Source organism: Stegostoma tigrinum, chromosome 8 (assembly GCF_030684315.1).
Source record: "Stegostoma tigrinum isolate sSteTig4 chromosome 8, sSteTig4.hap1, whole genome shotgun sequence".
Classification (NCBI taxonomy): domain Eukaryota; kingdom Metazoa; phylum Chordata; class Chondrichthyes; order Orectolobiformes; family Stegostomatidae; genus Stegostoma; species Stegostoma tigrinum.
The window spans coordinates 42,210,244-42,282,332 of record NC_081361.1 but is presented as its reverse complement, the minus strand read 5'-3'; the positions used below and the strand labels follow the sequence as shown (position 1 = coordinate 42,282,332).

At 40.3% G+C, this 72,089-nt stretch overlaps 2 protein-coding genes and 1 pseudogene across 2 annotated transcripts; 2 read left to right on the top strand and 1 right to left on the bottom strand.

The window, feature by feature from the left end:
• Positions 1-6,601: 6,601 nt before the first annotated feature.
• LOC125456309 (DENN domain-containing protein 1B-like) lies at positions 6,602-8,229 on the bottom strand (annotated as a pseudogene).
• A 4,984-nt stretch (positions 8,230-13,213) lies between these two features.
• LOC125456073 (doublesex- and mab-3-related transcription factor 1Y-like) lies at positions 13,214-38,997 on the top strand. Its single transcript, XM_059647687.1, has 6 exons — positions 13,214-13,325; positions 20,125-20,656; positions 22,853-23,127; positions 35,504-35,641; positions 35,741-35,791; positions 38,905-38,997. Exons 2-6 carry the CDS (start codon positions 20,203-20,205, stop codon positions 38,995-38,997), a joined length of 1,011 nt encoding a protein of 336 aa, XP_059503670.1. The 5' UTR covers positions 13,214-13,325; positions 20,125-20,202.
• Positions 38,998-64,937: 25,940 nt separating this feature from the next.
• dmrt3a (doublesex and mab-3 related transcription factor 3a) lies at positions 64,938-69,875 on the top strand. Its single transcript, XM_048538752.2, has 2 exons — positions 64,938-65,561; positions 68,665-69,875. Exons 1-2 carry the CDS (start codon positions 65,171-65,173, stop codon positions 69,540-69,542), a joined length of 1,269 nt encoding a protein of 422 aa, XP_048394709.1. The 5' UTR covers positions 64,938-65,170; the 3' UTR covers positions 69,543-69,875.
• The last annotated feature ends 2,214 nt before the right edge of the window (positions 69,876-72,089 follow it).

Genomic DNA, 72,089 nt, shown 5'->3' with positions numbered 1-72,089 from the left:
CTTTCTTTCATGCTTCACCATTGTTATGCTGAAAACTCCAATATCAGAGTGATAAGCTCTACAAACATTAGGAATAACTCTTATAGGCATATTATCAGTACGTTTAAAATGAATCCCCAGAACACAATTTTACATGCATAAAATATAGAGCCTTACTCTTTAGGCTTCTCAATAAGGAAAATGTTAGTGCACACTTTTTCATATTGAGTTCCTTTAATTTTCACCAATACAATAAAAGCACATTTTAAACTGACCAAGAGTACTTTCTAATCAGTATGAGTCAGACAAAACTGTAGCTCAGTGGTTAGCACTGCTGCCTCACAGCACCAGGGACCCAGGTTCAATTCCACCCTCAGGCAACTGTCTGTGTGGAGTTTGCACATTCTACCTGTGTCTGCATGGGTTTGCCCCCCCACAGTCAAAAGATGTGCAGGCTAGGAGGATTGGCCATGCTAAAATGACCAATGTTCAGGGATGTGTTGGGTGGGTGCTCTGAGGGTTGGTGTGGACTTGTTGGGCCAAAGGGCCTGCTTCCATACTGTAGGGATTGTTAAAAAAAATGAACCATTCACCACAAGTTTGCATGTTTCCGTCTTGTCTGGTACCTCGACTAGCTGATTTTTCAGTCTCTGCCTCTTCTCTAATCATTATCACACCCACCTGTCTCACAATCTGTACCTTTTCCTAACAGCTTAATCAAGCACATAGACAACTCGGAATTATGCCTATGATCTTAGAACTTATGGTAGTACTTATAAAAAGTAACAAAGGTAAATGAAGCAAATTGGAGGAATAGCATTCATTTTTAAGCTTATCTAAACGATTTGTAGGCTACAAAATGCTGTAAACAATCTTCTAAAGTATTTAGATTTTCATTCGCTTTGCAGAAGAGTGGAACAAAATTAAATTTACATGATAACATGAACAGATCTCTCCACAAAATCACGGTACTAATGGCTGTGAAATCTATATAGTGCTGTGAAGCAATGTAATTAAAACACTGACTGATGTTAGAACTGAAGAAGAAACGAATCATTCTTGGATGAAAAGTAAGTCCCAAAACAGAAGGATTGGCTAGGTGGCTTCTAGAAGAAATTTGGTAACAATGGGCCAGCAACAGCAGAGGCTTTGGGATATTTGGCTGCCACTGAAATACACTTTGTTAAGTATCTGATGTCATCATTTTAAAAAGAGATTGTTGACTTGCTCGCCGAGCTGGCTTGTTTTTGTTCCGACGCTTTGTCTCCATGCTTGGTAACATCATCAATGAGGCCTCCAATAAAGCAATGTTGTTCTGCTCCGCTTGGAATTTATACTGTCCCATCTGTCTTAGTCAGTCGTGTCATTTCCTATTTTGTTCTTACAGGTTTGTACATGGGATCCAATTCTATATGTTTGTTGGTTGCATTATGGGTCGACAACCATGCCTCTAGGAATTCCCGTGCAGGTCTATGTTTGGCTGGGGCTACTACGGCTAACAACGTCACTTCATCAGAGACCACCCTGATGATGTTACCTAGCATGGTGATGAAACATCTGAACAAAAACAAGCCAGCTCAGCGAGCAAGTCAACAACCTCCCCTGCTACCCCAGCTACAAATCTTTGCAAAAACCTTGAAGATTATGATTTGTTTTAAATAATTCAAAGATTAACAGTTGGCTCAATTACTCTACCAGAATGGTTCAAGCCATCATGGAAGGTTAATCTATTATTATATGAAAAAAATCAAAACAAATTGACCTCCAAATTATACAATATAATTGTACAAAATTGTGTTACTTGTGTACATAAAAATATATACCCCTCTATTATGTGTTATTAAAATACTCAACAAAGGAATTTCTTACAAATCATGACTCCACACTAAAATATATTAGATTTATCTTCTACATCTCAGCCTCCAGCCATGATGTTGCTGAGCAGCTGGAAAATCTGATTTTGGCATGCACAGTTACTGACAGTTACAAACTAATTGCTCAGAACTCCCAATCTAATATGGCAAGCCGCATACTTCCAGTATGGAATGTCCATTACATTGGACTTTGTTAAATGGGTACAGCACAGTTCAATTCTTAGGTGCTTATGTCTTGATTTTGTGTCATTGAGTATATACTGAGTTAAAAAACCACTGCCTTTCCAATTGTGTAGCTCAGCCTCACCCAAGGAAATGCATTTAATCATTGAACAATGGAGAATGGAAAGGAAATTCTCAAAATTTCTGGATGCAAGAAGTTTTCAGTGATAAATAATTTATCAGCCCTGTAAGAATTCAGAATTCAAACTGGACTTCAATGTTAACATCTTTATGATAGGAACAGAGAATTTGATACATACATGTATATACAGAAATATTCACTTGAATGAAAACATTGAAAACAAAAGCATTACCCAGGTACCTCAGGGGTAAATGGACTGATCGGGACAGATAATGATATAAATTAGAGCCAATTAAATTAGATTCCTTGATCTGGATTGGTTAGCTGAGCTCATGACATCTATGACAGGGCAATGATATTCTAATCAATGCAAGTGGTTTCAGTGCTTGTTTCATGTGTAACCATGCCAGTGTGTTCAGTACAAGGAATTTATTGAAGTGAGCTTAAGATGTCTGTCTGAGTGTGTGTGCCTCATGGTAAAGGTTACACAACTATGGCACTTGTAGATGATTGCATTTCGATCTAAAAAAAGCTCCTTCTTATGAAAATAATTGCAGCACTATCATGTACATTTTAAGTTACCCAAACTACCAAATATATACAATGGTTTTCATGATTTAGCTGTTTGCTATTCCCATCAGTGTACACATATACATTACACATATGACCCTAAAATTGAGGTATCTCCCAATGGTACACATATTGGTCTTTGCCTGTTGAGATGGATTTGTTTGGGATAGATCAGTTTCTTTGATTTATTTGGTGATTGTCTTTGTTGGTCAGCCTTTCCATTTGACTGGGGACAGAGTGAAGATGAAGTGTAGTTTACCAATTGTTTGTGAAACAGACAAATTCTTTGCTCATGAGTTGAGGACCAGGGTCACGTATCACAATGTCTGGGATGCCAAAAGGCTGAAGTGTGCTTTAGACATTAGACAATCTCAGTGATAGTGGTTGAAGTCAGCTGGTAGTCAGAATAGTAATTTACCACGAGAAGGTAATCAGCTTCTGAAAGTGTAAAGAGATCTAATGTCAGCATCATTTTTAACCTCACTGGAATATCATGTCATTCTCTAATTTGCTTACCTTGATATTCACTACAAGTTGGCTGATGTGGTTCTTGATTTCATCGCTCATGTTTGGCCAGTACAACACATCATTTGCCCTCGTCAGACTCAATACAATTCCTTGGTGGCCTACATGATACACTTTAGCATCTCTGTTCTTAAATCCTTAGAAATAATGGCTCTTTTTCCTTTGTATAATATGCCATCTTGCACTGTCAAGTCATCTCTGTGTGTCCAATAATCTCTTGATGCTTTTGGGCCACCATTTCATTATCACTCCCTGAAATACTTCAAGATTTGCATCTTGTTGGTTAATTTGCTTAATATGAGAGAGATGATTGTCTGTTATATTCAATATCTCTGCTGGACTGATAACTTCAAGAGGAATGACAAGCAGCCACTTTATGTTGAATTTGGAAGATTTCATACTCTGTTGTAGCCTCTTATATTTTCTTGATGGGGAGACTTTGTTCTGCAATGTACATTGGCTTCCCTTGCTTGTAAGTTACATTCTTTGAAGGCACTTTGAAGCAGATAGTAGTGACTTGAGAAAAATGCTTTGAACCGTCATTTCGTTGGACTCAGCTGTCAATTTGTATCTTCCAACTAGGTTTTGATGAAAATGATTACAAGCAAAAACAATAGCCAGACATTCTTTCTCGATATGAGCACAGCATTGTTCCAACTATGTTAACACCTCAGATGTAAATGCAACTGTTTATCTGTTATGCATAAAGGTTGCTCAAGCTTCTGTCTCGTTGTCTTCATATTGCAGGTTGACTTCAGCGTGTATGTAATTGCACTCTAGTACTGGTGTTGCCATCATTAGATGCTTGATTTTAGTGCATGTTGTTTCTTGTTCTTTGCCCCAATACTATGGTACTTCCTTGGCAGTGAGTTTCCTAATGGTTCACAGTCTGATGACAAATTGGGATAAATCCAATAAATTGTTCCACTGTTTTTATATCACTGCTACAGCTCATACTTTCTCAAGATTGAACAAAGACCTTTTCTGTCAATATATGACCTGTGTATTTGATTCCAGTCATCTTTAACTGTAAATTCCATTACAGTTCCATTTCACATTCACCTAATGAGGTCTGTCGAGCAGTTGCATGCACTAGATGTTGATCGTGGTCAGCAATGGCTTCTTCAGGTGTGACTCAGCATCCATAAACTACCACCATAGCTTCCATTACAGAACATCTCTAACTATTTAACGTTATCTGAGTTAATCTAATAGAGGACAGCCGAGAGACTTCGTTGAAGAGCATTCTAGGAGATTTCGGCTCAGTCACCATGTGGAGTGAGCAAGAACTCCTCCCCCGCTCCCCCTGCACCCCAGGTTATAAGCAACAGGAAGGGCATCCAATAGAGGATGGTGGAGAGACTTGCTGAGGATCATTCCAGGATGGTGTCTGAGAGCCTTGCACTCCTCAGGGGTATGATTTCCAACATGCACAATGGTGGGGGGAGTTAGCAGGGATGGTGGGAGATGGTGGGGGTGCTGATGGGAGGTGGATGCCTGTCTCATCAGCCTGGACCTGGAGAAGGCCTTTGACAGGGTGTCGCACATGTACACATGAAATGTGATTTCCAAAATGGGCTTTGGGAAGTGTATTTACAACTGGATCCAACTTCTCTAACACCAACATCGTCAGCGCAATCTCAATCAATGGGCGAGAATCAAAGTTTCCCGATCAGATTCTGACTGAGGCAGGGCTGCCCACTCTCTCCTACCATTTTGTCTCTTGTATAGAACATTGCTGAGCTATCAGGAAGGATTTGAGCCTGAGAGGAGTGACTCCAGTGGAGGCCAGCAGGTCACAGCCTCCCTGTACATGGATGATGTCACCATTTTCTGCTCAGACCTGCTGCCAGTGCGCAGACACATGAGCATCTGCGACCAGTTCAAACTGGCCTTGGGAGCCAAGGTAAACAGAGGCAAGAGCAAGGTCTTGTTCTTTAGGAACTGGGCCGACTGATCCTTCATTCGCTTCACCGTCAGGACAGATTACCTGAAGGTGCTGGGCATATGGGTTGGAGGGGCTGGATGCACAAAATCTTGGCAGGAGTGTATCACCAAAGCGAAGCAGAACCTGGTCCTTTGGGAGCACCGCGCCCTCTCCATTGTGGGTAAAAACTTGGCCATCAGGTGTGAGGGGGTGTCAATTGGGAGGAGCTGTAATCAGGTTTAGATTAGATTCCATACAGTGTGGAAACAGGCCCTTCGGCCAACAAGTCCACACCGCCCTTTGGAGCATCCCACCCAGACCCATCCCCCTATAACCCACACACCCCTGAACACTACAGGCAATTTAGCATGGCCAATCCACCTAGCCTGCACACCTTTGGACTGAGGGAGGAAACTGGAGCACCCGGTGGAAACCCATGCAGACACGGGAAGAATGTGCAAACTCCACACACACAATTGCCCGAGGCTGGAATCGAACCCGCGTCCCTGGCGCTGTGAGGCTGCAGTGCTAACCACTGAGCCACCGTGCCGCATTGCCATTTCTGATAATCATTGCCTAATGACGTATTTTCAAGCATTTTCAGGTTTACACTATTTAGACACTAAAGAATCCTTGTTTCTGTGACACTTTTAAACAGTGGCAAAAAGAAATTCAGAAAGATGCCACGTTATGATTTCAGAGGACTGTGACACTTAATTTTAAGGCAGTACCTTTGATTATTTGGCATTAATTTACTGCATATTTCATTTATAGACATGGGTGAAAGAAACATAAATAAAATGAGTGTTTAACCATTTCAAAATGATCAACCACCTTGTAGATTTATTCAGATAATCCAGGAGGTTTGAGGAAGGCTTGAAATGTAAGGATTTGCAAAGAATAGTACCACTGTACCCTCCTCAAGTGCTTGTAATCTCAAACAACCCCATTTCATCCACTCAATGGTATATAACGTTATGCATGTATTTTATGTAGAGCATTCAAGAATTTAAATACTACAAGGCATGTGCCTCGTTACCCTCATTTGCTTGGAATAATACAGGGAAATCTCACTGACCCTGAAACAAAATTCCAATCTCCCCATGTGATGTAGAAACATCAATTTATTTCTTGTCTCTCTTACTTAAAATTGGTTATCTTTCAGCTGACAGCAGCTTAAGTTAAACTTTTGTTGTATGCATGCATTCCTGATTGCTGGTTTGTCAAAACAGTACTTCCATTCCAGGCAACAATTTGTAGTCAAATGTGAATAAAGCAGAAATGGTTGCAACAGTCCACTTCAGCAATGTATTAAAATTTAAATTTGAGAGAAAAATTTATGTTTGATTTTGCATAAAGCAGTCCATGTTCACTTCTTCTGCATTTAAAAATGCCAAGAATGCCTTTTGTTCCTGAAGCATCACACAATCTTTCAGTTTGTTAAATAGTTCTTTGAATGAGTTGAAGCTTACAGTACTCTTTTATCTGCACGCTTAATTCTAAGTGTTGGTGGTGGAGGCATCAATACTGGAAACACTGTGGCTAGTTCCAAATCTAGAACATAAACAGTCAATTTCTTGGAGTAGATCTATTTCGCTTGGCCCTATCAAGTCAGCCTCAAAATCTTCTTTCTCCCAGGGTATTAAAACTGACGTCTGTCTTGCTGTATTTTGATGCGGCTCTTCGCAAATACCAGCTTCACTGGTTAGTGCTTGTTTTGGCTCCTTTAGTTTGGCTGAATTGTTTTGCTTCTGGTCTGATTCCTGGCTGGAGGCTATAGTTGCCACCGAAGTTTTAAAAGATGAGTCACTCTTGAGTTTAGGAAAATGTGTCAACTCATCAACAAACACACGGGAGCTTTCATAAGGTGAAGCCTCAAAGGTGAGCGGGCATTTATCAACATAAAATGATTTACTGGGAGATGGCGGAAGGGGCCGTCTATGGACAACTGTATCATCTTGTCCCAAGTGCCAACTCAGATGATCACCATATCGTTCACTGAATTCAGAAAGGTTTCCCTCACTTGGAGTATTGGACTTGTTTGCAGCTTTGTAACTGATATCATCCATTGACTTGAAGAAATCAAGGCTTTTTGCAATACACAGCTTTCCTTGATCTGAACTGTGTGTACTGAGGGTATCTACGGTCTCTCCTAACAGATCCATCTGCCCTTGAGATTGTGGATCTTGTTCGGTCTGTTCAGAATCATCACTTTCGTCAATATAGGCACACACTTCTCCACTGTCTTCAGATGATATCTTGCTCGCTCTGTCTGCGTCATCTGCATCTAGTGGCGAAACAACCCCAGCATCCGATGACGATTGAGGGTGAATCCGTTTACGTTTAGTGGCCGGAAGCCGGTTCTGTAAAAGATCAGAGTTTGATCGCCTTTGCAGGTTTGCGGATAGACACTCATTATGATGCAGGTCTTCATCTTCAGTTGATTCCTTCTGTTTTAACGTGCTCTTCACTTCTTTGATCCCCATCTTAGCTTGGTTCTTAGCAAATTTGTACGCTGTTTTCATGGCAGGATTTGCTTTCGTCATCACTGTATTTGTCAAAGCTCCACCTTTCTTGACTGTGTGCATTCATTGCTGGTAAGATTTTGAATTTCCTCCACTATAGCCTCCTGCGGCTATCGCATCTTCGAAAACATCAGAAAATCCTTTCCCTGCATTTAACTTTTCCAACCTCCCATCGATAAACTGTTTGAAGAGCTGAAGTTGTACTGCGTTTTGAGGCAACTGTTTCATAATGCTGGACCGATGTGCAACGTAGCTCTCCTCGCAAAATGTGATCGGCTCTCCAGTGCTAAATTTACTGGAGGTAACGATAATACGTCGCTCATGCAGCATACTGGCATAAAGTTGCAACATGTTGTTGACATCCACAGCAACAAAATATTCAGTCATGTTTCTACTTTCAGGTATTGTGGGCAGTCTACTTGTATCAGGGGTAATGAAGTATAAACGCAGACTGAGATTGACCGGAGTATTTGGCACTGGTACATCGTGTTTATACAAAGTTTCTAAAATAGAGTTAGTCCACATTTGACAAGTGGGAATTGCTGAAAGACCTGTTGATGAGAGTTCAGGACCAGTGTGTTCCAGTAAGGTGGAGGGACAAGGATGGCAAGGTAAGGGATACTTGGATACTGAGGGAGGTTGTGAATTTAGTCTAAAGGAAAAAAAGAAGCATATAGATCAGACAGGACCCATGAGGAATATAAAGAAAGCAGGAAAGAACTTAAGCAGGGAATTAGGAGAACAAAAAGGGGCATGAAATCACCTTGGCAAGTAGGATTAAAGAGAGTTCCAAGGCATTAAAAACAAGAAGATAACTAGAGAGAAGGTAGGGCCACTCAAGAATAAAGGAGGGAACTTGTGCTTGGAGGCAGAGGGTGTGAGCGAAATCCTAAATAAATTCATTGCGTTAGTATTCACCCAGGAGAAGGAATGTGGAGGATTGTGAGATTTGTGTAGAGCGTGCTAATATGCCAGGGCATTTTGAGATCAAGAAGCAGCATTGGGTCTCTTGAAGGGCATTAAGGTGGATAAGTCCCCAGGCCCAGAGATATCAACTTCAGGTTTTGAGAGAAGCAAGACAGGAGATTGCTGATGTCTTGACCAAGATATTTGTATCCTCCTTCACCACAGGAGAGGTCCTAGAAAACTGGCAAGTAGACAATGTTGTTCCTCTATTCAAGAAAGGAAATAGGGACAATCCAGGAAACTATAGACCAGTGAGTCTCACATTGGTGGATGGGAAGCTATTGGAGAGAATTCTTAGGGACAGGATTCACACACATTTGGAAAAACATGTCCTAATTAGGGACAATCAGCATGGCTTTGCGTGGGGCACCCTGCTTGATCAATTTTTTCGAGGAGGTGACGAAGGTAGTCAATGAGGGTAGAACAGTGGATTTTGTCTACATGGACTTTAGGAAGGCTTTTGAAAAGGTCCCTCATGGTAGGCTCATCCACAAAATTAAAATGCATGGGATCCAACATGACTTGGCCATGTGTTATGCAGGGATCTGTACTGGAACCTCTGCTATTTGTGATATACATAAATGACTTAGGTGAAAATGCAGATGAATGGGTTAGTAAGTTTGTAGATATTACAAAGACCATGGAGTTGTAGATAGTGTGGAAGATTGTCAAAGGATACAGCAGGATATAGATCAGTTGCAGATATGGGTGCAGAAATGGTAGATGGAGTTTTATCCAGGTAAGTGTGAGGTGCTGCACTTTCGGAGATCAAATGTTAAGGCAAAGTATACAGTTAATGGCAGAAGTCTGAACAGTATTGATGTACAGAGGGATCTTGGGGTTCAAGTCCATAGCTCCCTGAAAGTGGTAATGCAAGTAGATAGCGTGGTAAAGAAGGCATATTGTATACTTGCCTTTATTGGTCAGAGAATTGAGTACAAAAGTCAGGATCTCATGTTGCAGCTTTATAAGATTTTGGTTAGGCCACACTAGGCCACACTGCATTCAATTCTGGTTGCCACATTATAGGAAGGGTGTGGAGGCTTTGGACAGGGTGCAAAAGAGGTTTACAGGATGCTGCCTAGATTGGAGGGAATGAACTATAAGGTGAGGCAAGAAAAACTTGGGTTGTTTTCTCTGGAGTGGCAGATGCTGAGGAATGACAGTCAGAACCATTCTCCCAGTGTTGAAATGTTTAAAATTGAGGAATGCGTTTAAGGTGAGAGGGGAAAAGTTTAAAGGAGATGAGAGGGGCAAGTTTTTTACACAGAGTGGTAGGAGCATGGAACACACTGCTGGGGTAGTGGTGGAAGTAGAAAGGATAGGGACAGTTAAGAGACTTTCCGATAAGCACATGAATATGCAGGAAATGGAGGGATATGGATCAATGGCAGGCAGAAGGGATTAGTTTAATTTGGCGTCATGTTTGGTACAACATCGTGAGCCAAAGGTCCCATTCCTGTGCTGTACTGATCTATGTTCTATGTTTAATATCCTTTTGGTAATGGTATTTAGTAAAGGGTATGTGTAGCCAACTGTAACTCTCAAAGGGCATCACGAACGCGGTTAGAAAACTGCTCCTTTCATTGAGCTTCACTTGCCAGTCATGAACCTTTGCTTCTTGGGTGATGAAGATTTTCACATTTGCATGTTGTGGCAAAATCCCTTTGACTGTAGCATGGGTTGTGATATCACTTCAGGGCTCTATTTCAATCCTTTGGGTTGATTCATACTCTCAATTTTCCAGGTTGTTTCACTGCCAAAATGCAGCAATCCACACTGTAGGAGCTGTCAGATTCTTGATTACTCCCTTTTTCCGGGCTCCTCCCTCTTGTGTTTCAGCCTGGCTTTGCGGGAATTGGTTTTCCGTTCTCATCTGCTTCAAGGTGATATTCTCCTGGAAGACAGCCTTGCCTTGCAAATACATCAATGTACTCCTCTGCCATTTCTTCTACATCAATGGTTTAGTGTACTGTGACGTGTGACAAATGTCTTTGGTACATTGAGGCTTATCACTCCAAGCTTTAAATTTGCCTTGTTGAAATAAGTGTCATATGCTATCTATCTATGATCCGGAACTCAAGATCCTCGATCATTTTGTTGCAACCATTCACAAAGTAACCTGTCCTCTTGGCAAGATGATGGTGCCATGATATAGCCTTAACCTTATTTTGAGGGTTTCCTTAATTTTTGGATCACCGCATTTAACCACTTCCTACAGGTCAATGAGGTCATGATGCACCAATATCTATCTGATACTTCATGTTGACTTGATGTTTTCCTTGTGCAGTCTTCATTCCCATAGTCACAAAGCATGTATCACTCAATAACTTGACTAAATCAACCTACTGACTGATGTAGAGTGATTCATCAGAACCTTCAGCTGACATATCTCCAATGGCCTTCTGCACTTGCTTCTTTTTAGCCATACATGTGTTTACAATGATTCGGCTTCTTGCAGTGAAAACACAGCTTTCTCCACAATGGCCATGCCTCTTCTTCTTTGCATTATGTCCTCTCTGGTACTTTCAAACTGCAATTTTTCTGTAATTGTTCTGTCCTGTCTACCTAGAGTATCTATCAGTGCAATGCTGGAAACCTAGTTTGTTTTGCCATTAATATCCTCAAGCTACAAATTCACAGCCTCAGCACGTCTGCACTTGTCAATTCTCTCTGGAATGTAAGTTTCTCTTGTCTCAGTTGGTGTGTTTTCACTTCTGCATCTCTTATGACTAATACAATCCTGTTTAAGGGGATCATCTTTATTTTGCAACTATTCATAGGTTTCTGCAAGCTGAGTTAATGATGGTACATATTAATCAATGATCTGTTTGTACATTATTCCCTCATTTTAAATATGTGTTGTTTTTCTGTAACATTCACTTAATGCTCAAAGCATGTCTCCAAAGTTTATAAAATTTCTGCCTTTTTTTTCTGCTCTGCAGCAAGATTTAGAGTGGAATATGTTTTGAAACAGTGATAAAAGTATAGTCACTTGTAACCATTCTGTGATAATAAAATGTGACGCTGGATGAACACAGCAGGCCAAGCAGCATCTCAGGAGCACAAAAGCTGACGTTTCGGGCCTAGACCCTTCATCAGAGAGGGTCTTCATCATGATGAAGGGTCTAGGCCCGAAACGTCAGCTTTTGTGCTCCTGAGATGCTGCTTGGCCTGCTGTGTTCATCCAGCCTCACATTTTGAGGCCTTGTTATCACATAGCTAGCCATTACACACTATCTATTGTTAGGCACTAACAGTCTCCGTTAACAGCTGTTGACCCTCTTCGCAAGATTGTTATCAACGGTTTTGTCTATCCAACTACTCTGCTCTCTACTGGGCTCTACCCTTTATCCTGTTTACTCCCTACACCCTCCCCCCTCCCTATCTTCTGCACATAAACCAACATTTTCATCGGTTCTGAGGAACAGTCACCAGACCCAGAATTTTAACTCTGATTTTTTTTCTACACAGATGCTGCCAGACCTGCTGAGCTTTTCCAGCAACTTCTGTTTTTGTTCCTGATTTACATCATCTGCAATTCTTTCAATTTTATTTACCCGATAAGAGATATTTGGGGGATGCAACTCCTGTGGAGGAGGAGAGAAATAGGAGAAGATTTAGGAGAAAGAGAAAGCTTTGCAAAATGCATTCAGTCCAAATGATTATTTTTGTATGCTTCAAATTTAGCTATACACATTTTCCTCGAGGGTAGTTCTGTGACTCATTGCCAAGAACGTCTTGTAACTGATCATCCAGAAATAATCTTGTTTGCACACATCTCCCCCTGCTGGTTATTCAGCATTGAAGCAGCCACGTACAGTTTTAAATACATTTTCCAAGGTAAGTTCACTTTAACCGAAACCGCTAGTGAGGGGTGTTGCTTCATGGAAGCATAATACAGTGCAGCACTGATGACTTGACTCCTACTCCCTTTAACTGAGACAACTGCACTTTGAGTGTGGAATCACTGAATTCAGCTCAATCTTTGCAAAGCAACTGTACATATTTAGTTCTTTCATGAACGGAAGTCATGCCAACTTAACTATAACTATGCCGGACACTGAGGAATGCTGAAATGCCAACATCGCTGCACAAGTGAGACAGAATCTGACTGTTTCTGTTCACTTGCTTGGTATCTCACTAAGTGCAGATTCAAAGTGGGCGGCATCCCCGAAGTGTTTCTAAGAGAGGGTTCAGTGAACTTAGACATGTCATCGTCAAAGGTTCAGCTCCACAAGTTTCCAACCTTTTTAATGTAATGGCATATAGTGAAATCAGGATGAAATATCTGCTACCTCCCTTCTTCATAGTCCAATCAAATGAAAGGGAAGGATGATTCCATTGATTTACGCATGATTGCCAATTGCTTTAATCGTAACTGTAAAAGGGGGAATTGGATGTATAAACTCTATAAATGAAATGAAAAAGAAATACAGAGCAATAGGAGTAAGGGAGTAGGAATAAATGACGATTCTTTCAAAGAGCTGACTCAGGCATAATGGGTCAAAAGGCTTTCCACTGTGCTGTACAAAAAGAGTTCTCAGCTTTAACACTGGGCTAAGAAGACGTAGAGGCACGACAGGATCCCAGTCAAGGGATGGCAATGAGAGAAACAGCCAGGCTTCATTCAGTGGATCATAGTCCAGTGAAAGGTAAATTTTAGCTTAGGGCAGGAGCGAGTGGCGTGAGAGGGATTTGGATATAAAACACAATCCTATTAGCTTATTGCGCAAGAAGACAGTGGATATTAACAGGAATAATGGTGATAGAAATGTGAGAAAGGATGGGGACTGCAGTGTTGTGGATAAGTTGTAGTTTATGGAATGCAAAAGCTGTGAGAACCGCAATGAGTCAAAAGCCAAGATAAGAAAGGCTAAAGAGTAGGGTGTAATCGGGTGTGAATTAAATTGATTGTTTTCAGTTTTATCGTTTATTTTACGCAGGTTTCATATTATAATTTTAACACGTTTCCTGTGTTTTTTTCCTGAGTAGATTAATGTATTTTTCTTCAAGGTTAGTGCTGTCCTCTTGTGGTTGTTTAGCTGCATTACAGAAAGGGAGTGCTCACTTCAAAACAACAGGCTCAATTTTACTAAAAATCAGTTAAGGATCAATTTTGAGGACTTTCATGAAGGGCTTCCCTTCGTGAGCTGTAGCAAGTTATCTCATGCAATTTTCTACTGCCCACTTCAGTATGGATGCTGCGTGATGCTGTGGTGCTGTGTTTTCATTACTCTTGCTCACCATTGGCGGAAATACTCTCCACTGCCAAGATTTCCGTCTGCGGTGCCCTATTTAGAGACGAGCTGTTTACCGGGACAATCACTGCCAGCCACAAATACCCCTTCACTGCACTGTAATTGGAAAGGAAATGAGAAAGAAAATATTCTGAGGGCACATAGGTGCCATGGTAACACTTCATTGTGAGTGGAAGCAAACACTTTTACTATTTTACATCATTAACTGTCTGATCAGATGTGATCGTAACTACAATTACAAGAATCAAGCTACACAGGTTACCTCATTCTTAGCACTATGCCACGCTAGAATCAGAGTGCTACTCTATCCTTAATACCCAATGTAGCAGAGCATTTTTCTATGGTTCAATGTGGGAGCTTCACATGTTGGAAAGCCTTCAAACTGTTTAAGTCATTCATGTTTATTGAATAACACGAAAAGTAAACAAAGAAAAAAGGTGCATTTATTCCTGGGAACAAACAGGGTGTGACTTAGTTTGAGCAACAGCAAATTTTCAGTCAATGAGTGATCGCTCAGCTCACATCTCTTGGAAGGCAGGTGTCAATTAAGGCTTGTCTAACTTATCGTACCCAACGCCACTTTGCTTTATCACACTGAAGATGATATTTCACCTGCTCAATGTCCTCATCTCCTCCTCCTCAGTAGACTGATTCCCCACTCCAAACTCTTCAACATCCCCTCACATCCCCTCTTTCATCTTCTCCCGTTGTGCAGAGCATATGCTTGGATTATATGCATGGTCTGTCTGGAACGAACTGCAAGGCCCCCTATACCAATCCAAACAATGGAGCTTCATTTTTGGGTAGCCTGTCATCTGCTCCATAATGGCCCTGGTGGAAGAATAGGTTGCACTGTATCAATATTTGACCTCAGCCAGGGAGATGCAGAATGGAGTCACTAGCCGTGGTTGTAGGGGTTAGCCTTTGTCTCTCAGTAGCAGCCTTGGAAGGTATCCAGCCCTTAAAATGAAGTGAAAACATGAAGTTCTCAAAGATAGAGGCATCATGACAGCTCCCAGGGTACCTAGTACAGAATTCAAAGAAGTGGTACAGCAGAACACTTTTTTGTTGATGAAGTCAGTCATGTTATGATAATGATGCTCTCAGCATAATATGTTTACAGTTTATAGTGCCATGCACCTGACGAAAGCCAGCTACATTGGCGATGCCTACCACCTGGGCTACAGCATTGATCTTGTCACGGGAAATGAGATGAAATGTGTGATCTGGAAGAAATTGCATCAGTAACAACCTTGATACATTTGGGGTTGAGAAATTGAGAGATATCATATTGTCGATTCTTGGAAGCTGCTAGGTGCATAAATGTTTAATGTTCCCTTGTTGGCCACTGGGATACGATGGTCATCCATCCCTTCAGGTTGCAAGTTCTGCTTCAGCAGATGGTACAGTTCAGTGCCCTAGAACAGTGTTCTGGCATGCCCACAGGTAGAGGTGGCAGTGCACTCTGCTCATTTAGAGAAAATAACATTGAGGACAATAGACACAAAACATCCTCCTTTCTCTGCATCTTGAGGGGAACTTCAGTGGTGACTTCTTCAAAAAGAGAATATTTGACTGGAGCTGGAGATTGCTTACTGGCACATTTTTTTCTCCTTGATTTTCTGCACCTTTGTTGCATTACAATTGCAGTACTGGTTGTGCTGCTGTGGTTGGATCCATTGGTCTTGGTTCCATGAACCTCTTTGGGGAATATCAGAAACAGAACAGAACTGTGTGAGCAGTCAGCATTTGCATCACATATAATGACAATTTAGTACAGTTCTCCTTACAGTGGGATGTGGTGGATTCTGACAATGAGGACCATGAAATGCCTTGACGTAGACCTTTGACATAGTGGACCTTATTCTGATGTATGCAACAGGAACCAACCCCACATCACCTAAGGAAGGCAGCATTGCATGTAAGTTGTTGTTGGCAAACACTTGCTTCAAAGTGAGAAGAAATCAGCTCTGTGCCTTTGAGACCATAGACTGTCTTTGTGCTTTGTGGTCTGCAGGTCATGTGTGATTATTTCTCTTTCATAGAAATGACTATGATATAATAATCCACAATATGGTCCAAATTGCTTGTGGCCAGGGTTTGTATCCTGCAAGTGGAACTATGATTTTATAATTACAAATGTCTTTAAACTGTACTGTGTAAGTGCCTAATTAATGCAATTTCTCCTTGAGGGGCTTCACATTTCAAAAAAATAGAGCCAATATGCTCAAACTGAAAAAGAAATACTCACTTTGCCTAGATAACAAGGTGTGGAGCTGGATGAACACAGCAGGCCAAGCAGCATCATTGTAGCAGGAAAGCTGAAGTTTCAGGCCTAGACCCTTCTTCAGACCCTTTTTCTGAAGAAGGGTCTAGGCCCACAATGTCAGCTTTCCTGCTCCTCTGATGCTGCTTGGCCTGCTGTGTTCATCCAGCTCCACACCTTGTTATCTCGGATTCTCCAGCATCTGCAGTTCCTACTATCACTCACTCACTTTGCCCACTCCAGATGTGATAGAATTTTTTTTTAATTTCCATTGTGCATTTGCAATGTGGATGAGGATGGAAGACAATACAGGTCATGGTCTGCAGAGTAAATTTCTAGCTCAGCTGTTGATCTAGGTGACTCTCCAAATCTCCACGTTCCTTTCTTCCTTGGATTCCCTGTTAACTCGGCTAAGTGTGACTTCCAGACATATCTGTCCAACTCTTTTGTTTACATCTTCATCTCTCAACATTACCTCCTGAATTCTGTACTTCTTTCTTAGCCATGTCAATCAACCATTGTGCTGAACTGTCCCCTGTTGAAGCTAGGTGGCAGTGACTGGAGACCATAAATGACTACTATGTCCCTGGCAGTAACCCATCTCCTCCAGTGTATTATTGTCACCCTAATATTTCGGGTAGCCCCCGTTGCAATTGTTGTCCCCTCTTTTTAATGAGACCTCCAGCAGCAAGTGGAAATGGCAATGGGGGAGCACTGAGCTGACCAGTTCTCCAGGACTACTGCCGCCAAAGGCATTATGAAGGAGAACAGCTTGAGCAGTCTAATGAACTCTTATGGAGAGAAAGGGTGGTCTTTGGTGGGAGAGGGTTGATGGTAAGGGGTTGCACATGGCACAGGAATTCCCTAGCCCAATGTAATTTGCATGGTCACTATACGTGCATAATGTAATGTGCTCCCTGTTTATCTTTCATTTCCTTACCTGTTTGTAATGGCATGATGCCAGTGGAATAAATAATTGTGCTTCAGAATCTTTGGGCTATCCATGCAAATCCATGCGTTACATTTCTGGCATAGATTGCAATGACACCTAGCAATGAGAAAGATAACTCCTCGACCTGACAGCGTAGGATGACTGCTGATATTGATGACTTCTTTCACAGTTGGAGAGGCGTACTGTAGCCAAAGCAAGGAAGTGACTTCACCACAGTATGGGGTCCCTGGTTCATCAGAGACCTCTAGAAGTAATTGCAATGGATTTTACAGTCCTTCACCCCATTTGAAATGGGGCTGAACACATTCCTGCATTCATAAATGACTTTACCAAGTTCACACAGGCCATTCTCACCCATGTTCAAAAGCCTCAACTACATCAAAGTGTTAACATATAATTGATTTGTGTGCTTCAGTATCCCAAGTTGATTTCACAGTGATCAGGGACACAATTTTGTAATCAGGCTCCCACAGGAACTTCGCATCACCCCTATCATGCAAAGGGCAACAGACAGTATGTATGATTCTACAGCAATCTGCATGGCTGGCTGCACACCTTGGCTCTTGACAGTAAGCAGACAGAACTCAGGCATTGCCTGAGTACCTTCTGGAGCTGGAATAAGCTTAGAATAGCACCTCATTTGTGGGCTACCCTCCATACTATCCCTTCTTTGATGTAACCCTGTCCTTTCTAATAACCATCTCCTTGTGATCACTGTCAGGTTAATGAATGAAAACAACTTACTGGAGAAGGAGGCTCCACAAACATCCCCACTCTCAATAATGCAAGAGCCCAGCATATCAGTGCAAAATACAAAGCTGAAACATTTACAACAATCTTCAACCAGAAGTGGCAAGTGGATAATCCATCTCAGCTTCCTCTAGAAGTACCCAATATCACAAATGCCAGTGTTCAGACAAGTTAGTTCATTCTACATGATATCAAGAAATGGTTAGAGGCATTGGATAGTGCAGAGGCTATGGGACAAGATAACATTCAGCAATAGTGCTGAAGACTTGCACTCCAGAACTTCCCTCTTCCCTAGCCAAAGCTGTTTTAACACAGCTACAACACTGGCATCTATGCACAATATGGAAAATTGTACAGGCATGTCCTGCACACAAAAGGCAGATCAAATCCAATCTGTACAATTACCACCACCAGTCTCCTCTCAATCATCATGAAAGTGGTGGAAGGTGTTATCAACAGTGCTATGAAGCAGCACCTGCTTAGCAGCAACCTGCTCAGTGATACTCTGCTTGGGTTACACCAGAAGCGTTGAGCGCCTGACCTCATTAATTCAATCATGGACATAGGACCTGAATTCTAGAGGCGATCGCCCTTGATATCAAAGCCACATTTGACTGAGTGGTATCCAGGAGCCCTAACAAAGCTGGAGTTGGTGGGAATCAGGGATAAATTCTCTGCTGTTTGTAGTCATACCCTGACATACATGAACACAAAGGAAGATGGCTGTGGTGTTGGAGATCAGTCATCTCAGTCCCAAGACATCACTGCAGGAATTCCAAAGGATACAGTCATCAGTCCAACCATGTGCGACTTCAGTAACGACCTTTCCTCTATCGTAAGGTCAGAAGTGGGGATGCTCACTGACGATTGCACAATGTCCAGCACCGTTCATGCCTCCTCAGATACTGAAGCAATCCATCTTCAAATGCAACAAGATCTAAATAATATCCAGATAGGTGAAAGAGATATAGTTTATTCTATTATGGTGGAAATATATTGTCCAATTTATAATGGCAGTTCAGTAGACTATGAGCTTGCTCCATAAGTTGATTCCTCTCTTGCCCCAGAAGTATTCATATTTACTCAACAGATAACAACAGGAAGACGCAATGTTCCCAAGTACACGAGTCACCCTGCCACTCATCAAGAACATATCAGAGATGACCACTAGACTACTCCAACCACCAGGAATAATGGTAGCACACAAACTGACAGTTACACCATGACAACAACTGACAAGAACAAAGGATCCCATACCGACAACTAGTAGGACCGGTGATATATATAAAATTCAGTGTAAGGACCGCCACAAACACTATATTGGACATACTGAGAGAAACTTAGCTATCAGTGTACACGAACACCCACTAGCTACCAAGAGACATGACCAACTATCACTCATTTCCATACACTTGGACAAAGAAGACCACTAGTTCGACTGGGACAATGTAACCATCCTAGGACAAGCCAACCAAAGGCATGCACGGGAATTCCTAGAGACCTGGTACTCAACCTGGAACTCCATCAACAAACATGTGGAAATAGGCCCCATATACCAACCACTATGAAGCAGAACTGGAGGCCAACCATCATGTCCAAGCAAACCACAAAAATAAGAAGTGGGACAGACCAACAATGCTTCACTGGAGGCACGCTGATCGGGCTACCTAGTATGGTGATGAAATGTCTGCAAACCAACCTAGCAGCTTATTGAACAAATCAATAATCCCAGTAATCATAGAGTTTATCAAAAGGTAAGTTGGCTTTGGTTGTATTTGCAGATTGTTTCTGGATTAGTGTGGCCTTCTCTGGGCGATGTTGGTACCTGGATCAGTCTACAGTATGAAACATGCAATAATTCAGAGACATGGGTGGTGGAGCTTGATGGGGTGTCATCCTTGCCTGGGCCCAAAGGTCGTTAGTCTTATCAAATTGTAGGTACACTATTGCAGAGTGGTTCTTGTTAGGCTGTAAATGCTTTTGAAAACATTTCATATTGGGTTACCCTTTATGGGCATTCCCAAATCTTCCAAATTTTCAGCTCCCTAAAAGATTCTGAAACTGAAATCCGTTTTTTCTAATCATATATTGGATTTTTTTCCGATCTCCTGTGAGTTAAGAGGTATTCTTTGGTTCCAATGTGTTTAAGGAATATATCAATTTGGGGACGATCTGGGGAAAGTTATAAATGATATAAAATGTGTATGATTTGTAACATTTTGCAGCCGGCAGGTGCAGCCTGGATTCTGTCTCGTTACCAGCTTAGCGGTTGTAGTATCCTCCTCAAACTCAGAAGGGGAAGGATGCCCGGGGGCACTAAAGGGGAGAGGGGTGTCGGGGCGGCAGTGAAGCCTCCCCGGACCCCGAAGTGCTCTCGCTGCAGGAACCACGGTTTCGATGTCCGGCTAAAGGGGCACGGGGCGTGTAGCTGGCGGCGATGCCAGTGTCCCAAGTGCTACCTGATCGCCGAGCGGCAGCGCATCATGGCAGCGCAGAAAGCGCTCCGCAAGCAGCAGCAACGCGAGGAGGAGATGGGGATGGCTGGCCCTTCGCTGGGGGCAGACGCCAGAAATACCGGCACCAGCCCACCCCCTGCCCCGGAGCAAGCAGCAGGCCAGCTCCCCAGCCCAGTGCCGGAGGGAGACACCTCTACCTCGGACAGGCGTGGCCCGTCGGTGGTGCAGGAGGCTAGACAGGGCGGTGGCGACAGGAAGGACAGTGCATCTGCCCATGTGGTCCACACCTCTGGCTCTTTGGGTAAGACGAATGAATAATTAGTCACTGTATTTTACACCCAATATTCTGGCCGCAGCAAATAACATTGATGAGGAGGGGGCGGAAACAAAAACGCCTTTTACATATTTTTGCATTCCAAGGAGACTGTTCAAATGTTCAAAACTCATATTATGAAAGTATTAAAATCCAATGACACTGACGAAACCAACAAAAAAATAGACCAGGGATCAGAAATAGTAATTGGAGTTTTCATCTTTAAAGTTCAGTAGTGTGAGTTTTGCGTGAAACGCATTTTAAATTATCTTATTCAAAGAAATCTGATACAGCACTTAAATGATTGAATTCTTCACCCTGCTGCTGGGAGACTTCGAAGCTCCTTGACGTGAAAGCATCAGGTTGGGGTCCTTGAAACATTAGCTACAGATGGATGCGTTTGCTTCTTTACATTTCCCCGCATCTGTAACAGAGCTGTATTTACTGCTTTCACTCCGAAGAAGGGGGGTTATTTGTAATTGTTGCTAATTACAGTAAATCTCGGTTATTTCGCCTGCAGTGAACGACTCCTGTTTAATTCAACTCCTGGCTGGGAGTTTCAGGTTGCTAGTTTGAGCTCTGAGTCGTCAGTCTCTGGACAATTTGTTCCAGGCCCGGCGGGGCTCACGCTATCTTGTAACAAAGTTTTCAATCATTCTCATCCGCGAAAAAGAAAAGATTGTGGCACTTTAGGGAGGGAAGGCTGGAGGTTAGAAACTGAAATGTCGGAGCAAACAAATTGCAAATTTTGTATCCTAGCAGCAAATCAATATAATGGTCCAAAAGATAATCAACATTCAATAATTGGTGGCACGAAGCGCCATTCTCAAAATCGGTCACGTTCAGGCGCACGTTTATTTTTGAGGGTTTTGCCGAACGCGGACACAATGACACAATCTTTTTATCAACCTCAAGAAAAGCGTTGGCTCCTTGCTGGGTGACGGTACGCGACCGCTCTCCGTTTCATTCAAGCAGACATTATTCAGCTCTTAGTCTGCAAATCATCCCCGCAGTGAGCGATCATCCCCAGAAATAGACTGGGGAGAAAAAAAAGCCTGCCAGCATCAAAAGGTGCCAGGCGAAAGACGGTGCACAGGTATTCCTGTTAAGGGATTGTGGGTCGAACTAACCGGATGGGATAAAAATGTCTTTTGTTTATAATACAACCAGAGGCAAGATTTTTTTTTAAATGGAACGGCTTTGTAGGTGTAATTATCACCAGCAAAAATCAATGAAACTGCCGGATTTTAGGCATAATGATGGATACTCAGAAGGAATCAAATACCTTTGCTCTAGATTGGTTAACTTTTGAGTTAAAGAAACTCCAACGAACTGCATTAACCTCAAGAGCACAGTAACACATTGTGCCATTTCATTGCAAAGTATTCTCCTTCCACTGTAATCCATATACCTTGCAGAATCTCTGCAGTTCTTAGGCATATCACATTAATCTAAATAGAAACTCTGAAAACAAGTTAGCACTATAAAATGGTTTTACTACAGAAACAAACATTCAGTATTACTTCGCCCAACTGGGACATCAAGTCAATAGAGGAATTATTTGGAAGACTGACCAAAGGTTTGACCAAGGAGATGACTTTTTAGGAACATCTTGAAGGGATGAGACAGGAGTTTAGGGTAGGATTTGCTGTATATGGGATCCTTGTGGCTGAAGGCACAGCTGGCAGTAAATGGGAGCAGACAGATGGACAGCATAAAAGGCCAGGGTTGCATTTGCACAGATTCTGGGGGTAGGGTGGAGAGTGACCACAACAGTTCCAAAAATATGAAATGGGGAGGCTATAAAGGGATATAAGGAGCAACTTGGATAGCATGAAGTGTTTTATTACAGAGTTAGCCCACAACTGTCTTCCTCTGACATGGCTATTTTTCACGTATGATCCATGACCAGAAGTTTCAGCAGGCTGTTCAAACAGCATGGAAATTTTTTCTCTCGTTTTCTCTGATGTTCATGCACATCGTTTCCAACAGAAATCACAGAAAGGTCAAGGAGTTAACAATGCTATTTAATTTTCCTGCTAACCTTGCACCATTGGAACTGGGAAGCTGTAAACTCAGCCTTCAGTGCCTCCTGACTATAGTTTTGTAGTTTAGTTTCTTCGCCTTGTAATTATTTGATTTAATGTCGGATTGATTTCTGAGAGTGCTTTCCTTCACATTTAGATCATCCTGCTTTGTACCAGGAGGTTTCCACCACCAGTAAAGAGCAAGCAGAGAGGAATTCTGTGACTGGTGGCTTTTACCGGAATATCTTGCCACCTAAGCTGTATACAGGATATTGCAGTAGTGTCTACAGTTATCACCCCTTCTCCATGGGTTTTCCAATGAATCAGCCAGGCTACAAGGGAGCTCCAATGCCAACTGGAATGTGTGCCTCAAGAGGCAGCTTTAGGCCAGTCCAAGGAAGCCTTGGAGCATTCCATCCAAACCCCATGTTGGTAAGACACTAAATAAATGGATAATTAGCAATACTACTTTCAGTTAAATGATGGAATATCATTTGCATTTTTAAAGATGAAAAATGTGGGCTGAACATTTAAATTTCAGGATTTAATACTGAGCATTCTTTTTCAATCATTTTCTGAGGGAATTAAAATACAATCAAAGGTGTTCTTCACATACTGGTTTCCCTCTATCTAAGAATGAGACAGCACATTCGAGGTTAAAATTGTGGCTGCGCTGGCTCTTTGGGAGAGGCATTTGAATTAATCCCTGCACATTTTTCATTTTCAAGTACTTGTCCAGTTTTTTATTTGTAAACTCTTATTTAGAATAAACTTCTTTCATTCTTTCTGACACTGCCCTCCAGATCACAACTCACTGGATTAAAAGAACTCAAGTTCACCTCTGGCTTTTTTGCCAATTACCATAAAGTTGTATCCTCTGGTGACTTGCCCTTTTGCCACAAAAATATTTGTTCTTTATTTAGTTTATCAAAGCCCTTCTAGATTTTGAACATCCCTACTCAATCTCCTATTAAACTTCTATAAGGTGAACAATCCCAGTTTCTCTAGTTTGTTCATATAACTGATATCATGGGTTCCTAGTAATATTCTCGTAAATCTCCTCTGCGCCTTTTTCTAAGACCTTATCATCCTTTCTAAGGCATGTTGCACAGAACTGGCCGTAAAGCTCTAGCTAAGGCCTAACCTGTGATTCCTAAAAGTTTGACATGTTCCTTGCTTGCTCACTTTATACCTATGTTTACAAAATCAAAGATTCTATAAATGTTTGCTTTAATAAAACAACAGCACCAGGGACCCGGGTTCGATTCCAGCCTCGGGTAACTGTCTGTGTGGAGTTTGCATGTTCTCCCCGTGTCTGCGTGGGTCTTCTCCGGGTGCTCCGGTTCCCTCCCACAGTCCAAAGATGTGCAGGCTAGTTGGATTGGCCATGCTAAATTGCCCGTAGTGTTCAGGGGTGTGTGGGTTATAGGGGGATGGGCCTGGGTGGGATGCTGCAAGGGGCGATGTGGACTTGTTGGGCCGAAGGGCCTGTTTCCACACTGTAGGGAATCTAATCTAATCTAATCTAAAAAAAAACTTTTCTCAACCTGTCTGACTACCGTTAAAGTGTACGTGCAGCCTCAAGTATCTTTATTCCTGCAAACCATTAAATTGAATTTATACTGGTTTTCTTATTCTTTCTACTAATTAAATATAAAGGTGGAGCGTAAGATTTTGAACTGGGAGTTTAATTATATCTGTACGATCAAAGGATCTTGTCCCCTGTCTTTTCACCTGAAGATTCACAATGTGCAAGTCCACAGAAAAATCAACCAACATATTGTTAAAAATCTTGTTCGTGCACAAACTTCCTTTCCAAATTAATGCTTTTATTTGTCACACTTTTATGACAACATTCAACATTGAAACTATCAATGTAGATATGTAGAATTAAATCCTTCAAACTCATAGTTGGTTGTAACAATGTAGTTGCAAGATGTGGCCAGTGGATGACACTGCGGAGAAAGATTTTGAACTCAACTCTCCCAACTGTTGCAACTTTTGTGCAGATAGGTTTTCCAGTATCTGCATATCTTTAGTGAGCCCCTTAGGTTTAATTTTTTTATTGCTGAGGATATCTCAAAGGGAGAACATGCACATCGCCATAAAAAGAATAAAACTACTCTAAGCCCAAGAGATATTTTCTAAAGTTTAAAGTTTTTGTTTGTAGATTTGTAGTTGTGGATGAGGTTGTAGACATGCTGTCTGAGTCACTGGGTTTGGTTGCAAATGTTTCATCACTCTGCTAGGTAACATTGTCAGGGCGCCTCTAACAAAGCGTTGGTGTTGTGTCCCTCTTGTTATTTATATGCCTCAGTTCATTGGGATGTTTGGTACCACTTGTGGTTCTGTTTCTCAGTGGGTTATACACAGGGTCTAATTCAATGTGTTTGTTGATGGAGCTCCAGTTAGAATACCAGGCCTCCAGGAATTCCCTGGCATGTCTCTGTTTGGCTTGTGCAATTATGGATGTGTTGTCCCATTTGATATTTTAAAGATTTTTTAATACATATTTAAGATGTAAAGTTATTTAAGACATTTTTAAACGATTTGTAATCTGTTTATTGTAGTGTAATAGAATAACAGTTATAGGAAGGAGATTATTAAGCAGGAGAGGGTTCAGAAGAGATTTACCAGGATGTTGCTAGGTTTGGAAGGTTTGAGTTATAAAGAAAGGCTGGATAGGCTGGGACTTACGTCACTGGAGCGTAGAACATTGAGAGATGACCTTATAGCAGTTTAAAAAATAATGGGGGGTACAAATAGAGTTAATGGTAGTGATCTTTCCCCTAAGAAGGGGGATTTCGAGACTAGGAGGCATGTTTTTAAGGTGAGAAGAGAGAGATTTAAAAAAGAGATGGTGGCAATTTTTAATGAAGGGGGTGGTTCACGTGTGGAATGAACTTCCTGAGGAAGTGGTAGATGTGGGTACTGTCAAAACATTTAAAAGACATTTGGATAAGTACATGAATAGGAAAGTTTTGGAGGGATATGGGCCAGGAGCAGGCAGGTTGAATTAGTCTAGTTTGAGATTATCTTCGGCATAGACTGGTTGGACTGAAGTGTCTATTTCTGTATGACTCTATGACTCTATGTAAATGATGAGGATGTAACTGATGACATGACTGACATCAGTCAGCCAGCCAGTTTACAAATACAAATAGAAATTAGGAACAATTAGAGTTAGGAGCAACTGTGATTTCCCTTTAACAAAACTATGTTGACTCTAATTAATATGTTGAACTTTTCTAAGTGCCCTGCCATGTATGTGATATAGTTAGCTACCTGCTTTCTGCCTCTCTCCGCTTTTTGAATAAAGGAGCTAAATTTGCTAATTTCGAATAGAACCTTCCTCGAATCTAGAGCATTTTGGAAAATTAAAAGTCAAGCATTAACTGTCTTACTAACCAGTGATCGATCAGGATCGGGAACAAATCAACCGGTACCTCCAGCAATTTGCTCAGTATCACTTCCACAGTAATTGTATTTTTCTTGAGTTCCCTCTCCTTTCTATTTCTTGATTTACAGCAATTTCTGGGATGTTACTTATGTCCCTGTTGTGAATCCTGATGCAAAATACCTTTACAATTCAGTCGCCATCTAATTTCCTATTATTAACTATCCAGTCTTACTTTCTATAGGCCCACTGCACATTTTGTTAACTCCTTTTGTCTTTAAATATCTGGAGAGTCTTATTATTCATTTTCATATTTTTATCTAGCTTTCTCCTGTACTCTATTTTTTCTCTCTTTATTTTAGCCATTCTTCACTGTTTTCTACATTCTTTCCAGTCTTCTAGACTTGCCCCCCTGCAACCGTTGCATAATTATATACATTTAGTTTGATACTATCTTTAACTTGCATAGTTAACCATAAATGTTGGTTCCACCCCTTGGATTTTTTTCTTTCTTCTTTGAATATATCTATTGTGTGTGTTTTGAAATATCCTTTTAACTGTCTGCCACTGCATTTTGTTGATCTACTCCCTAACCTTTTCTGCAAGCTCATTTCAGCTAGTTCTGCTTTCATTCCCTCCTAATTACATCTATTTAACTTTAAAATACTTGTCTTGGACGCACAGTTCTCTTCCTGAAACTAATCACAAAATTCAATTATGTTATCACTGCTATCTCCTAGGGGCACTCTTTTGAGGTTATGAACCTAAGACCATAAGACATAGGAGTGGAAGTAAGGCCATTCGGCCCATTGGGTCCACTCCGCCATTTAAATCTTGGCCGATGGGCATTTCAACTCCACTTCCCTGCACTCTCTCCGTAGCCCTTGATTCCTTGTGAGATCAAGAATTTGTCGATCTCTGCCTTGAAGGCATCTAACGTCCCGAGTCCATATTAACCTCACTCAACAGTGCAATGTTCAGAATAACTTTATTCCTGATTGGCTCCAGAAACTATCCTGAAAACATTCTAAGAGCTGTCCTCTGGGTCCCGTTACTCGCTTTATTCAGTCACATCCTTCTTTCCCTGACCAATGGCTAAACTAAGAAACCGTGTCTTGCAGGGAGTGACCACTTGGTAAAGTCCCCCCCTCCCTGATGTTTTGTAGTGTCTGCAGTTTGGTCCTCAACTTATAAATTGAGCCAAAGTCACTTGAGCTGTAAACAACTCATTGCAGGCATGTTTTCCATGGTCCCTGTCCAGGAACTCACTCATACCGTAATCACAACACATCACTACACTGGTGACCTGAGTTTTTTTTAAATTAACCACTGAATGCTTTGCATGTTTCTTTATTTTCCATTTTTTTCCATATTTTATTAACCCTTCCCCAGTTCCTGTACAATTTTAAACCTTAGAAACTGAATTGACGTTCAATATTCCAGTTAGGTGATCTGATATTTAAGAGTTGAGTAGATTTACCTTCCATAAATTCAAGTATTTTAATGCTTACCACGCTTTACTTGTGGAATCGAATCTTACTTAATAACAAAACAAGGAAAAAGAGTTAATATTCACCACTTGTTAGTTATTATAACTGCTTAATATTTTAATAATGACCCTGATTGATATTTCCTAGTTTAGATAAGAATGAAATGACAAATACTGACCAGTCTATCATGTACCTGCTGTCGTCTAATGTCTTACCTCAATTGTTCTTTCTGCTTGGGTGCTTTGCAGCTGGAAATGTGGAGATGTGTTTCTACTGGTGGTTCCCACTCTGTTTAAAGTGCTTTCTCCTAGACGTGACTCTGCATCTGTGTCTCCGCTGGTGGTTCTCCTTTCTCTACATCAGGAGAGGAAAAGTATCTCACGAAGAGAAGGAGCCAACAGCATGAGATAGTGTGCATTTATAAAAACCTACAGCCCAGAAAAATAAGGAGAAGTGTCTTACTATGCTAGCAGCATTTTAAAGCATAGAATAAAGTATGGTGACAGCAAGGGAGACCTCAAAAGAAACTCAGAAGACTTTGAACACAGGGCTACATATCATGAAGACACTAAACAGCAGAAAATGCAAGAGGGTTTTAAAGCTCAGCCACAAAGTGGCAGCCCCCTAGAATGTTAAAACATTGAAATACAACACTGACAAAAAGAAAAAAAAAACCAAAGTACAACAGCTATTAAAAACACAGACAGTCCGAATGAATACAGAAGTAGAGAGTTCTGAAAGCAGCAGTTTCAACACTACTGAATTGCGTTAGACTTGTCTGAAAAGGTTAAGCAACACCAAGTCAACTTGTTTTTATATGTTTGGGTTCAATAACTGATGATGCCATGGTAAGACAAAACGTGAAAGAAAGTATTACAGAGCATGGCACATTGATTAAAACATTTGATGCTGCTTTAGCCCGAAAAGAAATTTAGCTTTGGAAAGGGCAAGATACAATCAGTGACCTCAGGAACTGAAAGAATAGAGGCTTTTTCAACCAACTTACAACATTTAGCAGGATGTTGGAGGTAAGGAACACTAAAGAGTGAATTAATTTGAGATTGTACGAGAGATAAAAAGTTCTTAGACCTTGTCCAGTTCAAAGATCTAATGTTGAATAGGCGGGCTAATTCACCAAGCAGCTGGAAGTCAAGACCCAATACTGGTCACTTCTGTGATGAAACGTGATTTCCTCTAACACAGTCAGATGGGTCGACCTTTCTGAAGGTCTGCCAAAAATTGTGTGCATCAACATTAACCCGTATTAATTTTTTAGCTGTGGGTTGAAACAGATAAGTAACACAGTGAATGCCCAGCAGAGGGAGCTGAGGTACTGGAAATGGGATCAGTTAGACTAAAGTACTGCCGGATAGCAGCATCTTCATCACGCAGAAACTAGGAAAAAGTCCTGCAAGAGAAAAATTCCCAATAAAGTGGAAATCAATACAACAAGGAAAAAAGTGAAGAAATTAGTGATGAAGAATAACAGGTAAGACAACATTCTAAGGCGAGGTCAACATTCTAAGGCGAGACCATCAACTTGAAGGTGTAAGGGTTTGAAACAATTTACATTTGACACAGGAGCAGCTGTTCAATATTTACAGACAGCATTCCATGGTTGAAATCTGTAAGAGTCAGATCAGATAACAAAACTGCAAGATCCAGGAGGCACAGATGTTCAGCTGTGTTCAAAGCAACATAAAACTTAATCACAAAATATGAAATGTTAGTGAAACATTCAATATGCTGAAGAATCAGAATATGCCATTATTGAACAGAAATATTGTATTTGACCAAGTCTCTTACGTGAGAACGTGGATACAGCTCTCCAGAATGAAAATGTGAGAGAATTTCGACAAGAAATTCGTAAACTATTCAGAGGCCTAGGAAAACTGAAGCTGGAGTATCATATATTCTGCACAAAAATGCTAAGCCCATTTGCTTTCCCACTCCCAGAAAAAATCCTCATCCTCTGATGGGAACGTTAAAACTCTGTTTCACAGCATGTTCTAAAGTGGCATCATACTGCCAGTGATGCAAATGGCACATAGATGGTCAGGGCTACTAACTGTTCCCAAGCTAAATAGAGAACCAAGGTTCTATGTGGATATCACTCAGTGAAGAAAAATCAATCCTATTTTGTCAACTGATGATAGTTTGGCCGAATTAGCAACAAGCAAGTTTCTTACAAAGTTGCAAGTAAACAGTTGGTTGTGGTACACACCTCTAGACCAAGAGTCAAGATTACTGGCTGTATTCGTTACGACAGAGATTATGGGAACTGCAGATGCTGGAGAATTCCAAGATAATAAAATGTGAGGCTGGATGAACACAGCAGGCCAAGCAGCATCTCAGGAGTGCTCCTGAGATGCTGCTTGGCCTGCTGTGTTCATCCAGCCTCACATTTTATTATCTTGTATTCATTACGACACCAGGTTATGGTCCTACTGGTTTACTTGAAATCACAAGCTTTCGAAGCATTAGCCCTTCACGTGATGAAGGAGCCACACTGTGAAAGCTTGTGATTTCAAATAAACCTGTAAGATTATAACCTAGTGTCATGTCACTTCTGATGTTGTCCACCCGAATCCAACATTGGCACCTCTACATCATATATTCATTACACCATTTGACCAGTGTTGCTTCAACCTCTGTATCAGAGATTTTCCAAAGATGAATGTCAATAATTCTGGAAGGGAATGGAGAACGTTGAAACTGCAGAGGCGCTGGCCTAGTGGTATTATCGCTGGACTGTTAATCCGGAGACCCAGACAATGTTCTGGGGACCTGGGTTTGAATCCCACCCTGGCAGATGGTGGAATTTGAATTCAATAAATATCTGAAATTAAGAGTCTCATGCTGACCCTGAATCCATTGTTGATTGTCAGAAAAGCCCATCTGGTTCACTAATGTCCATTAGGGTTTGAGCCTGCCATCCTTACCTGGTCTGGCCTGTATGTGACCGCAGACCCACAGCAATGTAATTGCTTCTTAATTGCCCTCTGAGCAATTAGGCATGGGCAATAAATGCTACTTAGCCAGTGACAGCCTCATCCCATGAACAAAGAAAGAAAAGAGAATATAGATAATATCCTGGTGCATGGAAAGGGAGAAGGAACATGACTAGAAAGTCAAAGAAGTGTTAACAGCATTGCAAATATAGGACTTAGACTAAATAAGAAATTCCAATTCTTGAGAACAACAATTACCTTTCTAGGACACATAATCCAAGAACAAGGCATCATGCTGGCCCAAGAAGATACAAGCCAGTGAATCTCCACCATTGTGCTTCTTAGGAATGGTGAATCAAATGGGAAAGTTTATCCCTAACTTAGCCAGTTTTACTCAACACAACAGAGCGATAGAAAAACGATACTGGGGTCAGGAACAGATTGCACATTATTAGATAATAAGAAAGAAGCTACTTTCCACTGATATTTTACCATTTTTATATATTCACTTGTGGTAGATGTGCATTGCTGGATGACCAGCATTTATTGCTTGTCCCTAACTGCCTCGAACTGGATAGCTTGATGGGTTATTTCAGAGGGCATTAGACAGTCAACCACATTGCTGTGGATCTGGTATCATATGTAGACCAGATCAGATGAGGAAGGCAGTTCACCTTCCCTGTAGGATACTTGTGAGCCAGATGATCTTTTCTGACAATGAGCAATGGTTTTGTGGTCACCAGTAGATTATTAATTCCAGATTTTTATAAAAGAAAAATTCAGATTTCACCATTTGCCATGGCAGGATTCAAACCCAGGTCCCAAAACAATCAAGGCATTCTCTAGAGTGATTCTGGCTACGGAGCAGAATTTCTCCAAGTGCAAACTGGTGAATTGAGAGAACCAGCACATTGTACATCAAGAGTTTTATGGAAATGGAACATGGGTATACAACTCTACAGTAGGAAGTGGGAGCAGTTACACAAGAATGTGAAACTCCAGGTCGTGATGGATCATGAGATTTTGGTGACGTTATCAGGATCAAAAGGGATTGTAAAAACGCCTCCACATTGGTGACCTTCTGCACTCCGCCAGGGTACCACATTGTTTTCTCTGGTCCTTCACATTCACTGTCTGTGCTATTGCACCAATCTCCCATAAAGGCTCATACTCTAGCATTCTCGCTTTTACCTTCATCATCTTCCCTCACTCACCCTTGTTTGACCCCCAACAACTGCCCACACCATTAATCCTGCATGGCCTCTGTGGCGCCTACCCAATAGCCTAAACCGTCTCACTACTTTTGATCACCTCCAACAGCACTTACAGCTGCTGCCTATGTTCAGTTCACGCCATCTCTCCCTTTCTCTCATTCCAGGAGAAGATAGCCCACAACGGGACCGAAAGGCCCCAGACTGGTGAAGGGTTGCCCAATACCAGGCATTTCACCCATTATGAGGGGAGAATCATGTCCCTCACTTGACAGGATTGGAATCACTCCCGCAGGGGTACAGAGACATCAATGTCCTGCCAACGGGAGAAGTATCGTTCTTCATTTCGTTGAAACTCTTGTAGTAACACCGCTGTCAGTGTCATTCATTGCATGCCACTTCTAACCAATGGCGGCTGTACTTTCTGTCCTTTTTTTCTTTTGGGCGTCCCTAGTGGAGAAACGGCCTGCTCCACCAGAAGTCACTTCTTTGATTTGAGGGTGAGAGTACTGAGGCCACAAAGGAAGAATTGGCAAGGTTGTCTCCTGCAGCCCCGCCACCTCAGGTACTGACAGCTCAGTGGGAACGTTGTGCTTGGAAAATTTGGGAGCACCGTCTGGTGAGCGTCTCACTGTGATAGCTCCACAGCTTGCTGAGGAAGATATAGTCCAGTTGGAGGTACATCAGAGGCCAGGGAAGAGAGGGCCCCTGTGCTGTCGGCAGTCATTGATCTACATTGCACAGGAAGGAATAGGAACAGCAGACAGGGATGTGGGAGGCAAAAGCCCGCATAGTCCCGGGGCTCTGGGAGCACAGCTTCACAATGGAGACCCAGTTGCCTTAAGCATGTGACCACCTGTCAGCTTCCATGGACAGGTTGGCAGCTGCTAAGGACAGCCAGATGCAGCACTGTTAGAGAGGGTTGTAGAGGCACATACACCCACACTCTATTGCTCAGGCCATTGGTCTTCAAGATAAAAGGAACGGTGACAAGGTGATGAGGAACCTGCTGAACGCTCAGGTGCCCCTATCTCACAGGCAGACACTGCAGGGGCACCCAGCCAGAGGAAGAATCACAGACAGGCTGCTCAGTAATCTAGTCTCTGGACACTCCAGAAGTGGCTGGGCATTACACCTCCATAGTACCTGACTCCCTCCAGCCCATGTTTGTGCAAGCCAAGGACGGTCCACCTGCTTCTGGTAGGAAGACCCTCAACATGTCTGGCCATTCACACAGCAACAATCCCTGTGGTCACAACCAAAACTCCAGGGCCAATGGGATCTAGTGCCAAGCCCAACTGCAGAACCTGGGACAAAACTAAAATATGATGGGAGGGAAAGAAAGAAAAATTAAATATGGGTTGCATGAGTGACAGTCCAGTGTAAATAAACGATCACATTTGGATATATTTTATTCGTTTTACATTACATCTGTTTAGTTGAGTCTCTGTGAAACTCTACATGTAACTGTTCCAGCGTGTTCCTTATCTTGATCGAAATACAGGGTGTACCATGGATTGATGTCAGTGTTGAGAGCATGCTGCAGCACGTGGAAGGATGAGCAAGGGATAGACAGGACAATGAGTTCTGCTGGCACCCTTGCCTCTCCTGGTTAAACATACCTATGCTTTCCACGGCCTCAGTTTGCAAAACCGTTGGTGTGAGTGAAACGGTCAGCGATGCATAGGGCAGGGAGTGTACAGCACAGAGGGAGCGAATCACCGTGGACTAGGGACAGTGCAGATCTGATTCACATGTAGTGCATGGGATTTTAAATACTATCCTCTGAAATACCTAACGTTGGTGAGTCGTGTACATCCCTTCCTCACAGGTCCAAACACTGAGCCCGTCACAGCCATTTTCTCTATCATTGCGCGTTTTGATTTCGATAAAAGGTGACAACAGACAGTCTTCAGTGAGTGATCTCCTGTTTCCACCTCAGCGTGGCGGTCAGGCCCTGATCCTCCACTCGACTGGTACAGGAGGCTGCTCTTAAGTTCCTGTGCCAGGATCCCTGACTTACAGGTGCCTCCATGGATGTTGGTGAGAATTACATGCCTAAAATGTTGAGATATGGCTGCTTGCTTGTTGCAGTTTGTTTGCCACATGAGCTGCTGGCACACGGTGCAGCAATGAGATTGACATAGCTCACCATTGTACAGTAAGATATACTTACTGCCCTTGACTGGGGACTGCTGACCAGCAAGACCAGCTGCCTGACTGTGTGATTGCATTAAGTGGCACAGCCAGGCAGGAATACTGTGAGCGAATGATAAGAGAACAAGGAAGCAGCCCTGAGATGCAACCTGGTCTAATCTGTGAGCTGTCCTTTCATGCAAAGTGTCTTTAAGCAGCTTCTGATGTTAGTTGCTGCTGTGTGCGGTGCAGTGCAGGTCTATACTTTCCAAGTGTCCTGCATGTTGGTACTTAGGGGTTGGCAAATATTGAATGCCAGTATCTGGAGGACGGGTACATGCAGTTTGTATACACAGATTGTACCCTAAGGTACTGTTTTGTGCTGACCGACATGGAGGTCCTTTGGAGCATATGGTGAGCTGAAGTCGCCATGTTGAGAATTCTCAGTGCCTAGTTGGCTCGCAGCAAGTGGTAAAAAGGAAAGCTATATACGAATGAGGTGAGTTGCGCATGAATGAGGTTGTTGATAAGCTGTAATCCTCCTTATTAGGCAGCTCACTGCTTCTTCACAAGAATCTTAGCTTGACTCCTGGAACTTGCTTAAAAGATGCAGCAAGTTGCTTTTGCTGTAGAGATAGGGCATGCGGACTTCTCACATAATTCTGCCATATTTCTTGATTTGGTCCATATCATTTAGGCACATATAAGATTCTGCCTTTTGAGTTTTTACAGAGAAAAAAATTAAAAATAATAATCTAGCGCCCGAAACATCAGCTTTGGTGCTGCTAAGATGCTGCTTGGCCTGCTGTGTTCATCCAGCTCCACACTTTGTTATCTAGTGCTTTGATACTGCTTAGTCAACACCAAACATTTGGCCAGCAAACAAAAGGCAAACTAAAGTGACCAAAGCCATAAAAAGAAATAATAAAAATAGGTCTTCAAATGAAGTGAGACGTGACAAATTGCAGATTCATTATATCAGACAACTTTTGTCTCTGTCTTCACAAGATACCTTGACGTGCCTCTTTTCACAGCTACTTTAATATAATTGTGGCCATATTGAAATCTACTGTTTAATTTATATACTGTCTCAGAAAGCACATTAAGCAAGTCTAAGTCACACTTTTAATTTTGTACTCATCAGCTGAAGGATACAAATATAGGAAATGGAATATATTTCCAACTGGCGGATCTAGTGTCACCATTGAAAATGGTCAAATTAACCACAGCAGCAAGCTAGATTCAAATTAAAAGTTAAAACAATACCCTGACAATACACAATAATCGCAATATGAGTGAGGCACCCCTTACCGTGCCAGTATAATGTAATATTTTCCAGTCCTCACATAAGCAATCCCTGGCTAACGGTGACAAATGAGTGTTGTGGCAGTTTAGCATTGTGCTGGATTTGAACTCGTTACCGATGTGAACAAGTAGTTTGCTAATACTCTGCCACATATATTTAGGATGGAAGTGGGAAGGAAGATTCCTATTCAATAGCAGTGGCTGAAATAAGTTTGCATTGCTGGTGAATACAGAATGAAGCCCACATCCTATTTAATTCACTGGCATTTCCACTGAAAGCTGCTTTCAATAATCCAAATTTATTTGCATTTTTGGTAGATGCGAGACAATGGTTGTGGACTACACTCGCCTTATTACTCACCACCTCCGTTTCTTGGTTCAAGATTGTTCTCAGGACCTCCTTATATACCCCCACTCATGGCACCAAGAGTCAGTGAAGCTGCTGGTGAAATTGACGTAACTGCGGGTAAGAATGTTGAAAATATCATCAGCAATTTAAGAAACATACATGCATGTTAGCTTTTGTTTCTAAAAACCGAAAGAACTGCAGATGCTGTAAATCAGGAACAAAAACCAAGTTTCTGGACAAGTTCAGCAGGTCTGACAGCATCTGTAAAGAAAAAAAATCAGTTATTTTTTCTTCACAGATGCTGCCAGGCCTGCTGAGCTTTTCTAACAACTGTTTTTGTGGCTTTCATTTCTGTTAAGTTTTCCTCCTCTCATTTTCTCCACTGACGCTGAGGCATTGGCTGTTTGCTGGGATTTCATGGATCCTTGTTGTCCAAGTGGCCTCGATCCATGTGTACACCTAGTCTGGAGGCATTCATGGGTATTTCCAACAGGGAAGGGAATTAAGGCAAATTCCGTTCTTTGTTACCTGACTTCCCGTACATAGAAATTTCCAACTGGGCAGTGAACAGCAATCTTGGCTGATTTTGCTGTTGTCCGCCAAGAGATGCTACATCTGATTGTATAGCTACCTACCTCTATCTAAATAGAACTAATTTAGGCATTGAATTGAACCAGGAACTGTCCATGTCAATGTGTTATGCACGTATTGTTTTGCATGCTTCAGTATCAATAAGCAATCAGAATCTATACTAACTAATGAAAAAGGTAAAGGCAGCTATAAAACAGGAGGAATTACCTTTATTCTGACATCCATACAAAAAAAGTGACTTACTTTTCCCTCCAATGTTCTAAGAACTTCTCATGAAGACACTGGAAGAGAATATGCAGCACGGATCAATTGGTCCAAGCAGACTATGTATTTCTCTGGGGGCAGACAACATTATTTGCACAAACTATATTGGGTTCCTGAATGAAACCATTCAAGCTTTTAGGTGATGTCCAATGATATTGCCCTGTCCCTCGAAATAAACAAGGCTTGTGTGGTGCTGGAGAAAATGAATACCTCCTTCAGAAGGTGAATCCAGGGTGTACATCTGTACATGTCAAATACTGCATAGTCTCTCCAACTGTATGATCATTCTTCACTTTGGGATGAACAGGGCACATAAATTTAAGAATGTCACAGCTAACTATAACACAATCTCAGATAATAAATACATACAATCTTTCCAGCATTGGCTGCTGAGCTGCTAGGAGAAACAAGATCCTCACTGATTTTCCCTTCATGGACCAATTGTAGCCTTTCCTTCTCAATGCAAGCTAATACAGCAGAGAAAAATCATCCTGGCCTGCATACTTCAGTTCCAGACTCTGCAGTGCATATATCATGCTCTTTGTGTACCCAATGGCTCATGAAGGAAATATTCCAGTTATGTAAAAAAAAGTATCCTCAAATGATCCAAAGATGGAATGTTCTTGAAAGTATTTTCAGCCTTGAAATTTACACCCACATTTGCTTTTTATGGAGACTGGGATTTTGATGTCACTCAGGTTGGATCAGCTGATACCATTCCTGGTTTCTATCAAGTGATTCTACTTGAAAACATAGCTGTGTAGATGTTGGCTTGGGAGGAGATCAGGATTGGCTGTGATTTCATCCCTCGTGTATATTATCCTGTCAAGGCTCATTTTTAAGACTGCTTGAGCATGGTATCAAACCTCAAACAATGTCTGTGGAAACTGTAACCTTCAAGAGTTGGTTTACAGTTGCTCTGTGACTAACATTGTGGAAGATTCTCAACCTTCACCACTTCCTTTTCATTTAACAAAAACAACTTATATCTATATAGTGCATGCAATGTCATAAAACTTCTCAAAGTTCATCACAGAAGTGTTTCAAAGCATATTTAAACACCACATGTAGAGTCAAAAGTGTATTTAGAGGCATATTTCAAAGTGTATCTTACAGTGAAAGACAAGTTAAACAAATGAAGAAGGTTGAGGAAGTGAATTCACTGAGGACTGAATGTGGGAGATCAGCCAGGGATATATTGGAATAGACAAGCCAGGAGCTAACAGAGGATGAGAGAGAGAGTGAACAGCAGATGAGCTGAGTTAGGAGCGAAGTTGGGAGATGTTATAGAAGTGGAAACAGGCAGTCTTGGGTGTATGTGGTCAGAAACTTTACGCAGGGATAAATAAGATACCAAGGTTGTGAACAGTCTGGTTTAGCCTCAGACTTTGGTCAGGGAGCAAGTTAAAGTTATTGGCTAGGGAATTAAGTTTAGAGTTTGAGAACCGGAAACAGTGGCTTTGATCTTCCCAGGATTTAATTGGCAGAAATTTCTGGCCATCCAGTACTGAATGTTGGATAAGCAGTCTTATAACTTACCAACAGAAAAAAGATTCACTACGCTTTGTGGTGAGGTACTACTTGGTGTTATTAGCATAACTGTGAAAATGAATGCAGTGCACAGACAAGAATAGGAGGGCCAGTGGATGGAGCCTTGAGGAACCCAAGAGGTAATGGTGTAGGAGGGGGAAAAGAAGTCATTGCAAATTACTGCAGTTAGATGGATAAGAATCGTATCAGATGAATGTAGTATTATCCAGCTGGATGATGGTGGAGACATAGTTAGAGGAGGACAGTGTGGTTAACCATGTACCATGTCAAAAGCTGCAGACAGGTCAACAGAGAGAGGAGGGGTAGTTTACCTTTGTCACAATCACTTAGGATGTCACTTAGGACTTTGATAAAAGTTGTTTCAATACTGTAGTGGGGTGAAAACCTGATTCAAATATTTTGTTCCAAAAAAAAACAAGAGCAAAGCATTTGGGGGTTGGTGGATGGAGATAGGATGGTAATTGCAGGGACATTAAGGTCGGGACTTTTTTAAGGAGATGGGTGATTGCAGTACTTTTAAAGGTGATTGGGACAGTATGTGGACAGAATTGTGAACAATATCAGCTAACATGAGGTTCAAAAGTGGAAGTTGGGCAGTCAGCAGTTTGGGGAGTAAAAGGAGAGTGGGAGGCGTGTCTTATAATGACAATATGAACTGAGAAAAGGCATAGGAATATTGCGGAGGAACTAGAGAAAAATGAAATTCAGCGCTGGGGCAGAGGGAACTGTAAAGGAAGGTTGGGTTTCTGGGCTGGTGGAAGGGAGGAAATGTTAAAAGTTGATCAGATTGTCACAATCTTAGTGACAAAGAAGTCCATGAACTCCTCACACTTACTATTGGAGGTGTAGTTATTTGAAACAGGGAAGAGCAATTTAAGAAGCAGTTTTCAGTAGATGAAAGATTGAGGAGTATGACATCGACTTTTGATTGTATAGTACTTCTAACTTCTAAAAATTCTCCAAGGCATTTTATGAAAAAGGAGACGAAGGTGATGTTGCTGGGAAGAGAAGTGATGATGCAGACAGTGATCAAGCAAACAAGTGTTTGGAAAGGTGACTAAAGGCAGAACTGAACGAGTAGATTTTGAAGAGTTTCAAAAGAGAGATCTCGTAAGGTTGAGAGGTTGAGTGAGGGAGTTCAGAGTTTATGATCTTGAAAAGTAAAGATTCCACTATCAATGCTGGAAATTGACAGGGAGCACACAATGAAGCAGGAATGGAAAAGTTGAAAATGTGAGTCGGTGAACAGGGCTGAAGCAAATGTCACACTACCTACATTAAATATATATCAGAGCATAAAGGACAGGGTAATATGAAGAAAAGAGAAAGTTCACATTTTCATTAAATCGTAGGTTGTAGTTTGTAGTTTGTTCAATAGATCTTTTCGAAGTGACTGTTTTAAACAAAATGGAACAGCTTCTGTGGATAAATAATTATTCTTGTATTTTTCACCTTACTAAAGTAAAGGCAAATAATATATAAAAGGTAAAGTCTGTTTGCTAGTGACCTATAGAAACAATGAATTTCCCCGCGTATGAAAACATAACAAGATTTATGTGAGAAATAAATTATGTCAGCCTGTATTGATGGTATGTTTCTGTCAAGCATGCCCTCATTTTGAAAGGTTTGTTAAATCAGGCAGTGTATAAAATCTGATGTATAAAGTTCAAGGTCAGCCATGGATAAGATTATTAAAAAGACCAAGGAGTAAGCAAAAGATCAACAATTTGATTATAGGAAGCTTCTTCTTATCTGAATATTGCTGTGATCAAATGCAAGATCAGTTGACTGATTTACCTTGCTGACGGTTACATCTTAGTTTGTTGCATAAAATTGTGTTACTTCTGCTATACAGAACAGATTTGTATTCCCTCTGTTTTCCCCTCATCTTCTGAAGGCATTTCATGATTGGGTATACTTTTCCATAGAGACACTTTAGAATTTGATACCATACTCAATTAACCACTATAATAGAATGGTTACAGTACAGAAGGAGAACATTCCGCCGCTCCTGACCATTCCAGCTTGCTATAAGGGCAACTTAACTGGTCCTATTCCTCTATCCTTTCTCTGTAGTGCTGTAATTTCTTTTATTTTTACTGTTTATTCAGTTCTCTTTTCATAGGCATGATTGAACCTGCCTTCACCACTTTCTCAAGACAGTGCATTTCAAAGCAAAACCACTCCCTGTATGAAAAAGATTTTGCTCATGTTACTATTGTTCCTTTTACCAATCACATTTAATTGGTGTCCTCTGATTCTTGAGACTTTGGTCAATGGGAAAAGTTTCTGTCTGGAATCCTCATGATTTTGAACACTTCTATCAAATGTCTCAACCTTCTGTTCTCAAAGGCAAACAATTGTGGCGTCTCAATCTATCCAAATAACTGAAGGCCCTCATCCCTTGAACCATTATCTATAACTCGAACATTTTTCCAGTGCACTTTCAAAAAATTGACATAAAACTCCAGTTAGGGTCAAATTAGTGTTTTATACAGGTTCGTCATAACAGGACTCAATGCTTTTCTAACCACTTTCTCAAACTGCCCTACCACCTTTTATGATGTCGCACAGAAAATCTCAGCTCCTGCACCCTCTTTAGAATTGGACCATTTATTTTATATTGCCCTTCCTACCAAAATGCATCATTTCACAGTTCTGTGCATTAAATTTCATCTGCCATTTGTTTGCTCATTCCACCAGTCCTCTTGAAGTCTATCTCTATTCCTGTCATTGTTCAAAATACTTTTGTGTTTCATGTCTTTTTTTTTAAATTGAGCCTTGCAAACCAACTCTAAGTTATCAATTTTTAATTAAGTAGTATTCTTAGTACCAACTCGTGGGATTGGAGACATTGTTACCCTGTAACTAATCTTGTACTGAAGAAACTCTGCCTAGGTACCTTTATACCTAAGACGGCACTGTGAATGGTGACTTACAGACTTCTCACTGTACTCATTTGATTACATGTGACAATAAAGCTAATTTAATTCAATTCAATTCTGTTGTATTTCTTTTTCCCATTCGGGAAAAAACACTACTATTCACCACTATCCTCTGTTTCCTGTTACTCTGCCAAATTCATTGCATGTTGCCACTGTCCCCTTCATTCCAACTTTACAGACAGGCCTGTTACGTGGCAATTTATGAAGTACTTTTTGGAAATCTATATATGCCACAACAATTGCATTATCCTCATCAGATCTCTCCAGGACTCAACAAAGAATTCAATCAATTAAGTTAAAATTGAATTGCTTTTGATAAATGCATGTTCTATCCTTAATTTCTTCTTATTCATTCATGGAATGTGGGTGTCACTGTCCAGGCCAGCATTTATTACTGATCCCGAATTGCCCAGAGGGCAGTTAAGCATCAGCCGCATTGCTGTGGGTCTGGAGTTATATATAGGCATTCCCTCCGAGCACAAAAAAACACTACACTGTGATGTTTAGCTGTCTCTTTGGAGAGAACGTTACCTTTTTCAATAGACAACTAGCTGCAGTGCATTTTAATGGTGATTTCCAATGACGAGCTGCTACTATGTCACTAAATTTTTCAAGCAACCAATCTCATTAAAGAATTCTCACAGCTAATCAACTGGGAAATGCATTAATAATCGTGTCACTTTTTAATCATTTTACAGAGAGCAAAATACAGCTTGAAACATGTACATGGGATTAAGCTAGAAGATGAAATACTGTGTACAAACTTTTAAACCTCTTAAATATTTTCTAGGAACTTGTTTTCAAAATCTAAGAATAAATTTTGATGGAAACATTTAACAACATCACAAATATAAAGTATAGTTTTCTCAGATCAAAACAATTGTTTAGCTGTATTCTGCACTCAGTTTACCTGACTGAACAAGATTTAATTTTTAGTGGGGTTTCTAATGACAATATGGGAGTGGGAAAAGGGAGGATTCAATGATCAGTTTTCTGATCCACCGGCATCCCTAAGGTTAACATCTATTGTTGGAAAAAAGCTAGAGTCAATAATCAAGGAAGAAAAAGCAGGACATTTAAATAAGCGTAATATAATCAAACCCTTTGGGATTCCAGTGAGTTCTGGAATTTTTTAAGCAATGCCTCCACTTCCCTTAAAACCCTTGGATGCAGACTGTCTGGTCCTGATGACTTGTCGGTGTTTAGTCCCTTCATTTAACAAATACTTTGTCTCTTATGTTGGAGTCTATTACAAGATCTTTCACCCCATTAGCACCTTGCTTATCTGTTACCTTTGGAATGTTTATAGTGTCCTCCACCATGAAGACCAATGCAAAATATTAGTTTAAATTATCTGCTATTTCATGGTTCCTCATTTTTAATTCCCCAATTGCAATCTCCAGGGATGTCACACTAGGCTATTTTTTTTTTATATACCTGTAGAAGCTCTTGCTGCTAACATTTACTTTCTCATCAGTTCTCCTTCTTTATTAGCTTTCAAGTGACCAGCTGCGGGTTCGTAAAAGATTCCTAAATCTCTGGTCAGCCATTAGTTTTTGCTGTTTTGCGTAGCTCGGCATTTGATTGGATACTCTCCTTGACCAGCTTTGTTAACAATGGGTAATTCATCCTTTTCATTGAGTCCTTTTTGACATGAATAAATTTATGCTGAACCTGATGAACTATCTCCTGAAATATATGACACTGCTCACTCATTGACCTTCCCCTTAGCCTATTTTCCCAGCCGACTTTAGACAACCCTTTCGACGTACCTCTGTAATTGCCCTTATTTAAATTGAGGAGACTAGCATGAGATCTGAATTGTTTTCCTCAGACTGAATTTGAAGTTCTACAATGTCGTAATTGCTACCCCCTCCAGGAACTTAACGATGAGATATCTTATTAATCTTAGTTTATTATATGTTTCTAGACTTCAAATAGCCCATTCCCATGTAGGATCTGCAGCATTATGCTCTAAGAAGCAATCCTGATATACTCTAGACATTCTTCTTCCATTTAAGGTTCTTGCGAAGATTTATTGCTTGGGTTGTGGATGAGGTTGTTGGCTTGCTCGCCGAGCTGGCAGCTTATTGTACAGATGTTTCATCACCATGCTAGGTAACATCATCAGTGCAGCCTCCGATGAAGCAATGTTGTTCAACTCTGCTCGGTATTTATATGATACAGTCTGTCAAGTTGAGTTGTATAATTTCCGGCTCCGCTCTGCATGGGTTAGTGTATGGGCTGTAATTCCACATGCTTGTCGATTGCCTTACGGGTTGAAAAACCAGGCCTCTAGGAATTCCTGTGTATGTCTGTGGTTGGTTTGAGGCAGGATGTGCATGTTGTCCCAATTAAATTGATGACCTTCATTGTCCGAGTGCACTCTCAGTACAGAGTAGTCACAAGTATCAAGCCGATGAAAGGTATAATGGGTGCAGTTATCACACAGCACTTACCAAAAGCAATGATGCTCACTTTGGATCCTGCCAGGATGGGGCAGCTCCAACATTCAGTACAGGTTTGATTCGAACATGGGCAAATGAGTTGAATTTAAGAGAATAAGTGATAGCTCTATCATTAAGGGAACATTTGATTGAGTATGGCACGTAGAAAATTAAAATCACTGTAGACCAGATGTTGTCTAACAAATGCCCTGTTTCACTGAAGCATAACATCATTGTATTTATGTTTAATCTCTCTTGTAATAATAGACAGTATTCAATTAGCCTTCTTAATACTAGCATATTGGTATTTTGTGACCCATGCATGAAAACACCTAAATCCCCTTGCACCTCAGAATTCTACAGGGTCATCCTCCATTTAAATACTGTCTTTTACTCTTCCTGCCAAAATGAACAACTTCTAATTCTCCCACATTTTACTCCATCTGCCAAATTTTTGCTCATTCACTCAATCTGTCAGTATCAGCCTTCATCTTGGTATGTCATTTTCACAGCATCCTTTCTTGCCTATTAAATTTGACCACTGTCTTCAATCACCTCACCTAAGCATTTGACACAAATGATAAATTTGTGAGGGCCCAGCCATGCCTAATCACCTATTGTCATTTCCTTGCAACATTAAAAAGATTCATTTACATATACATATCTGTTTTCTGTCAGCCAGCTACCCATCTAGTCTTCTATCTCTGCTAGTACGCTCTCCTGTATTCTTTAAAACCATCTTGCTCCTACTTTATGTGGAAATTTTATGATGTCTTGTGGAACTCCAAGTATAGTACAAGGCCTCTTTGAAGACAGTGCATGTTGTTACAAAGAACAAAACTGCACAGGAACAGGCCCTTCAACCCTCCAGGCCTACGACGACACATTTTGTCCTTACATATTAAATTGTTTTGACTTACAGGATCCATGTCCCTGTATTTCCTTCCTAATCATATAGCTGCCCATGTATTTCTTGAATGCTCTTATTGTGCCAGCTCCTACCATCACCTCTGGCAACATGTTTCAGGTATTCAGCAGCCTTTGTGTGAAAAACATGCCTCGCACATCTCATTTCAGCTCCCCCCCCCCACCCCTTATACCTTCAACCTGTGTCCCCTAGTAATTAATTCTTCACCCTGGGGAAAAGGCCTCATACTTTCAACTCTATCCATGCCATTCACAACTTATAAACTTCTACCAGGTCGTCCCTCAACCTCTTGTGTTCCGGTGAAAACAAACCCAGTCTATCCAAACTTTCTTAAGGCTACAATCCCCCATACCAGGCGATATCCTGATGAAACTTTTCTGTACCTGCTCCAAAATATCCACATCCTTCTGGTAGTGCGTTGACCAGAACTGTAGACAATATTCCCAGTGTGATCTAACTAAAGTCCTAAAACGCTGCAGCGTAACTTGTCTATCCTCATATTCACTGAAGGCAAGCATGCCATAGGCCATTTTATCTACATGCACTGTCACCTTCAGTGATCTGTGGACCTGCACACCCATATCCCTCTGCATATCATAACTCCTAAGGGCTCTGCCATTCACTATATAACTTCCACCTGTACTTGATCTTCCAAAATTCTTTCAAAGAATTCCAATAAATTGACTAAACAAGATTTCCCTTTCATAAAATCATCCTGACATTTCCTGATTATTGTGTGTTTTTCCAAGTGCCCAAGTATAATTTCCTTAATAATCAATTCTAACACCTTTCCCACTATAGATGTCAAGCTTACTGCCCAATAGTTGTCAGTTTTCTGCCTCTTTTCCTTCTTTTGATTCTTTCCAGTCCGATGGAATATTTCAAGAACCTAAAGAGTTTTGGAAAATTAACAGCATCTCTGAGAAGGTCTCTTTGAAAGAGAAGATCTCTTTTAAGATCCCAGGATGCAGGCCATCAGGATTTATTCCATCAGTTTGCTCAGTACTGTTTCCCTAGTTCCTCTCTACCTTCAAACCTGATATTACTGGGATATTTTTTGCCTCCTCTATACATTGAAGACAGTATCAAAATATTTATACATCACAAGTTTTATTTCTTTATTAGCTAAAAATAATACCCCATTCTCACCCTTTGGAAGAAAAGTGATTACATAATTTTTTTTTGTTTCTACATACCCTATAAAGCTCTTACTTTATAAGTTTTTGCATCTCTTTATAACTTCCACTCCAACCTTTATTTATTTGTACTTATTAACCATTTAGTAATTCTCTACTGGTTTTATATTCTGACCACTCACTTGACCTGCCACTCACCTTCATACAGCTATATGCTTTTTCCTTAAGATTGATGCTTTCCTCAACATCTTTAGTTACCACAAATGCTGGGCCGTCTCTTTGGAAATTTTCTTTAAAGTGAGAATGTGCTTACTTTGAGTATTCTGAAATATCCCTTTAAATGTTGTCATTGTGTCTCTAGTGATTTATCCTTGCCCAGTATGATAATTCACTTCAGTTAGTTTAGATTTCATGGCAATGTCATTGTCTTTATTTAAATTTAAAGTACTAGTTTTACACCCACTCTTCTCCCTTTCAGACTGGATATAAAATTTAATCCTACTGTAATCAAAGCTACCTGGAGTGCATTTACTCTGAGGTAATTAATTCTTTATCCTGAAACTCCTTCCTTCGCCTGCAAGGTATATCTGCTGGAATGCTCTTCACTTGGCTAGACAAGTTCAACTCTAATAATGCCCACTAAGATGGACACCCTCAAACTGAAGAAGGGTTCTGAAAAAGGGTCGATTTGGACTCAAAATATTAACTTTTATTCCATCTTAACAGATGCTGCCTGACTTGTTGAATTTCTCGAGCACATTACATTTTAATTGGTCATATATTTAAGAGCCAACAGCTCTTCTTTGATGGAAATGCTTCACAAATGTACTTTGTCATAGGCCTTCTGTTGTGGGATTCCGGGATTCTGCAGAGGTTACATCCCTCTTTAGAATGGGTGACTCCAAGACTGCCTGGACACAGCCTTGCGTTGTCTTCTTTTTCAAATAGCTACTCTCAAAATGTGTAGTCCAGGCTTATTCCGTGGGGTGTGCCGCTTTTGTCGCCTGTTTTTGCCATTTGGTTTTGTTCCATTTCCATTGTTTGACGTGAATGATCTCTGGGTCTGTTGGTTGATCTGTGAATTGTGCAGGTGGTGAGGTCATATGTTTCTGATGACCCACCTTATATTGAGGAATAGCTTGTTCATATGCATATATGAATGATGAACGGAACAAGGCCATTCGGCCCTTCAAGGTCTGTTATTCATTAAGATCATGGCTGATCTTTCAAGTTCCGGAATCTGCATTCTTGTTTATCCATGATAACCTTTGCCTAATAATAATCTATCTTTCTCTGCCTTAAAAATACTCAATAAACCTGCTTTCAGTGCCTTCTGGGGCAGAATTCCAAATTTACACAAGGCTCTGAGAGAAAAAATATTCTCCTCACCTATACCTAAAAAGGTGGCCCATAATTTTAAAACAGCAGCCCCTAGTTATGTACTCTCCATGAATAAACCTATTTTCCATGTCAATCTTGTTATGACCCTTCAGTATCTTATAAGCTTCAACCAAATCACCCCTCACTATTCTAAACTCCAGGAAGATAAACCAAAACTGTTCATTTTTCTCTTAATAAGTTAATATGTTAATTCCAGACATCAATCATGTAAACCTCCTCTGAATCACCTCCAAAACATACATATCTTTATTTAAATAAGGAAATCAAAATGGCACACAACATTTGGGGTGATGTCTCATTATCATTGTTAAATTTCACTTCTTTCAGCTAGAGGACATCTCTGCACGTGTTCCTCGGGATCATGTCCTAGGCCCAACCATCTTCAATTGCTTCATCAGTGAATTTCCCTCCATTATAAGGTCAGAAGTGGGGATGTTCACTGTGATTGCCCAATGCTCAGCATCACTCATGACTCCTCAGACACTGAAGCAGTCTATATTTAAATGTAACCAACTCTGGACCACATCAGGCTTTGGCTGGCAAATGGCAACAAATATACAAGCTAGATAATGACCAACTTCAACAAGACAAAATCTAACCCATCACTACTTGATGGTCAACGGCATTACCATCCCCCAAACCCCTGTAATTAATATACCATTGACCTAGGAATCCTGTGGTGAGTAACTCACCTCCTGATCCTACAAAGCCTGTCCAGCATCTACAAGACAAAAACTAAGAGCATGATGGAATATTCCCGACTTGACTGGAAGAGTGTAGCTGCAACAACTCAAGAAGCCTGCCACCATCCAGGAAAACAGCCTATTTAATTGGCAACACATCCACAAACATTCACTCCCTTTATCACCGATACACGGTTGTAACAGTGTGTAGCATTTACAAAGATACACTGCAGAAATTCAACAAGCTTCTTAAACAGCATCTTCCAAATCAATATCCATTAACATCTAGCAGGGCAAGAGCAGCAGATGAATGGGAATACCACCACCTGCAAGTTCTGCTCCAAGCAACTCACCATCCTGACTTGGAAGTATTTTTCCATTTCTTTCGTGTCACTGGATCAAAATCCTGGAACTCTGTTCCTAACAGCCTTTGAGGTGAAATGAACTCAGATAGACTGCAGTAATTCAAGAAGGCAGCTGATCATATTCTCAAGGGCAACTAAGGATGGGCAATAAATGTTGGCCGAATGAGTAAAGCCCAAATCCTATGAATGAATTTTTTAAAACTGCTACCAAGCCACCACTAGGCTGATTGTTTTGAGACCATTGAAGTTTTGTACCCTAACTGTTTTGTAAACGCTCAATTCTAACAATGGTTTGGCAGTTTTCTGAAAATTAAATTTGACTTTCTGACAGTTAACCTTGAATTTGTCACTCAAATGTTACTATCTGTAGCTTCAGTAGCTTTTTATTATTGGAAGAATAGTTTAGGTATGGATTGATATTAGCCTTTATACTAGACTACTTACTCCCATTCTTAAGAGTTTTGGGTGGAATACAGTTTGAAAAAGTATCTTACCAACAGTGATAAAAGGGTAGCTACACTTAGCTGATACAGGTTGTGAAAAAAAACCTATTTTATACTTTGGCCAGTTCTGCTTCCTGTCATTTCATATTTCAATTGGAGCTAGGAGCAGAATAGTTGAAGTCATTGTCTTCAACCTAGAGCTTCCTATGACCTGTTGCATTGTTCTTTTTAAGTTTCTTTCAGTTTTTTGTAGCAGCCTATATGGCTCTGAATATTCCTGTGTCTATCAGTAGCTGTGAGTTTTTACAGTTCTTCAACACTCACTCCTCAACTCCACTTGTGAAAGATTGCTATATGCTAACAAGACAGTAGTCTACTCTATTATACTTGGTCTTTATTAAAGTGCTTGGGCCACAATGGTACAAAGTACATCTCTATTCCAAAATGAGATCTAAAGGTTAACACTGCACCCTTGTTGAGGGGCACCCTCTTTAGACACTTCTATAGTGAGGATTGGTGGGGGGTTGTCAGGGTACGTTACATACAGTAGCATTGAATTGCCCAAGTGCATTGTATCCTGATGTTAATAGTGTTTTTTTTTAAACTCCAAAGTATCTAGTATTTGATGCAGCACTATCATTTCAGGCAGCATGGGGTAACACTCTGATAACTTACTTACTGAAATTAACATGATGCAAGGATGAAGCTAATTTAGAAATAAAGTTGTATATTCTGCATCAATTTCTGCTTACCATCCAACACCAACTTTGTTGAATCCAGTTGGATTAATTTTAAAAGGTATTTGGTCTTGAAAATTTACCCTGAGGAAGTGTGCATCTATCAAAGCCTTACAGCAGTTATGTGGAAGAGAATTCTGATTTTGGATATTAGTGAGCCATTGATACACAATGAAATATGTTGATGGGAATATCTTTGGGTAAGATCAAACTGTGTCCTTGATATGCTAATTCCTATTAACAAGATGTTGTATGGAGTATGGGAAATCAAACTAGTGGCTAAACAAACGTGCTGTGTAAAAGAGAGCTTTCCTAAAGAATGCATCTATTGAAGTGTGTACACCATAGAACAGAGGAGGGGTATCCTTCCAGTATTAGCATTACAAAAGGAGCAAAAACAAAAACTAAACAAACACATAGGAAAGTGTGGGCTGAAATAATTGAAGTGTAAATGCGCCTAATATTTGGAATATGCTGTTAAAATAAGTCTATGCTTGTCACCTAACTTCCAATTCTGTATTTCAATTGCAGAGACAGCCACTGACAGCCAGGATTCAGGGATGATCTGTCTTGGAAGTCAAAGTTCTTCTCAGGAAAGCAATTGATTGCCGGCAAATAAGTATTTGGGAAGCAAATTTGACTCCAGATTCCCTGTTATCTCTGCAATGTTAAAAATATCAACTTGTTGAAGTATTCTCCCCCTGCAATGAATGCCTTAAAGCTCTGCTTTGCAAATGCCATACCCCCCCAACAATGTTTTTTAGAATGTTTACTAAATAATATTTTCAGGTAAAACACAATTTTACAGCCCTAGAGTTTTGTAGACATTTACCTCTTGGCTACACTATGCCATTCTAAAGTTCTGCTTTAAAATTCTTATATACTTATAACTTTATCTTGTGTTGAATCCTGTTATTACTCAGAAGTAACCCTTCATATAACAAGGAAGCCTGCGCTATCCGATTGCTTTTGTCAAGAAAACAAAATGATTGTGGCCCCTAATCAATAATTTGGTCATCACTCATGGTGAAGCCAAACCTAGCAATTTCACACTTGGCTGACTTTTACCGAACTTATGTAGCCTTGTAGTATTACAGTTATGATGTATTGTTTTAAACAAAGAATCCTGGAGGATCTAAATGGATATATCAAAGAAATTTACAACCAGTTTCTCTACACCAACATGCAGTTCGTCAAATACAGACTGAATTGAATTTTCCACAGGATTGATTTTATTTCTTTCTGGTTCGCTCTGCACTTTGCTTGGAACGAATCTAGTGGTTGTGATTTGTGGCATATTGTGGCATAATCAGTAATTAATATGTCAATAAACAGTAAGTGTTTTGAAACGCTTGACCAGTGACTGACACAAGCTCTGGGAGTAGCCAAGAAAATTGCATTATTTTATCTTAATGTGAAAAATGTTTCCGTCCAACATTAGCACCAATACCGTAGCATGCAATCCTTTAATATTTTCCTGCAGTAATATTAGCCATTTATCACAGAAAGGAAGAAAACCAAATGTTGTTCCTTCAAATATTTGAACTTCTGATAATAGTCTTGTCATTTGTGGACTGAGCATTCTGTGGACACATGATTTAAAAGGCAAAAATGTCTTAATGTTCCTGTTTTTTTCTTGGAGGAAGAAAGTATATAAGTTATTGCTCCAAACCTTCACTGATCTGTAGTTATTCTGTAGAACTGCTCGAGAGATTTGAACTGTTGGTGATGAGCAAAGACCCTGCAGTGAAACTCCTGAAGTCCAGTATGAGGAAGTCAGTATTGAGGTCAATATCAAAAACAGAAAATACTAGAGACAAACAGCAAGCCCATCAATGTGGGAAAGCTTTGACATTGTTTGACAGGGAAGCTGTTATAGAGCTGACCAAAGTATGGAGCCAGGGGTATGAGGGAGTCAGGCAAAAGAAATCAGGTATTACAGGTATTCTGTAAAACAACTTGCACATTGATTTTAAGATATTGCGGAGTACAGTAGCATCAATTACATTAAGGGTTAGTGATCTAGATGCCTAGACTTAAGATCCAGAGATGTGAATTCAGATTTCAACTTGATAACTGGAGAATTTAACTGAGCTAAATCTGGAAAACAACTAGTTTCTTAATGGTTACTACAAAATTACGGGATTGTTGCAAAAATCTATCCGGTTCACTGATGTCATTTAGGGAAGGAAATCTGCAAACCTCCCTACTTGTGACACTTAACTGACCTCTGAAATAGCAAAATACTTGTTTCTCATGGACAATTAAAGATGAGCAATAAATGCTGGCCACATCTTGTGAATGCAAAAATACTCAATGGAGATTCCACAAGTTAGATTATGTACTAAGATCATCTTGGTCAGACTGAAAGGCATTAGGAAGACTGAAGAGGGAACAAAAGAGCTACAAAATGAAAAAGAATGTGATGGAATGTGATTCAAGCAGCAGACTGATGTTGGCAGAGTCAACAACACTGAAGAATCTATGGAGAAGATAAAATATTGTTCATGAATTTAGCACTGGGTCTGTTGGAACAATTTAAGTGGAAAGGCACAGACACATCAGAGTGAAGAGGTTGGAATAGCAAGCAGAGATCAGAAGGACAATGCCAGCTGGTAAAAGTGGAAATTTGCCCATGCATTCTGTAGCAGTATCCATGAATGACGGTCAAGCACAATAATATATACTCTTAATTTCAGCTCTTAACATCACTCAAAAGCAAGACGGTAGAGTAGGAAACCAATATTTTTACTTAATATCAGATTTATTTGTAGAATGAAATATTATTTTGACCACCTCAGCCCCAACCAACTCCCAATGTCACGACCATCTTTTTTAATATACGCTCAATCATGGAATTATTATGAAGCAGAAGGAGGCCATTCAGCCTATCATATCTGCACCAGTTCTGAGCACTTTGATTTAGTGACAATCTCTTGCTTTTTACCCATGACCCTGCATATTGTTTCTTTTAAATTATCATCTAAAACCTTCTTTAAAGCTGCAATTGAACTTGTTCCTTCTAAAGCCCTAGGCAGTGAATTTCAGACCCTCATCACTCATTGTGTGCAAAAAACATTTTCTCACTTTGCATTTGCTTCTGTTGCAGAATACTTTATATCTGTGCCCGCTGGTTCTTCTTTCCATCACACTATCTGTTCTATTCCAACTCCTCGTGATTTTGAAACAGTTTATCCTTTTAGTGTCAAAGTCTCTAACCTCATCCTCAGACTTGAAGTTTCTTATCCCTGGAACCACTCTCATAAATGATGTGCATTCTGTCCAGTATATTCACATAGGAGCAAGAGTAGGCTATTTAGCCTTTCAAGCGTGCAATCATGGTTGATTGAATATCTGATGAAGGGTCTAGGCCCGAAACGTCAGCTTTTGTGCTCCTGAGATGCTGCTTGGCCTGCTGTGTTCATCCAGCCTCACATTTTGTTGTCTTGGAATTCTCCAGCGTCTGCAGTTCCCATTATCTCTGATTGAATATTTCAATGTCTTTTACTCACACCAGCCCCACATGCAACTCTTTATGCAACTGATAATCAGAAATATATCAATGTCCACTTTAATTGTACTCAAAGACTGAGCTTTCACAGTTCCTTGGGTAGATCATTCCAAAGACCCACAACTGAGTTGAACAATTCTCCCCATATCGGTCCTTATTTTTGAATTGTCTCCCCATGTTCCAAACATCTTACCTGCATCTACCCTGTCTTTCCTTTAAGCGTTTGGAAGATTTCACGAAGATGACTTCTCATCTTTCAAAACTGTGGAGAATACAAACCCAGATAACAAAGTGTAGAGCTGGATACACACAGCAGGCCGAGCAGCATCTTAAGAGCAGAAAAGCTGACATTTCGGGCCTAGACCCTTCATCAGAACAAGGGTCTAGGCCCAAAACATCAGCTTTTCTGCTCCTAAGATGCTGCTTGGCCTGCTGTGTATATCCAGCTCTACACCTTGTTACCTCGGGTTCTCCAGCATCTGCAGTTCCCATAATCCCAGAATACATGCCCAGTTTGTCTAGTCTCTGTTTGTAGCACATCCTGCCATCCCAGGAACAAGCATGGTGAATCTTTGTTGCAATTCCTTTATGGATAATATCTTTCCCAAGGGAAGGAAACCAACACTGCACCTAATAGTCCAGGAGTGGTTTTACCAACTTTCTAGCCTTCCTAACAACTTGAGGTACCTGCATGTTAGCATTCATAGAATAGAATCCCTAAGGCGTAGAAGCAGACCAAGTACACACTGACGCTCTAAATAATATCCCATCCAGACCCACCCCATCACCCTGTATTTCCATTGGCTAACCTACCTCACCTGCAAACCCCTGGACACTATGGGCAATTTAACATGGCCAATCCACCTAGCCTACATATCTTTGGACTGAGAGTTTCCTCCCAGAGGGGGGACACATAGCCGTGGAGAGAATGTGCACATTCTGCACAGACAGTCACTTGAGGGTAGAATTGAACCTGGGTCCCTGGTGCTGTGAGGCAACAGTGCTAACCACTGTGTCACCCCACTTTTATGCTGCCTTCAGTGACAAATTGACAAGGATACCCAAGTTCCTTTGAGTATCTACATCTTACTATGTCTCATCATTTAAGATATGCTGCACATCTTTTTCTCCTACCAAAGCAAATAGCCTCCCTTTTTTCCACATTACATTCCATCTGTTATATTCATTCGCACTCACTGACCAAATTCTCCTGAAATTGCTTTACATATTTGCTAATAACAAACATTTCTGCTTAGCTTTATATTGTCTGCGAATGTGGAAATATTACATTTGGCTCTCCTATCAAAATTATTGATAAATTTTGTGAACAGCTGGAGACCATGAACAGATCCTTGCGGTACCCGACTAGTCACAGCCTTCCAATGTAAGACTGACCTATTCATGTGTGATCTTTGTTTTCAGTCTGTTAGACAATCCTTAATCCATGCTATTGCATTACTCCTGTCCCATGTACTTTAATTTTGGTATCCAACCTCATGTGGGGTACCTTATCAAAAGCATTCTGAAGATCCAAGTATACTACATCTATCAACTCTTCTCGATCAATTTTGTTGGTATCAGCCTCAAAGCACTCCAACAAGTTTGTCAAACACAATTTTCCATTGGCACAACCATACTGATAGAACATAATTTGTTCATTTTTATCCAAGTATCTATTTATCCCACCCTTTAAGTTAGGTTCTGGCATTTTTTACGATTACTAAGGTGAGGTCGACAAGTCTATAGTTTTTTGCTTACTTTCTTACTTCTCTCTCAGCTATTTGGAAACATTTGTTAGCTTCTAATTTGCAGTAAACATTCCCAATTCAGTGGTATTTTGGAAGATGACAATGTGTCAACCTATCCCTATACCCACCTTCTTCACCTTTGACTTATCACCTTTTAGTCCTATTAATTTCTCTAGCATAACCCTCTTACCAATACTAACTTCCTTCTACTCCTCATTCTTCCTAATTACTTGGATTTCCAGTTCTGTGAGATTTATTTTATCTTCCTTGGGGAAAACAGGCACAAAGTAATCATTCAGCTTTTCTGCCATTTCTCTATTGCTCATTTAAATTATTCTGGCTTTGCATTTAACAGATCCACATTCATATTAACCAAAAAATTCCTTTTTTTACATACTGTAGAAGCTTCAACAGTCTATTTTTTTTTGCCAGATTACACACATATTCTCTTCCTTTCCTTATCAATTCTGTGGTCCTCCTTCACTGTTTTTAAAAACTTCCCTATCCTCACATTTATTACTATTATTACTATTTCTGGCCACTTTATAAGGGTTTATTTTTTATAAAATCCTTAATTTCCTTGGTCACTTGTGATTGATTGAACTCTTGAAATTTTACATCCATAAGCCATTTAAAAGTTCTTTAAATAGTATCCATTGCCTATATGCAGTCATGCTTTCTAATATGTGTTTCCAATTCAGCTCAGCCAACTGTGCCTCATTCATTTATAATTTCCCATATTTAAATTTTATGTCCTTACTTCAGATTGAACATGATGTAAGATTTTATCATGTCGTGGTAACTCATCCCTACAGTTTCTTTACAGGATTATTCATTTGTCATTTTTCATTACATAATGATCTTAAATAACTTGTCCTCTAATCAACTCCTCAAAATGCTACTCTAGATAACCATCCTTAAGTAATTGCGGAAACTCATCCTCCAAAGTTTCAGCGCTCAATTGGTTAACACAGTCTATATGCAGATTGAAGTCACCCATGATAACTATGTTGCCCATGCTACAAGCTTCTATCATCTCCTAATATATAAAATGCCTCACACTACCATTACCATTTGGTAACTTATTAATAATTCCAAACAATGTCTGCTGCCCCTTTCTGTTTCTGAGTTCCACACATACAGATTCCATGCAATGTTCTTGTGACCTGAGATCCTCCCTTACTAATGTAAGTACATTAAAAGTGCAATTCCATCTCCTTTTCCTTCTTATCTGTCTTTTCTAACTATTGAATATCCTTGTGAATTCAGTTCTCAGTCCAATCACCATGCAGACATGTTTCTGTAAAGGCAACTATATTCTAACCATTTACATCTATTAATGCCTTTAGATCATTGTGAACATCATGTAAAATACCATTAACATTGGCTTTTTGGCATCGCTGTGCATTCAAAGCAAATGGGCATATGGCTTTTCTCTTCTGTCTTTTATTCTCCCGAGCATTTACTTCCTTACAATTTTGGTTATCACTCAGACTCCCAAACTCTGGAGCTCTCTCTCCTACACTGATTCTCCAGCCACATGTTAAAGTGATCACTTCTCCTGTTCTTATGCTCACTAGTACATGATGCTGGGGGTGATCCTGAGGTTACTGCTCTTGAGGTCTTCCTTTGGAATTTCCTTCCAACCTTCCTAAAATCTGTTTTCAGGACCTCATCCCTCTTCTTACTATGTCAACAACTACTTCTGGCTGATCTTCCTGTAGTTGCTTCATGATATCCTTCACCCTAGCACCAGGGAGGCAACATACTACCCTAGAGTCAAATTCAATGTTATGGAAACTCAGTCTGATCCCATGGCTATGCATTCCCCTATCACCATTGATATTCTTCTTCCCTACATCGGCACTACACCCCACCCCCTAATACAGCATAGATGCTGTTACTGTTGTGGACCATATTTGGTTGTACTCCCTTCAGGAAGCATCACATTCACTAACTTCCAAAATCAAATACAAAGTGGCAAACAAGGTAGACTTTTGGGGGGGGGGGTGGTGCTGCTCCTGTACTTCCTGCCTAGTTTTGCAAAATACCTTGGTGGTCACCCATTGCATCTCTGCCTGTATGCCTCTGAGCTGCGGTGTAACCACACCCTGTATGTGCTATCCACGCAGTCCTCTGCCTTGCAAATCCACAACGGGGCATCCAGCTGCTGCTCAAATTCCTCAAGCCAGATTGGCATGGGAAATGCAATTTAAAAGGTCTGACTACATACCCTTCAGGTAACCCAAAACTGGAAACTCGAGTACCCATTTCTTCATTCCTTAAAAAATGTTTTATTTGCCCTTAAAACATCTTCAATAGTAGAGTGTTTCGTCGCTGTGTTTACTTCCAATACACCAAGACTGCTACTTGGCACTAACTGGATTCATACCCTAGTTATCTGTCCAATCAAACTGCTTGACTGCTCTGTTCTTCCTTCTGGACAGCCAAACACAATTTATCAGGGTACAAGTATCACCTTTCACATATGATTGTTGATTCAAAAGTTACTCTAGACTCATTGTGTAAAATCTATATATTTAACATACCCCACCCTACCCCACCCACCTCCCTATTTTCTGCATGTAAACTGACATTTTCCCAGCCACCATCAGTTCTGAGGAAGGGTCACCAGACCCGAAACCTTAACTCTGTTTTCTCCTCCACAGATGCTGCCAGACCTGCTGAGTCTTTCCAGCAACTTTGTTTCTATTCTATATATTTAAAGGTCCCTGAAGCCATACTTATAATCTTAAAGTCTCATTTAATCTTATTTACCACAGATTGTTCTAATTCTACCTCCCCATACAAAGTAATCATAAAGATGGCTGAAAGCTTCACTTTGTGATACTAGTAGAACATTGCCAGATTTGCTTTCACTCGAGTACAGATTACTTTAAGAAAGACAGATCTAACAAAAAAAACATACTCTTAATTCAACGTTCAATTTATAAATGCATTTGTTTAATTTCCACAGCTTCTCTTCAACATCGCTTGCCACTTTAAGCAGTTGCAAACATTCTTCTCTCTGAAATGTTTCGCCCTGCTAAGTTAACAGCTTTTATGTCAATTGAGATACATTCCCACAGAAAAATGGCCAACAGATTGAAGAAAATGCTCAGAATTTTGCCACTATGAGCAATTCCATTCTAAAAACGTGACCTTCAAGTCTTTGTTTGCAATTACAAGCCATTACTGCTGTTTCAGCCTTTTAAATGAGGACTATTTCTATACATATCCACATGTCTTCTAGCTGGCACTACAAAGTAGGCACTGAATTTCTTCCACAATCCACATTTTTTGTTTTCCCACTCGTAGTAATTAATCTTTTAATTAGTTGGCAGACAACAAAGCTTCCCATTAATAAAGGTTTCTACTTTTCTACTTCCCATATTGTTTTCCCTTCTTCTCAAATCTTGTTCTATTGTAGAATTTAATCAATTTATGATCTTTACTTGCTTTAAAATGCCTTTCTGGGATAGAGCCACACAGCACAAAAACAGACCCTTCAGTCCAACCAGTCCAAAACCAAACAAGTCCCCAAACTAAACCAGTTCCACTTGCCTGCAATTAGCGCATATCCCTTCAAACATTTCTTTTTTATGAACTTCTCATAATGTCTTTTAAACATTGTAACTCTAATTGCATCCACCACTTTCTCTGGCACTTCATTTCACACATGAGCCAATCTCTGTGTAAAAAAAGAGTTGCTTCTTGTCCATTTTAAATCTTAAATTTTATTCTTTTTTTAAAAATGGCCCCAGTTCCCCCACCAGGGGGAAAAACCCTTGTCATTCACCTTTTCTATGCCCCCTAATGATTTTATAAACCCCAATACAATCACCCCTCAACCTCCTGTGCTCCAGTGAAAAACATCCCAGACTTTCCAGCTTATTTTTATATCTGAAAAGCTCAGTTCCTGGCAACATCCTGGTAAATCTTTTCCTAAACTCTCTCCAGTTTAATAGCAGCCATCCTATAGCAGGCTACTGCTACTGGATCTCTTCTCCCAATGATCAGAGATTCTAATGCCAGTACATGATTGTTTCCGAGCGCATGAATCACTCTGAGATTTAGTATGAGAACTCAAAATGTTTTTTTGATTTCAACTGTTTGGCTCCAATTTACCAGTCCATGGATATTACTTTCTGCCCATCACCTTGGACATTTAGTTAATGTGAGATAGCTTTCTGTGTTCTCCCTACAATAGTTATACATTTCCATTTACTGGACCCTTCTGTTATGCGTAGCATCCTAGCCTTTACTCAAGACAGTTGACCTTTAGATGCAGTAGCTCTGTTCTATGAATTGATATGATTCAGCTAATTGCCATCTGACCACTTATCTAGCACATTCTGTCTCTCTTAATTTAAACCTGAGTATGTGAAGTACAGGATGCCAAATTACCTTCTATAAATTCCTTAGATTCTAAAAGTTTGAAATCAACCTCAATTAACAAATGAATAGAACTTAGTGTTTTAATTCCCATGTGACAGAATCATTGTCTGTCCACCACACTTGTCACCTTCCTGGGACTTTTTGATTCCTCCTGACCATTTTTATTTATATTATGTGAAATCTCCAGGGTTAAATTTTTATTTATTTGGACAATTTTATGTGATGCCATTACGCTCTCCAGTTCCCTCTGGGACTATTGCTTTGATGAATGCTTTTGTCTATGTATATGAATCTCTCAGGTAAGCGATTGTAATCCCTTCCAGGGTTGGGGTTCTGTCATACACACACAAGGAATTTTGGGCTTCCTCCAGTACATGAATTGATAAGATCTATCAACCATTTGAAGGGAATTCTTTGCATGGAATGCCCATGCCAGTCAATAGTTTGGTTCGGGACGTTGGATGCCTTCAAGGCAGAGATCGACAAATTCTTGATCTCAGAAGGAATCAAGGGCTACAGGGAGAGTGCAGGGAGGTGGAGTTGAAATGGCCATCAGCCATGATTTAAATAGTGGAGTGGACTTGATGGGCCAAATGGCCTTCGTTCTATTCCTATGTCTTATGGTCTTACGGTCTTATGGTTGATTGGCTAAGATCTTATGAAGAATCTCATTGATCACTGTATGATTTCTTTCACAGACTGTATCTCCAAAAGGTCTTTCAGCTGCAGAATTTGCGATCATACTGTTTACATTTTTGTGACTCTCTACATTTGTCATTGGCAAATTCTACCCTTCCCCTTCAAACTGTTGGTGAGAAATTTGGGTGTTGCAATAGGATAACCTTAACCTTAACCCTAACTGTAACCCGAACCCAGTCCGGTCTTCATCTATTTTTCATAGTTTTATGTATAGTCACCCTTTGTTCTTAGTCTTTTATTACTATAGAAATACTGAGTCAGATTTCCACGCCTACAAAATGTGAAATGGAAATGCATTTGTCCTCATTCTACAGCTTTAGATACATGGCAACTAAACACTTCACTGAAGTCTCATGCCAATGGGTAACTAATAACAGCAGCAACCATATATTACACTTTTCACTCAACCCATTGACGAGCATTGTGCACTTGCCAGCAACAGCACCCACTGTCATTTAATATGGTTTTTGATATGTAGAAAGCAAATGAGCACACTATGATATAACTTTAAGACAATTTGCTCTTTCTCTCTCAAAGTCATATAATCTGATACCGTTAAAGTTTCTGTAACATTCTGTCTAGAAATACTGTGCCTTTTTATGAGTATGCAACAATGCTCTATTTGGGTAACCTGCAAATTCACTGATTTTCTAAAGAAAATTGGTTTGACATGTTCCATATCCAGTTCAATTTTTGTCGTTTTCCAGGAAGGCTCACTCAACAGCGATGGTATCTCATTAGAAATTGCATCGGTACTAATAAAGTACTAACAGTGCACCTTTCTATGTGATAGAGGTAATGGGTTGGAAAATACTGTTGAAGTAGAATAGGTAAGTTGCTGCAGTACAGTTTACATTTGGGTCATTGTATATCAGTGATGGAGGAAGTGAATATTAAAGTTAGTGGATGGGGTGCCAATGAGGTGGGCTGCATTTAGTTAGCTTGTACATGACACCTGGGTGTCTCTGGCTTGGCCAGTATTTTTGCCAGTCCATCCCTAAATACTTAGTGGGCAGTTAAGGGTCATTGCTATGAATCTGGAGCCACATGAAAGCCAGACAACGTAAGAATGGCAAAGTTTGCTCCCTGAAGAAAATGAATGACTGAAATGGGTTTTAAGTAGTTAAATGATCACCATTTGGCTAGCTTCCAATTCCAGATTTTATTGAATTCAAATTTCACCACCTACCACAGTCAAATTGGAATCCAGGTACCCAGAACATTAGTCTGGGTTTCTGGATTACATGTCCAAAAATGTTACCATCATGCCACAGCCTCCTGATCATTACACCACCAGCTTCTGCTTTGTTGCAATGGTGCTTGACTTGTTAAATGGTAAATATTCCACGCATGACTGACTGTGTTTTGTAGATGTTGGAGAGGTTTTCAGGATTCAGAAGGTCAACTATTTGTCCTAGAATTCCCAGTCTCTGACCTGGCTTTGTAGCCAAAGTATTTATATGGTTGGTTCGGTTAATTTCTGGCCAGTAGTAGCCCCAGGATATTTATAGTCAGGGATGCTGGAGATGGTCATGGCCCGATACTTATGTCCCACTAATGTCATCTGCCACTTGTCAATCTCACAGCTCTTTGAGGGATAACCTTCCAGATTTCCACTACATTGTGTTTAGAAGTATTTTCTAAAGTTACTCCTCAATGGCCACTCTAATTTTAAGGTTATATCCTGGCTATAAACTCTCCCACTAGAGGAAAATGTTTATGTATTTAACGTATCCTTTAAACACTTGAATCAGATAACTTTTTACACTTAAATGCCTGGACTTCGCAGTCAGTCCTCATAACTTAATCATATTTACACAGGTATAATTCTGGTAAACCAGTGCTGTACGTGCTTTAAGCCCAATAAATACAGCTTGAAAAGCCAGAAAAGAATGCAGTAATGTGAATAGGGTCTAACCAAAATCCCACACAACCATCACAGAACTCCCAGCTCTTTACATTCTAGCCCTCTTGAGATACTTTCATGCCATTAACTTTTTTTTATGATGCTCTCATAATGTTAAAAGCCATTGCACAGGTTTGTAGATATCAAAGAGACATTGTTCACCAAGACACTAGACTGCCTGAACATATGTCATTCTCTTTGTAATTGAAGGGTAGCAAATTAACTGGAAAAGATGATAGAATATGTTATAAGAGCTGAAAATTGTACTCTTAAGAGAAAGAATTAATGCTATTAACTGTTCATTTTGAATTCTTAAAACGATCATTATTACTAGAACAAAATACTGATGTGGCAATACGCATCATGTATTTATTTTTCAACTGGCCAGCCCAAACAAAACAGTCAGTCAAAGAGGGAAAGGTTATTCTATTACCCTTCACCTTCTGATCAATACAAATGTTCACTAAAAGAATCTACAGAGGTCTCCTACAGGTAAGGTTTGTGCACTAAAATACCAATATGTGTACAAATAGTTACCCTGGTTTCAAATTTAGACAGCTATCAATTTAAACTTTGGAATTGCATTTTTTCCAAGCTGAAATAAAGACTACAATTTTGAATTATCTCATGTACCTGGTAAATCGAAATTCTAAAAATATAACGCAAACATTGTTGTGCTTGGTACATTAAAACACCTGATCAGATATTTATTTCTGTATCGATATAACAACAAATACTTTTGATTTAAAAGTGGAATTATTGAAATGACTGATGGAAGCATGTGACGAAGGCATATATCATGTGCAAAATTTCCACGATCTAACTCAGTTTATGTTAACCTTGAGTAATACCTGTGTCAGACTGAGTGGCGTTCGGCAGTAATGAAGTGTTAGGCTAAATTATGGAACTGATTCTAAAGCTAGTTTCTTAACGTTTTTTCATAATACTCAGTATTGTGTAAAGAAAGGAACTTAAATTACTGCAGAGTCAAAACTACAAACTGGATTTTTTTCAGGTGATTGAAAAAAGCGGTAAAACCTTACAATAAAAAAAGGCTGTTGTGAAACTACAAACTCTTTAAGGAGAACTGCAGAAATGTGGTAGCGTTTTCACATTTACGTCCCTTCAATCACTTTAGTAATGAGGGCAGGACTTTGGGTTCTTGAAGGAAAAAGAGTTGGCTGTCTCGGCTAGTTGGCCGTATATGTTGAACGAGACTATAGGGGTGCGTCTGCTCTACTATCGAGTGAATTTATCAATTTAGTTGACTTCCTTAATAACTGCCGCCCCGGTGCATTCTTCGCTATAAAATCCACAGTAGGGACGAAGTTCTCAGCCTCACATCAGACTGGAAACGTTCCTTTTGTTTGTGCCTCCACGGATGCTGCCAGATCTGCTGATTTTTCCAACATTTTCAACACAAATAGATAATGAAGCGAATGAGTTAGGAGTCAACCATCCCTGGAAGTAGCAACTCTGTTAGCATGGGAAAATTAGGGCAAAGCCCAGATTCGTTATTTGCAAACTCCACGTTAACATGCCAACAGAGCAACTTAACCGGTTGGAATTTAACAATTATTCACAGATATAACGAAAAAGTCTGAAATACTCCACAGGCCAGGCAGCATTCGTATACACAGATGTTTCAGGTAGATGCCATTTAATCACATCTCGAAACATTTCTCAGTTCTAAGAAAATGCTTTTTCTGTCGTCACAGATGTCTGATCTGCTAAGTATTTCTAACATTTCCTTTTCTTACATTTAGTCATGCGTAGTTTGTGCATCCAATTGGGAGTAAAGTAACGAATGTTTATATTATTTACTGTTCTAACAGTGTGCGAATGATGTGGGATCGTTTAACCCGAGCAAGTTCTGGATACCTAGTTAAATACAATATTCCCTGGACCAAATACGCTGTGATTCTGGTTATCATTACGGGCAAGACTACGATCGAATCACCTGCCTCACATTTCAGGTTTTATATTTGAAGTCAAATTATCTGGATCCACATGAAGGATTAAACAGTCTGACCAATAAATTCGCCTTTACTAATGACCACTTACCATTTAATATCTGAATTCTGATTCTGGCCAGTTTTATCTACCTCTTTAACCTCAAGGAGATCCTGGGTTAGCCCAGCGTTTTCAACTAAAAAAAAACCGATGGATTAAAAGTAAGTCCTTTTCAGAGAGACTTAACCAATGATCTCCAGGTGAACAGAGAAATAAAACCTATTGAATTATGGTGATTTTTGAAGTAAATGATATCGTTGATCTCTCGGCGAAAGGCCACTTAAAATATCATATTGAAAAGTAGCAGGTGGTGAGGGAGAGTAGCAAAGGTTAACGAGCTAAAACGAAACCAAGTGACAAAACAACGATTGTATTCCAACACCACGGAGCTGTTACATTCCGAACGTAAACTTTATGTACCTTCAAATAATTACAACGAATGCGTTTATTCAAATTAAGAAACTAAGTGAAAAGACTCAAGTTCTGTGCACAACCAAAATTGAAAAGTGACAGTGAGTGACACTAAATTGAGCTTTTTAAAAAACCTGAAGAATGCAGGAGGAATGGAACGTGGAGTTCGCCAGTTTAGTCATTTCGGGGCAGAATGAGTTGCAGTAAGCAATGAACGAACCTTGATTTCAGCAGTGAGGATGAAGGGAGGGGGTGAGAGGCGCAGGAGGACAATGTCGCTGCTCAGTAGCAACCAAGGAGCAAAGACTGAAGTAACAGAAAAAAGACAAGCTGCTAAGCAGAGAGGGTTGAGGCAGATAGGGAATTGTGCGTCAGACATGCTATCCCCACCACCCCCGGCCACTGGCAGCCCTCCCTCCCCTAAAACCACCAACACCTTGTTTCCAACGTACAAGTGCTTAACGCACTTTATCAATAATGCTTTCAAGCCTCTTTCATATGCCCTCGAATAAAGTTTCATTTTGTTTGACTTCAATCAGACGATGGCTTAGTTCCCAGAGGAGCACTTTCTCACGGGTTTCAGGTGTGTTGTTTCCATGTATGTGAAATCATGCGGCATAAATTCTGCCACTTCGAATCAGCGTTGTTTCTTATGTATGAATTAAATGTTGCAGAAGGAAGTGACTGCATGCAGTGTCCAGTGCAGGGATTGTCCAGAGAATATGGATATAAGGTGAAGTATCGTGGCAGATAACCCGAAGAACACGTACGTGTCCAAGTTTAACCAATGCATTGATTAGCCCTCAGTTCCATCTCAAAATGAGATAACTAGCTCCTTCTTCCCTTCCACATTTTAAAGACAAAGTCCAGATATACAAAAACGTTGCGCAAAACTGATTTACTTTAGGGCCAAATGGAAATCGATATCCCATACCATTCTTAGTTTAGTTAAAAATGAAGTGAAAATTGACAATTCATAATATATATTTTGGAAGTGGGGTACATCCATTTTATAAGAATTGGGAAGTCTAATTGTGAAAGGGGATCTCTATGAAGTGATCCATTAGCTCTATTACCTCGCTTCCAGCTCCCTCGTTTATTTTTAATCCCTTTTGAATGGAGTGCGCCCCGCCCTATCTCGGCACCTATGTCACCTCCTCCAAACACTTGAAATCTTTTAGAATTGTTTGATTGTGGAGTTGCTTTCAACTCTTCTCAAAGAATGAAGGGGGAGAGGTTTGCGGAGGAAAAATGATTTTCAATCCTTTCACACAAGTCGTTTCACTTGATTGACTTGAAATAACTGCTTTATAAAACCGAGGCGCTGCAGCTGGGATACGCGCTCCCGCTCTTGAACTCAGATTTGCGTTTGCTCCCGTGCGATTTTCACCTTTGAGAAAGGAATTGAGGGGAGCATCGAACCTCTCGTTGTTAAAAACACAACTTTAGAGTGATTACCATGAATAGCTATGGTGCTCCATATCTGTACGTACCCACCGCGTCTTCCCGAGCACCAGCTCAGCGAACTCCCAAGTGCGCACGGTGCCGGAATCACGGGGTGTTGTCCTGGCTTAAGGGCCACAAACGCTACTGCCGCTTCAAAGACTGCACATGTGACAAGTGCATCCTCATCTTGGAAAGACAGAGAGTCATGGCCGCGCAGGTGGCTCTCAGGAGGCAACAAAGCAACGAGAATCCTTGCAATCTGGTTTTATCTGAGGATTACAGAGCAATGTATCCAGCCCCCGAGAGATTCGAGGGCTCGGCTCCTTCCGATAGCGTGTACTCAGCCGGCAGAAGCAGACCTGACGAAACGACACCTGCGGATTCCATGCTATCTCAGCGACCGGGTAGGAAATTCACACAGACCAGGGTTTTCTTCGCTCCGTGTACATGAGCGGCGTGAAATTATAGCACACACTGTTTCGCATAGGTATCCCCTCGGCTGTAATAAAGGCAGTGCAGGAATATTCTTGTATTGTTGCAGTCACTCGAAATTAGGCGTCAGGTTTATTTTTTTTAAACTTTAACACCTCACGTGAAATGCTGCGTCGCTTCACGACATTTGTAGTCCTCTGAATTTAAACAGGTATTGTCTTGTTGCATTTCTTGGCAAAATAGCTGAACCGTTGTCTCATTTAAGTATTTTTTCAAACACAGCCAAGCATTGATGGGGACATTATCGGGCCACAGAGATCTTACACTCAAGGAAAGATACTGTGAAACGCAGAGTGGACAAGGTGGTTTACAAAAGGCAGGACTTCACATAATTGACATTCATGCCTCTAGTTTGTTGTATCTATTCCAAAAACGGGACGTGAACTATTCTCGATGTTCCCAGTTTGCTGCAGCTATTTCAGCGGTCGGCAGGTTACTGCTTTCTGTGGAACTATTCCAGGAATGGTGGGAGACTGTGAAATGGGAATGACTTTGCTTCCCGGTAGGGATAAGGATTTCGCAAAATCTACAGCCGACCCATTCGATAGGAACATCGGGTGGGCTACATTTACACCAAACATCAAACAGATGTTTCCATACCACACAGTGCCCGGCTCCTCTTTAAGAGCGCGAATGTCGGAAAATGGCTATTTAGCTATTGAGAATTTAAACCAAACCGCGGGAACGGCGCATACCGAAATGCTGGCGTGTTTAACAAACGCTTTCTAAATATTTGCTTGCTGCCAAATACGTCATTTTTAAAAAAAGTGACCAATTATATTTAGAATTTAATAGCATCCCGTTATGCCTCTTCACCTTCATGTCCCATATGACGATGAGAATAACGGTGTTCAATCAATGAACGTTAGTTGTCACAAAATAGTTGAAAAGGATTTCTTGACGCCGCGAGCATGAATAACCAATGCCCAATAAGCGGCAGGAACAGACTTTGGTTTAGGGAACAAGGAGAAAGAGCAGCACAATATGCAGTGACTGCAACAATCTGGATGCTATTTTAACTGAACAATCATTGTTAAAGCAAGCCATTCTTGTTGTCCCCTTTTCTCTGAACACTGATTATTCTTACTACAAATTGGCTTCCTGCTTGTTTTTCCACGTTCAACAAATCAAAGAGCCGGCTAGTTCAAAGCTATAACACCCTCGTTATGATAATTGCGCACGGGGTGAAAAGGGGGATTGATTTGTTTGGATGCCCCCGCGTTTACCGTTTCAGCCCCAGGGACGTGATTAATCACTACAGAGCACAGGGATTAAGGGATCAAATTGCCTGGTAACAAGTGAAACAGAGAGACCTGCTGCTGGGATAATTTCGACCTATTTCAAAAAGAAATATAAAAATAACCGGCACATTTATAGGCCCGTATTATTCCAATTAAGTCATTCGTGACTACTTCAGGAACATTTGTGTTTAACGTGACATTTACATATCTGAAAAAAATATAAGAAATTGATCCCGATTGACATTTTACTATTAGTTCCTACGACAGCCTAACATTTCTGTATTTACCATTTTTAACACCACACTCAGAAAATGAATGTGTTACGTTTCGGAGTTGTTGGAGTTTTTGTATTTTGATTTAGTAGTTGAAGTTTTAATTAGGGATCATTTTACTGTAGTTCTCAAAGGTTGACGTGTGAAGTCCTTAAGAGGATAAAGGAAGATAAAACAGGTAACCTGTTTTAGCGTGCGCTAGCGATTTATTTATATTTTCACTCAATGTTCCGGTCCATTCTATTGTATATTTAAATGTCCGATATTTCATAATTCACAATATTAAACTTTGAAACAAATGAAAAGTAAATCCTAACCAGCATCTCTGGTTAACAATGGAAAAATAACTGACGAGACTAATTCGGGCAAACACAGAGTTGTTTCATTCCAAAATTTCAAACAAATAGCCGGATAATCTCTGATAGCTTCCCAGCTTCCTGGGCAGGTCTTTCGCCAGGATTTGCAGTTAGGCAATGTCTTATGGAAAACGCAAAGTAAATATGTTTTAGCGTCCTTAGACCGGCAGAAAAACCTTGTTTTTGGTTAAAACACTTGTTAGCAGCGTCATTTTTCCTTAACTAAACACCATCATGCATTTTTCACTTATCAACTTTTATCTATGTCGTAAATGTAATCTTACATTCCAACTTCAAAAGCTGCCGGTCAGCCTGCCTTTACGGCTGTACGTTGGAAACTGTCCCAGTCTAGATATTCTGTTTTCTTGTATGAACATTAAGTGTATTGGTAAACATCTCTAGATGATGTTCTTCAGTCAAGAAAATAATTTTTTTTGGTAGATTGGCGGAAAGGACATCAGTTGTATTTAAACGCAGAGAAAATGCAATAGTTAAATTTTGAGGATGGGGGCACATAGAGGAATTATGCACTGAACTGTGAAACTTTGGAAAAAAAAATACCGGTAATAAAATCAACAGACTTAGAATTTCAAATGTGCAAATCTTTTTTCAAAAAAGGACAACCTGATAATACTACGGAATCCCAGGTTTTGTACACAGCAATATTATGTTGCAATGGCACAAACCGTTTCAGAGCTGCTACACGTGTCGAAGACTGGATAATGTGTTTGTGTGGTGTAAAATTCTGCTGCCATGGCAATTAGTGTGTTATGTGCAATTTAGTACAAGAGAGAAAAATCGCGATACGGGATACATTGGAAACTTACATATTACATTGGGAAGTAAAAATAGTTCCGCAGGTATCTTAAAGTTGCTTCGTTATCCACAATTAATGCGTACAGCACTGCGTCGCACTGATTGACCTGGAACTTTGAAGCACGAATTTAAGGACGCACTTACCTCGCCATATATCTACACTCTTGTTCTGAGGGAATATAAAGGCTGTGAACGTAAATTTTTGAGTGGTCCAGCGCCCAAGTTAAAGTTAGTTCAGTGAAAGGTAGATTCCTGTATGTCACAATGCACAATAGCGTAAAACATGCATTCATCACATTGTAATTAACCATTACACCTATTTATTGTCAGATGAATATGAAGATGTCGAAGGAAAAGATGCTGGTAACAACCGGAAGAAGATTACAGAAAGTGAGGTGGAAGAGCCAGTTTCATCCACAGATACCCAAAACAGCGATTTATCATTGCCCCTCCCAGAATCAAACAATGACACGCAGCGGAGGAAGGAAAACGAGGAACACGTTAAAGTTGTCACCAGCTTTAACTTCAATGACATCAGGAAGTTTTTGAAGTCGGAAGACGTGCTGAAGGACATGGTTCCTTCAGGAAAGTCTAAAACGCCTCCTATTGAGGTTCTAACCAAGATATTTCCGAATCAGAAACAGTCCGTCCTGGAGCTGGTGCTGAAAGGTTGCAACGATGATTTGGTTTCAGCAATTGAAACCTTACTGTCCAGCACCACCAGGCGATCTGAAGGATTGAAGAATTACAACAAACCACAGACCTCCAAGGACATAGCTGACTACAACTCTGGTCACTGTCCTTTAACCTCACCAGCTTGGTCTCTGAGTTCTGCCTTCAGATCCCCGTCTGATGCCTTCCAGGTATCCCCAAACAGCCACAGTGTGGTAGCAAGTTTGCCCAATGTCACTCATACAATTACACAACCCAGTCATTACCCTGTGCCAACCCTTTTCAGACCAACTTTGTCTGGCTCTCATCCCTTTGTTTCCAGTGAATTTGCTCTGTGGAGCACAATGACCTTTCAGCACCCTAGCCTGAGGCAACAGTTTACTTCCTTGGCTCACTCCACTAGTGCCCTGTTGGGAAGTGCCACAATGGTCCTACCTGCTCAAAATGAGACTTCCCAAAAACCATCTGTCTGTGATGGGAAACTGGCAGAAAAATCTTTGAAATATCTTGAAGAAAGACAAGAAGGCAAGAAGTAGCAATTTGGATTTCAAATTCTTTAGCCCTGCTTCATTAAACTTTGAGAATCTGAGTTGGCATGTAAAACAAAATGTTGCGCTGAAGAATAAATACTGACAAAGGAAATCCTGAAATGGATTTTGTAAAATAGATGTCCGTCTTAAGTACCTGTAACAACTTCTTGTTGTAATAGCCAATGTGAGAAATGTTCATTTTATTTACAATTTGATCTCATTAAAAACAAGCTAGATTATGTAGAGTCAAAAATGGTTCTTGAGCATAATTATCATGTCATTTTCACTATAATTTGTTTGAAATTAAGTAAATGGAAAATAATGCACCTTTTTAGCAAATCAACAATTTGGTATATTGGACACATTTCATTCATTGGCTTTGAAACAATGCTAAAATATACCAGCATTTAATAGCAATTATTGTATGTGTGCCATAAAAATATCTAAGCTTTAAAACCTTTTAAATTGTTTTATTTAAAATTTACTGATCTCACAAATACAATTGTATCACTTGATATCAAATGTGTAAAAATAAGACAGACTGAGCTGCTAAAAATTTAATTTCATGTCCTCGAATGCAGTCTAATTTCATGTTACCCCATTGCATTCCATTTTTAAACATTTGAAATCATGTGCCAAATCACAGTTGCATATTTTACACTATTTCTCCATCCTGATTATGTGCTGCAGTTGACTGTCCACATCAGAGTGTTTTTCCCTGAAATTATTTTAGTCCCTTCATATATTATTAACATAAATACACCTTTCAAAATTATCTTTTGATGACAAACTTGAGCAAGAACAATGATGTTATAATTTATGTTTTTCATTCAAAGAACACTGCATTGCACAGTTTGTTATATTCTATAGTTTAATCATTTAAACTTTCATCCATTAACTAGGTAAGTTATTATAGTGACTTGGCTTCATTGGCCTGCTAACAGATTCCCTTACCAGACAGAAAAAGGCCAGAAAAAGACTTTCAGTTTGATGTGATTACAGTTTTCTTTGCTCCCACAGTTAGTCGGCACTACTTTTAATGTTTTGTCTCCTAAATCAACTTTTTAGAAATTGTTTCCAAACTGACTGAAAACTAAAATAAAGATATGAACCACAGCTCTGGGAGAATCAAATGAGTTGGAGACACAGGAGAAAAGGTAAGTTTAGGTTTGTCTTATTTTGGAAAAAAATGTTCTTCTCATACTAATTTTCCTCAGCTGCGAAGAAGTAGACTCTTTGCTGAGGCAGGTCTCCTCAGGATCTCATCTAATATGTTACTTTTACTTGTGAGCTATCGCACGAAAACTGTTTTTTGTCTCCATCCAACATCCACACACTGCACTTCCAGCAGGGGTAGCTAAGAATAAGCAAGGGTGGGAGTTCATGGCTGGCTGGCAAAAGGCAGGGACTGGATAAAGGGGTCTTTTTCAGGATGGCAGGTAGTGACTAGTGGAGTTCTGCAGGGGTTAGTGTTAGGACCACAACACTGGGATGTAGGAATCAAGAGCATTCTTGATCAGTTTGCAAATGACACAAAGATAGCTGGAGCGACAGGTAGTGTTGAGGAAGTGGGAGTTTGAAAAGACAGGCTAGGAAAGTGGGCAGATGGAATATAATGTGGCAAAGTGTGAAGTTATGCAGTTTGGTACGATAAACAGAAGTGTAGACTATTTTCTAAAGGGAAAGACTTTGGAAATCTGAAGCATGAATGGATTTAGTAGTCCTAGTTCAGGATAGAATAGAATCTCCTTCATTGTCACAGATACTCCATTGTAGAGGTGTAGTGAAAAGCTTGTACAATGTCTGCCTCTTATGGTGATTCACTTTAAAGTTAATATGCAGGTTCATTTGGCAGTCAGGAAGGCAAATGCAATGTTGGCATTAATTTCAAGAGGGCCAGAATACAAGAGCAGAGATGTACTGCAGAAGCTGTATAAGAGTCTAGTCAAACTGAGTTTGTAATATTGCGAGCAGCTTTGGGCCCTGTGCCTCAGGAAGGGTATGCTGGCAGAGGAAGGGTCCAGAGGAGTTTTATAAGAATGATCCCAAGGATGAAGGTCTTGTCAAGTGAGGAGTGGTTGAGGACTCTGGGTCAGTGCTCAAAGGAATTTTGAAGGATGGGAAGAGGGATCTGATTAAAACTTACAGGATGCCAAGAGGCCTGGATAGAGTGGGCATGGAGAAGATAATTTCATTTATAGGAGAGACTAGGACCTGAGGGCACAGCCTCAGAATGAAGGGATGACCCTTCAGAACTGAGATGATGAGGAAATTCTGCAACTGGAGGGTAATGAATCTGTGAAACTCATTTCCACAGAACAATGTGGAGGCAAAGTAATTGAGTGTATTTAAGAAAGAGATAGACACGTTCTTGATTAGTAAGAGGATCAAGGGTTATGGGCAGAAGACAGGAGAATGAGATTAAAAAATATATCAGCCATGATCAGACTTGATGGGCTGAATGGCCTATTTTTGCTTCTATATCTTACTGTTTTATGGTCATTCATTGAGTTCTTCCCTCAGGCAGGTTCTAACTCAAGTTTGTAACACATT

Excerpts from the sequence above, each read along its gene's own strand:
- dmrt3a (XM_048538752.2), top strand. The coding sequence starts at position 65,171 with ATGAATAGCTATGGTGCTCCATATCTGTACGTACCCACCGCGTCTTCC. Across the intron at positions 65,562-68,664 it reads CATGCTATCTCAGCGACCGG|ATGAATATGAAGATGTCGAA; the intron begins GTAGGAAATTCA and ends ATTTATTGTCAG.
- LOC125456073 (XM_059647687.1), top strand. The coding sequence starts at position 20,203 with ATGCCCGGGGGCACTAAAGGGGAGAGGGGTGTCGGGGCGGCAGTGAAG. Across the intron at positions 20,657-22,852 it reads CCACACCTCTGGCTCTTTGG|ATCATCCTGCTTTGTACCAG; the intron begins GTAAGACGAATG and ends CTTCACATTTAG. Across the intron at positions 23,128-35,503 it reads TCCATCCAAACCCCATGTTG|ATGCGAGACAATGGTTGTGG; the intron begins GTAAGACACTAA and ends CATTTTTGGTAG.